Source organism: Nicotiana sylvestris, chromosome 5 (assembly GCF_000393655.2).
Source record: "Nicotiana sylvestris chromosome 5, ASM39365v2, whole genome shotgun sequence".
NCBI lineage: Eukaryota > Viridiplantae > Streptophyta > Magnoliopsida > Solanales > Solanaceae > Nicotiana > Nicotiana sylvestris.
The window spans coordinates 109,238,262-109,310,350 of NC_091061.1; the positions used below are offsets into that span (position 1 = coordinate 109,238,262).

The 72,089-nt window shown below is 41.0% G+C and overlaps 1 protein-coding gene across 6 annotated transcripts; it reads right to left on the bottom strand.

Annotated features, from left to right (window-relative positions):
* Positions 1 to 21,694: 21,694 nt before the first annotated feature.
* On the bottom strand, positions 21,695 to 26,878 carry LOC104247674 (uncharacterized). Of its 6 annotated transcripts, XM_070174584.1 has the most exons (9): positions 26,573 to 26,878; positions 26,422 to 26,478; positions 25,256 to 25,634; positions 24,932 to 25,170; positions 24,649 to 24,851; positions 24,316 to 24,532; positions 24,041 to 24,232; positions 22,945 to 23,343; positions 21,695 to 21,947 (listed from the first exon to the last, which is right to left on the bottom strand). In XM_070174584.1, the coding sequence occupies exons 3-5, from the start codon at positions 25,479 to 25,481 to the stop codon at positions 24,768 to 24,770; spliced, it is 549 nt and encodes a 182-aa protein (XP_070030685.1). In that variant the 5' UTR covers positions 25,482 to 25,634; positions 26,422 to 26,478; positions 26,573 to 26,878; the 3' UTR covers positions 21,695 to 21,947; positions 22,945 to 23,343; positions 24,041 to 24,232; positions 24,316 to 24,532; positions 24,649 to 24,767. The 6 variants fall into 6 exon arrangements, with proteins under 6 accessions (XP_070030685.1, XP_070030686.1, XP_070030683.1 ...); XM_070174585.1 differs by lacking the exon at positions 24,316 to 24,532 and having other exon boundaries at positions 22,945 to 23,336; positions 24,041 to 24,127; XM_070174582.1 differs by lacking the exon at positions 24,316 to 24,532 and having other exon boundaries at positions 24,041 to 24,127.
* Positions 26,879 to 72,089: the final 45,211 nt, after the last annotated feature.

A 72,089-nucleotide genomic window follows, 5' to 3' on the forward strand; every position in this document is an offset into this window, starting at 1 on the left:
ATGAATAGCATATTCCGTCCATATTTAGATATGTTCATAATAGTATTTAAGATGATATTCTAGTTTATTCATGTTCAGAGGATGAGCATGCGAACCACCTACGAGCATGCTCCAAACCCTTCGTGAGAGTAAATTATTTGCTAAGTTTTCTTAATGTGAGTTCTGGTTGAGGTCTGATAGCATTCTTGGGACACATTGTATCCGATAGAGGTATAAAGGTATACTCTCAGTAGAATGAGGCTGTGAAATCTCGGCCTAGACCTACCCTTTCGACAAAGATTCGTAACTTTCTAGGCTTAGAAAGATACTATCGAAGGTTTGTAAAGGGTTTTTCTTCTCTTTTAGCACCATTAAGGAAGCTGACGCAGAAAGCGACTATGTTTCAGTGGACATAGGGTTGTGAGCAGAGTTTCCAAGAGCTTAAGAATAGGTTGACATCAGCGCCAGTTCTAGCACTTTTGGAGGGTCCAGATGGTTATGCCATGTATTGTGATGCCTTAGGTGTCAGGTTAGGATGTGTCCTGATGCAATACGAGAAAGTAATTGCTTATGCTTCAAGGCAGTTAAAGAAGCATGAGCAGAATTATCCGACCACGGCCTCGAATTAGCCGTGGTTGTCCATGCACTTAAGATATGGCAGCATTATTTATATGGTTTTCATGTTGATGTATGCACAGATCATAAAAGCCTACAATATATCTTCAAGCAAAAAGAGTTGAACTTGCGACAGAGGCGATGGCTTGAGTTATTAAAAGATTACGATGTTAACATTCTCCACCATCTAGGGAAAGCTAATGTTGTAGCAGATGCCTTAAGTCACCGATCTATGGGTAGCTTAGCACATGTAGAGGCCGAATAAAGACAATTAACCAGAGACATTCATCAATTAACTTGTTTGGGGGTTCAGTTAGCAGAATCTGGCAATGGAGGAGTTGTACTCCAAAATACTACAAAATCATCTCTCATAGCTGAAGTAAAGGAGAGGCAGTATGAGGACCCAGAGTTGGTCGAGTTAAGAGAACAAGTTCTGCAGTAGAAGAAGCCATTGTTATAACTCAAGGGAGATGGGATTCTCAGATACAAATGTCGTTTGTGTGTTCCAGATGTAGCAGGGCTATGAGATAGGATTATGTCAGAGGCACATTATTCGTGGTACTCCATTCACCCTGGGTCGACAAAGATGTATGACATTAAGGATGTGTATTGGTTGAACGATATGAAGAAGAACATTGCTAAGTTTGTCGCTTAGTGTCCTAGTTGCCAGCAGGTGAAGATAGAGCACCAGAAGCCTCGAGGGTTAATGCAGACTATAGAAATCCCAACATGGAAATGGGAGGCGATAAACATGGACTTTATCATGGGTTTACCTCGTTCTCATCATAAATTCGATTCTATATGGGTGATAGTCGATAGGCTCACAAAATCAGCTTATTTCCTACTAGGTAGATCTATATAAAGAGTAGAAGATTATGCAAAATTATATATTAAAGAGATAGTGCGACTACACGGAGTGCCAATATCTATTATATCTGATCGTGGGGCCTAGTTTATAGCACATTTTTGGAGGTCATTTCAGAAAGGTCTAGGAACTCAGGTGAATCTCAACACAAATTTTCATCCACAAACTGATGGACAAGTCGAGCGCACAATTCAGACACTCGAGGATATGTTACGAGCATGTGTGCTGGATTTTAAAAGAAGTGGGGATGAACATCTACCTCTTATCGGGTTTGCATATAATAACAGTTACCGCTCCAGTATCTAGATGGCTCCATACGAGGCTTTGTATGGGCATATGTGCAGATCTCTTATAGCGTGGTGTGATGTTGGAGAACCTGGGTTACATGGGCCAGACCTGGTTCAGCAGGCCATAGAAAAAGTAAAGCTTATCCGGGAGCAACTGTCGATAGCTCAGAGCCGTCAAAAGTCATATTCTGACGTGCAGTGATGAGATTTAGAGTTCGGGGTTAATGAATGGGTATTCTTAAAGGTGTCACCTATGAAAGGTGCGATGAGGTTTGGCAAGAAAGGCAAAGTTAACCCACGGTATATTGGGCCATATAGGATCATTCGGAGAGTGGGCCAAGTAGCTTATGAGTTAGAATTGCCCTCAGAATTGGAGTCTTTCCATCAGGTTTTCCATGTCTCTATGTTACCAAAGTGCATTGGAGATCCTACCCGAGTGGTGCCTTCGGATGATGTACAGATTATAGAGGACTTGTCATACGAGGAAATTTCGGTTGCCATCCTAGACCGACAAATCTGCAAGTTACGGAATAAGGAGGTAGCCTCGGTGAAGGTTTTATGGAAAAGCAAGAATGTGGAAGAGATGGCGTGGGAAGCGGGGGAAGAAATAAAGACTAAATACCCCCACCTATTTCAAACAGGAGATATGGCTCGAGGTGGGATACCTCACCACAGCCCTATTCAGGCAGGTAGGTTCTTCAGTAAGCTTTTATTTTTAACTTTCCGAATTCATAATAAGCAACTATGTGACACCAAGTGTGGCATATATAGCATGTATTTTTGCTGCGCGCAGGGTGGTTGTAGTCTAGTGTATGGAGGAGACTCTAGCCAAAAACAAATTCCCAGGTATCTCATAGTAAACATCCGAGGACGAATATTTCTAGGGGAGGCGAGGATGTTACATCTGACATTTTCGTACGTTAAAGTGCCTTCTTCAGTAAATTGACATAAACTTGGGGATGAAATTATCTTGGTGTTAGCATATTTATGCTATTTATACCAAGCAATAAGTAAGTGCCATGAATGAAAGGGTACACAAATTAAAGAAAATGAGTTTCGTTGAAGGTTGTCGAATTTGGATAAATTATGGTCCGAGCTATAATACCCAATACTTATGGACTAGTACCATGGAAGGTACCATATGACCACGGTAGTATGATGTATCAAGTATATTAAAAATAAGTATAATTTTAAGTAATTTGAGATAATTTTTAATTATGCATGTAATTGGTTAATTATCGGGTAATAGGACATTACCTAATTATCTAATAAGTGGATAAAGATTAAAATTAACCCTCCCATCCCATGTGGCAGCAAGCCATTCCATAAAGAGATGACTATTAGTCATTCTTGATGGGTGGCAAAGTGATGTGTTATCAAAACACCTCATTTCCAAAGATTTTTCAAAACAAAACCACTCTATAATCAGATCTTAAACCTCACTTCCTAATATTTTCAATGGCAATACCTTAAAACCAGAAGTAAACATTAGTAATTCTCTTGCTACCAATTTTAGCGAGAATTTTTTTTAGTCTTAGCAACAGAGAAATTTTGCGGCTCTAAAGTACGGTGCAACCTTTTCCAAGAATATTATACGAATTTTTCCCTACTCTAGGTATGTTAAGGCTAAGCTCTTACTTTATTTTGCATGATCTCTTAATTACACAAATTTGACAACGTGACACAAAGAAAAAAACTCATATCCTGGAATTTACGTATATTTTGCTAGTCTCGCAAGTTACATATGTTTTTCTAGTTTTGTAAGTTAATGCCATGTATTTTTGGAGATCACCCTCTACAAGCATGAACCTCTATTGGAACAAAAGCATGAAGGCATCTTTCTGATTGATGTCATTTTGTTGTTCTTAAACACTAGAATAACACTTACCTTATTGTCCCTAATTTTGTTACGCCTACTGATTTTTTTTATCATTGTTATGGTACTAGTCATCCTTATTTTAACCAAACAACTGGTATTTTATAAATTGAGTATTTCCTTCTTCTAGTAAAGAGATCAGAGAGTTTATATATACAGTATTAAAGTATTTTTATTAACATCGAGCAATAATCGATGGGCAGGCCCCTATTGAGCATCCTATGTTAAAATGGTAAGTTATATGCCAATCCTACTGTGGCCGAGTGCCTATGAGTGAGCCTAGTTGGTCGGGATACAGAGCCTAATATGGCCGAGTGCCTATGAGCGAGCCTACTACTGCAGAGCAGTTATATATATTTATCGAGCCTTATAAGGCCGGACATCTATTTTACTTATTATATTGAGAGAATACAGTCAGTATCAGCCGGTGAGCATATCTTCAGATTATCTTTGACCATCAACTGTTTTCAGTTATTATATTATCAGTTTAGTTTCAGCTTTCAGTATATTGCCTTACATACTCGGTACATTATTTCGTACTGACGTCCTTTTTTAGGGGCGCTGCATTTCACGCGTGCAGGTTTAGATAGACAGACGAACAGATAGACCTTCTTAGTAGGTGTTTGCCCGAGTTCAGCTTTATCAGTAAGCTCCCCATCATTCAGAGTTGTCGTGTCTAGAAGTTTTGTGTACATCTTGTGTATATATGTAGATAGGATATGGGTAGGTCGGGGCCCTATTCCGTTAACAGTACGTCCATCAGTAGAGGCTTGTAGAAATATCTTGTCGGTTGATGCAGTATGTTGGGCTTGTAGGCCCTGTACATATATTTTTTTGGCTTGTCAGTTGTAGTATTATGACGGCCTTGTCGGCCCAGCTTTCTGTTAACATGTAGTCGGTGTTAGTCTGTATTCAGATTTATATTTTGCATCACACAACCCATGGCTAAAGTATGACATTACATGCATAGAGTCTGTTAGTCGCAAGTGGTACGCAAGGATAAGTGAGGCACTGGGTGTCGGTCTCGCCCCCAGGATCGGGGCATGACGCATCACGACATTTAATGCATTTTGGGTCGTGATAACATGGTATGAGAGAACTAGGTTCACGTAGGTCTCACGAGTCATGAGCAAGTCTAGTAGAGTCTTGTGGATCCGTATAGAGACATCTGTACTTATCTTCGAGAGGCTACAGGGCTATTAGGAGCACTTCCCTTCTTCATTCCTCATCGTGCGATTTGATTCCTTTGAGGCATGTGCCTTTATTTAATTCTTATTCAATCTTATGCGATGTGAAGCGCTTGTTATCAATTGGGAATTGAGGAATTTTAGTGTTACTGCAGATGTGGTGTAGGATGTTTCTCCCTACATAATTTCTTGGGCTATTATCATCGCCTTGCGGAAGGTTGTTCTATCATTTCAGCTCATATCAATAATTCCTATGGTTTTAAAGTTGAGCACTGGTTGTTATGATGATTCATGAGTCATTATCGCACAATATTGATGTAATGGTAAGATGCTTGTCTATGTGTCGGGGCTGAATGACTTGAAAAGGAGGATTTTCTTAGTACATGATTCAGAGGTTCAATATTTTATTTCCAACGGAGGAAAGGCAATCAGACTATGAATGTTTAGGGTTGGGTTGACAAAGTAACGAGACTTGGTATTTTCGAGCACGGTGAAATTTTGATCTATGATGCGGCATCCTTTTCCTTGTTGAATGTGTTAAGTTCGTCGGTGTTATTGGTTTTTTCAATTTTCCTTTGGAGCAGAGTATTCTGAAATAGTGTCGGAGAAGCAACTATTAGAGATTGTGGTGTGCAGTAGTTTAGGGTCGAATCGGTGTTCATAGTGTTGATGGCTCAAGAAGGATGATGTTCGGAGGGGTTTAAAGTTGGTAGCGATCTATTGGTTCAAGTGCTATAGAGAAGGATTTTGATTTAAGGCAACAACTGGATAGCGAAGGATGAGAAAGGACATGCAGGAGGTATCTTGCGATGGTTAAATTTCAAGTAGGCCAAGTGTGAGAAATAGAAGTCGAGCAATTTCTTAAAGAAGAGGGCCTAACCAAATTGGGAGAGTGGTATAGTAACATATGGGTGTTGTTGTAGGATAGCTACACGCCTTGAGAAAAGTTTGGAGTTATTTGGAATTCATGGTGGACAGTGACTAGGTTTACGGGTTTAATTTGGAAATATTGTCTAGTATACTGGGGAAGATTGTATACGACAGAAAAGAGTTTGCTTGATATGAAGAGGAATGCAACATGACTTCGGGTTGGAATGTATTGTCGCACTTTTAGTGATGTCAATGGGTAGTGAACAAACTTGTAAAACTGGTGAATGAGCACGGGCTCAGGATGGTTTACTGTTTTATTAGTAATGGTACCTAGTGCAGTGTCGTCGGATAATATCGGCATGGAATTTCCACAGGTGGGTTATCTCCTGTGAGCAGGTTAGTTGTTGCGTGGTGTTGCCGAAGCTTCTACGAAGAATTCTATTGGCTATCCAGTAAGGGATCGAATATGTGAATGTGGCTAGTTATTCAGAGTGTTTATAAAATTTTTGACAGAAAGACTCCGAGAAATTTGGAGGGTTCATTGTGCAAGATCATGTCAATGAAAAAGAAGGAATCTTGGTGGGTTCCAATGTTATATAATTGTGGCTCCAAGCTAAGTGGGAGATCCCCACCGTCTATGATTGAATTACATGGTTGTCTACTTGTGAGGTTTCTAGTTATCGCCATATTGGTGGGTTATTACAACTAAGGAAAGAAAACATTAGTGGTAATTTGAGCAAAAGAATTGGGAAATGTGTGCTATATTTGGCATATCGATTAATGTTCAGTCTTGGGGAAGACTCAAAGTTTATGCTTCTTGTAAATGTGATGTACAAGGAAAGTAATTTAGTCGGGTGCTCCCTTGATAGGTTGTTTATGTGCTAGAAGAGCCTTGGAGTTAATTATATTCGGGACTAAGTCACAGCAGGTGACTCTTAACAATGGTCCTAGTGGATTCTAAATTTTTGTACGGTGCCTAAGGATTTTGAGTCTGTGGTGTGGTTAAGTATCGAGCTGTTGTAGTGGATTATTAAAGAGACTTGGAATCTTCTATGTTATCAGTAGGTATGCGGTGCAGTATTGGAGCAAGGGGGAAGTATCTTCGGATTCGCAGAAGGTCTTACAGAACGGGTGTACCAGTTGGCGATGCTATGGTACGCTTAAAGAGAACTTGAGATGGTTCATGCGTATTGAGACGACGTGGTCTCACGAAATAAGGTCACCTAGGATGAGTGCGGATTGGGTCCGTTATATGTTGAATGGAGCTATTATTATTCCTAAGTCAAGTCTAGAGTAAATTAGAAGAAGTTGGATCGATTAGCAATGGCTGGATTGGCATGATGGTGGCAATGATCAGTTCCTTCAGCGTGTTAAGTTATACATGTGATTTGTTGAGGTACCTGCGAGGCTTGATGGCCGCCATAATGGATTTTATTTGGGCACATTCGAGTATTATGGCCCATTATGTGTAGATGGATCCCGAAAGAGTTATGGTGGTTTAGACCACTACTTGAGGATTGTATTTTTCTGTGGTTATGGAAATTCAATCATGTGTTGCAATGGTTCTCTTAAAATGAGTTAAGTGAAAGGTTTCTATATGATGAAGTATGTATCCTATTAATGGTTTAGGAGTTATGATGAAATTCTTATACTCTCACGTATTGGTATGTTATGTGAAGTGATCGGCATGGGAATTTGAAGTTGAGGATCAAGGTTATAGTTTGGTGTCGACAAGAGCGTCACGAGCTCGGATGAGCAGGGAAGAATTCAGATGTTTAGAGTAAGATGGTATTGTTTTAGCATCACATGAGATTGGCGTCCTGTGTAACAGGCTTGGTGTACAGATTTGTAGATTCCCAATTCGCTTTACAACATTAGTATGACTAGTGGTATGGATGTGTAGGCTTGTTACCTAGTGCGGAAGGTTTTGGGAGCGTATCCTATGGGAGAATTGTATAAGTGTGACATGTAGTCACTTGATTGATTAAAGATTTAAACCAATTATGGAGATTCGGGTACTATCGTTAATGTACTTCAGAAGATCGCCTCGGAGGCTCGAGACCATGGACCAGGTACCTCCCTCAAGATCTATCGACACCCGGCCTGGGGATAATGTTGGCCGAGTCCCCCACGGGCATGGAAGGCATCCTTGGCATTTTGTAAACCCTGTTGCTCCAACCATTCTACACAAGATCAATAACAACTCTCTCTCTTTTCTCCCTAACTTGCTCGCTCGAGCCCAGGCATCGACCTCGAGGCCTATTATCGGTTAGTCCCTTCCCGGTTACCCCCGATAGCTCGAGCCCTAGCCCAGGCATCGACCTTGAGGCCTCTTATTGGTTATTCCGAGGCCCGGAAAGCAAGCCCTATGGTTTGATTATAGCTCTATTCTAGCTCTATTCTAGCTCGTGTTTTATCTTTTATCTTCACATATCTAGCATCAATTGCTTAAACAACTAGCATAAAAACAAATCACGTATTTTTAAAGTCCCATCAACAAATTTAATTATTATTACCATTTTCACGGTAAATAGTTTGGCGCCCACCGTGGGGCTAAAAATAATAGTGATTATTTTCTTGCTGATTTCATTGCACAACGCAAGTTTCTTTTCACACTTTTTCTTGTCCAAGATCTTTGATTTCAGGTTAAAATGTCTGGCTCAGTAAACAAAGTTGAGAACGACAACCTTGAAAACCACGGAGAAAATTGTGTGGCCATTCCAGTTATTGGCGCGCCATGACATAACCCCGATAACACACCTGGACCGATTCCAGTGGACGCGGATTCGCAAGATGAACAGCAGGTTGACAAAACCTCACACACCGATAGGAGCGTACAACATGGAGACAAACAGGAATCGCAAAAGACCCCTGCCCGGGAAGAACAGGAAGTTAGTCTTCATGTTATTTTCGAAATGTTGCAGGCAAAATAGCTGGCTATCGCTCAGCTACAAAGCCACCCGAAGACTCCCAGCACAGTAGCACCAGAAACTATTCCCCCGACTGAATAGGTACCGAAGAGATCGAGCAACAACGGATCAATACCCGCCCCTGCCATCGTGAAAATGCTCGAGGACCTCACCAAAAGGATCAAATCGGGTGAGAAAATGATAGCAGCCAACGATAAGAAGGTCGAGACCTAAAACTCCAGGGTCGACCATATTTTGAGCGCGCACTCGGTCTTGAAAGGTGTGGATTCGAAGAAGTTCATACAAAGGTCGTTCCCTGAAGAAGTAGCCCCGAAACCCATTCCTAAGAAATTCAGAATGCCGGAGCTCCCAAAGTACAATGGGACATGTTTACCGTGAAAATGGTAACAACAATTAAATTTGTAAATGGGATTCTAAAAATACGTGATCTATTCCCGAGCTAGTTGTTAGAGCAGTTGATGCTAAGAACGTGAAGCTTAACAATGAAATGTGAGCTAAAACAAGAAACTAACCAAACCGAAGGGGCCTGTTGCCCGGATGCAAAGCCAGTCGATATGGACCTCGGGGTCGGGACTCAAATCGAGCTCGAGCTATCGTGGGCAACCGGGAATAGGATAACAATTAAGGATACGATCAAGTAAGGCTCTTTACGGCCAAAGTTGCGCAATATAGCATGAAATAAGTAAGGAGACAATAGATGTTAAAGCGGCCTTGAGCCATGAGAACGAACAAAATAGGAGAAAGAGAGAGAGAGATATATATTATTGCTTTAATGGAGAAAATAGAGCAACATCAGCCCTTTACAAAGTGGTATAGGTTCCCCTTATATAGGCGAGGGAACACGGTATGGTACAAATATGTGGAGATTAAACACAAAGTATGGAGATGGGATGGTTTGACGTGATGCCTCAACATAGGCTCTGGATAGGCCGGGCCTGTCAGACGTAGCCATGTGCCTTGCGGGCTTCCCCCTCTGTCGTGGCTTCGATCTTTGTTTCCTCCGAGTCGGGCTCCGACGAACCCCGAGGTCAGGAACTTGGTCGCAGCCTCCCGCCCTTGGGGTCCCGAGGCATGCTTTCAAAATGTCCCGACAGCGAGAAATCAAGTTTTTTAATTTCGCCGCATACAGATAGTCTTCGCGTTTCCCATAACGAAGAGATGGGAAATGATTCTAACACATGACTCCTCGAGCTCCTTTTGGCGATACTATATCGAGGATGCAACTCCTGGCGTGAGCTTTGCTGTGATTGGACATCCATGGGCTCGTTATTTTCAACTTTATTCATTGCACTTATGATTCTCATCTTTCAAGGTGAAGGTACCGCTGTCAGTTTGATTTTCCATGGATGCATTAACTGCATCCATCAGTCAGCCTTCCAAAGTCGAGATGACTGTGTCGTAATCTCCTATAAATGGGGGTTCCTTGGCTTTGCTTTTCATATCCTAGTGCTTCTGTTGGCTCGCTTGCCTTTCCCTTCTTATCATCTTCTTTCACCCCTGAATATCATGTTAGGGGCTCTTGACCTTAAGGCCATTTGGAGGAGTTTCCTTAGACAGTGTTGTGGCCTTCTGCCGGGGCTTCCCTTCGTCAAACATAAACGTGACATTATGTTGTTGTTGCGGTCATCGGTATGTTAGATCTTGCTGCTGCTGGGCCGAGGTGATAACGGATGGGGAGTCGGTTTCTCCCTTATGTAGATAGCTTTTTGGATTAAGCACCACTGCTCACTCTCCTACCCGGGCTTGGTGTGGCACTTCATCCCTAGAGCTTTTTCTTTCCCAAGGGATAAACTGGCACTACCGGCCACTAAGGCTGGGGCCCGCCGAATCTTGCTTCGGCGGGCCATGTCTCTTTTCTCTGCCTCCTTTGTGTGCCCTCCTTTTCCTGTTCTTCATCTTCTCTGGTGGGGATACCTTGGGGTATTGAGCTGGGAACTTATGGGAGGAGAAGATCGAAGGAGTCACCCTCGAGGATATGTGCTCGAGGGTGCGGCGCCTGAGGATGCTGATACCGGAGATGGACTCTCGAGGGCGGACCGGGCGCCGGGTTTCATCGCATGTACATCCTTTTGTTCCTCCTCTTTGGGCGTAGACTCCTATAGGCTTTTGCAAGTTGTATGTAGCGACCCCTCGAGGGCTGTTTGTATACAAACTTTTATGAATAAGAATATACCTCGTTGATTTTTGCTTTCGAACTTTACTTTGTTTCTGTATGCTCTCATTCCCTTTAGGGCCCTTTGAACGCTTTATTTTGTTTGCTGGCTGCTGATATCATGCTTGGGTGCGGGCGTCTATCCCAGTCTTCTACTGATTGGCATAGCTCTCATCCGAACCTATCGTTGTACTTCGGACAAAACTTGGATTGATCTGATAGGTCCAGGCTATCGAGGCCCTCCGAGTTGTATGGAGATCATGCGTCGAATTCTGGGGCCTTCGGGAATGTTACCCTGGATGAAGGTAATCTTTGGGTACCCGGGGGCCCCTATTGATCTTGATGTAGATAGCCCCTTTAGAATGTATAGGATAGACTTCTGCTGAGGAGTTTTCCTGTATTCGGGCGCTTCCCCAGACCTTCGTGGAGCTTTCCCGATCGGAGCTTCCTGTGTTTATTCCTCTTTTCAGAAAGAGGGGATCACGAGACCAGGTACTTGCCTTGCGTCAAGTGTTGGCGTTTAAAGCTTCCCGAAGTCCGACTTCTTTGGGCTGGGGGTTCTTGACGTAGAATGCTATTTTGAGCTCGGAGATAATACGAACGACCCCTCGAGTCTTGACTTCACGTTGAAGGATGCTTTCTGGATTGGGTATTGACCCATCGACCTGTATCGAGGATGTTGGCTTCCCAGGGCTTGCCTCGGGTAGGCGAGTCGTCGCTGCTTGTCACACATATGTGGGGCGGGTTCAGTTTTTTTGCAAGACTTCACTATTTTTAGACAGCCGCCTTTCTGCTTTGGCACGTGGTACTTCATCTCTTTAGGCACAAAAAGTGTTGGTGCACGCCCTTGCTTAGACCTGTTAGTTTCACCATAGTCATGGAAACCACTTCGGGGACGATCCGACAAGGGGACGGGGGGAGGGGGTGCTTCTCCTGGTGCTCAGGAGCCGAGGGAGTATGCTCTGGAAATGGCATCCTTGATAAGAGAGGAACACCTGGAGATGGTGAGGAGATACTGCGGGTGGAGCGAGGGGATAACACTGCAGGTGCTTTCCCCAGATGAGGGCATTAAGCACTCCACCGATGGATTCTTGAACGTATACATATACCCTTTCGCATTTGGGCCCCCTGATAGGGTTGTGCTTTATCTTTGCTTGAAGTATCGGGTTACCCTAGCACAGATTCATCCGTCATTTTGGCGAACAATTTTGATGATGAAGTTCTTCGCGGAGAAGGTCGGGCTTGAATTCACGCTTGATCACCTTGTCAGGCTATATCGGCCTTCCATCATCGAGGCCTGCTAACTCTGAGATGTCGTTCGTCCATGCCCTTTGTTATTAATGACAAGGAAAGTGGGGATCGAGAGTGTTCCAGTTGATTTATCCGGGTCCAGATGACCAACATTATCTCTATGGAGTTTTTGCCATTTCCCGAAGGGTGGAATTATGCACGTGAGTGAGGCATTTTGCGCTTTTTCAGGTTTTGCCTATAGCGAAAATCAGCTGAGTAATAATGTTGTCTCCCTTGTTGCAGCAACTTCGTGGATGCCGGGTGAAGTCCATGATCTGCTTGGCTGGGTCTGGAAGCTGGTGACCCATTTGTCCTGCGACTAGCGCAGGTGGCGAGCTGTACTTCGTACCGGATGGGGATCGCAGTACCAAGGTATATGTGTATGCTGCCTTTGCTTTGCCTTCGCATACCCGAGGTAATATTTTCCCCTTCCATTTGTGTTGGATTCGCCGTTTGCAGATATCGGGCAGTTCATTGGGATGAGGCACCTGCGGTGTGACAGAGCCTTTAGTGGTGCTAGTTGGGCTCACATTTTCGAGGAAGGGGTGTCGCCCGGGTCCGCTGATCTCGGAATGCCTGATACCCGGCCGACGGTTCCTTTGAGCGAATACGGCATGCTCGAAGTCAATTCTTCTAGGGTCATAAGGGCAAGATCAACATGAGTGTGTTCCGACATCGAGGAAGTCTGTCGGCTTCAATTTGTGGTCAGTTTATGTACAGTTTCCCTGTGCCCCGTGTCCTTCTCCCTCTATTGAATCTTCCTTGTGCAGGCCTATGATAGGCTTAGGTCTGAGTTGCTCCGTCAAGGGTCCAAGCTTCAGAAAGTTCTGGATGAGGGCGAATCCCTTAGGTTCCTTAGCGAGGAGAAGGAAGATGAGCTTGGCAATATGAGGTGTACCGAAACTCAAACTATGAGAGCTATTTGATGGAGCAGGTAACTTCCTGTAGTACGTACTTTGCTCCTTTCTAACCTTAAGGCTAACACCTTTTGCCGTATCAGTTGCATAGGAAGGAGGAGGCCTTGGAGTACCTCAAAGGTGATGTCAACCGTGTCATGGTTACTTGCGGGGAGCTAAAAGCTCAAGTGCAGGCTCGAACTTTGGAGAAGATGAGTGCCTTGGCTAAGGTTCCTGCCTTCAAGGTCCAACTCCGCTTGACTCATGATAACGCCAAAGTTTAAGCGGATATATGATCTCTCAAAGGTCAGAGCTGAGATAATTGATGCCCGGGTAGAAGCAGCACTAAGCCAAACCAAGGCTGATCATGAGATGGTGATTTGTACGAAGGATGCTACTGATGCCCAAGCTGAGCTGAAGCGAGCCCTCGACTGGGGGAAGAGGATCGATGTATATGTTCGTTGTAGATCTCGAAGAGAGGTAATCGAGGAGGTCGGTGCAAGGGGTTTCATCCACTCGGAGGAATTGGCTCGAGCAAGGGCGGATGAGCATGACGCTCGGTCATTTCTTGTTGACGTTGTGGAGGGCGAACTCGACAAGCTATAGCCCTTTAGAGCAGAGTGTAGACTTTGCCATTTTGTCGCTCCATACTTTGCCATTTTGTCGCTTTGGACTTTGCCATTTTGTCTCTTTGTCTCTGATATACGTAGGGCATGCCTATAGATGGAGAATGCGCTTTTTCGCGCATGTAATATATAAAAAGAAACTTGAAGCCTTATTTCTTCTGTACCTTTTTTCTGTTGTTGCTTTCGATTGGGCCAGCTGGTTTTGGTGTTTGGTGAGGTCCTCATAGGCCCAGAATGGATCGGACAGACCCGGGGGATCTTAAGTGCGATCCTTGGCACGAGCAGGTGTTGGGGCCTCTGCGCTTGGCCCGGCTGTTTAGGCTTAGTATCCGAGTCAGGCTCCGGCTCGAGCCTTCCTGTCCTCGAATTTTTTGTGCCCGTGCAGGAAGGTAGCAATCGTTTTTATCTCTTTCCCTTGGGCATTTGCCATTCCAACTGTTTTGGGTCCATTCTTCGAGTTGCATTGTAACTCGAGCATCAATTGACCCACAAGCTCTTTCCTGTCTACATGGGCGGATGATGATGGCCCTTTGTTTTTGGGTTGAAGTGACCCTACGGGCGCGCGGCCCGGAGGTTTACTCGGCCGGCGATAGTGGTACTTATGTCGTGCCCTTAGGCACATTACAGTTTTTGGGTCCAGTCTCCGAGTCGCGTTGCGATTCGAGCTATAATTGACCCTTAAAATTTCTTTGACTTTCTGGCCAGCAATGGTGGCACTTATGCCGCTTGGTCATTGAGACCTTTCAGTATGTGGCCCCGAGGCTTGCATAGTTAACTATTTTGGATTCGGTCTCCGAATTGAGTTACGATTGGAGCTCATTTTAATCCTAAAGTTGTCAAAAAAAAATTTAGCTGGCAACAATGGCTGTTACATTGTTTGGTCGTAGAGACCTTTTTGTGGGCTTTTTTGTAGTCTTTGTTTCTGCTCGTTAAGGTCTTTTAGAGTATTTTTGTCTGAACCGTCGTTGGTTCCAGAGGAACCTCGATTTTAAGTCGTTGTCGGCGATGTTTCGATCACCTCGTAAGGTTCATAGCTCGTAGGTCGAGTAGATCGACACTCTTGTGATTTGGAGCCGACATGGTCGGAGGTTGTTTTTGCCTGTTGAGGGAAGCCTGTTTTAACTTGACCGTAGTCATGTGCGTTTGGCCGTAGCCATTTTTGATCCCAAGCGATAGTTTTGGCGTCTACACCGAGGGTATGCCCTTTAGGGATTTTTACAAATGCGATGTATAGCCTAAATGTGAGGCCCCATGAAAATTTCCACTCTAAACCTGAAAGGTCGTAGTGGCAATTAGGAATATGTGTTAGAGATGCGTATTCGGACCCTTTAGAACTAGTCTACGCATTAAAAAGTCAAAGAATAATGTTTTCCAGAAAAGTGCCCTTTTTGCGGTCCACTATACGGTCGCATAATAGGAATGCTGACTGCATAGTCGCCGCAGAATGAAGTAATGTGTTGGCCAAATCGATGTCAACTATACGGCCAATTATGCGATCGCATAATCGATATATGGGCCGCAAAGTTGTCGCATAATTCCCTTAGAATTTTGTAAGGGGTAGTTCTACGGAGCATTATGCGACCGCAACACGGGTATGCGGACCGCATTTCATCCGCATACCTAGGCAGTGTGTTCAGGTCTTGGGGAACATTTTTGCGGTTCATTATGCGGGCCGCATATCCACTTTTCGATCGCAAAGGCGATTCCAGATCCTAGTCGGGGTTTTTTCTAAATTTTAAACCCGACCCCCTGTCGTTATATCCTGTGCAATAGCTCATTTTGAGCCCATTTCCTGACACTTTTAGAGAGAGAGGGGGGGGTCTAAGAGAGGGGAAGTGATTCCCATCAAAATTACTCCATGAATCCTTGGTAAATCATTGAAGATAATCAAGTGAGGGACCTAAACCCTCATCCCAAGAGGTAAGGCTTTATCACCTCAGCTCTCATTTTTACACATGGCTACAAAGGGCATTGGTGAGGTAATTCATGGGGATAAGGGGGTTTGCATTGCATGCATGTGTTATTGAAGAGTATGAGTAATTATCAAAGAGGAGGCATGGGTAATGGGCTAGTGTAATCTTGCATAAAAGAACCATAAGGCCTTAATGAACACTAAATGCTCGGTAAAATGCTCAAGAGAGCTTAGATTATGATCTTTTCTTAATTATGAGTTAAATTGTGCTATATTGCTTAAATAGATTGAAGTGTGAACATTTTGGAATGTTATAGGATTAAGGAAAGCTCGGTTGAGGTATGTATGGCTAAAACCCTTTCTTTTAGAAATTGATCTTCATCGTCGTTTGTGTGAATATGTTAAGATTAAAGCTGAATTGTTGCATTGCTTGTCATTTTACATCAATTGATGTTGTAACCATATATGTGTGAAAAATGTGTCTCAACATGATCAACGTGTTGTCTTGATAACTTGAGAGGGAAAGGATATGAATTATGTATCGAAATGCTTGGACTTTAAATTGAAATTGAAGCTGCACATGTTGCGTCATCCATGTGAAGTCTCCTCTATGCCTACAATTTTAATTGCTCTTGTGTACGCTTATTATCCTAAATTACAAATATAACATTGAATGTGGGAACGATGTAAATGTGCGGCCTAGTGCCAAGGATAATGTGATATGTTGTGGCCCCACGTTCCTATGAAATGATATATGTGAAACGAAGTGATTAATGCGAAGGGAACAATGCCTTGGAAACGCGGCCTAGCCGATCGGGCCGAGATCGGACTCCACTCAAGATAGCGGTGGCATTGTGAATGAATTCCGGAAAGGAAAATGAGATTGTGATTGAAATATATGCCTCAAATGAGGCGACCTAGCCGATCGGGTCGAGATCGGACTACACTCAAGATAGCGGTGGTATAGTGAACAATGATGAATAGTGTGAAATGCCCCAAACTAAAAGCTATTTAAAAATAATGTGGAAGTTGTATGATTCTTTTATTTGATAAGGTGGTGATCGTTTAGAGCTCGAGCTATACTTGTGATTTCTTATTCTTGTATGAAAGTTATTTCTAACTAGTTGGTGTTTAGTTATACATACTAGTGCTATTCGATGGCACTAACGTCCCTTTTGCCGGGGGCGCTACGTCTTTAAATGGATGTAGGTGTTTCTCTAGTAGGCAGTGTTGGTCGCAGTTAGTGCCGCATCATCCTTTCAGCTGACTGGTGAGCCCCACTTCGTTTTGGCATCCTGTTTCATCTGTTCATCATGTACTTTGTATTTGAGGTATAGCCGGAGCCTTGTTACTGGCATTTCCATATTACATTACTCTTCAGTTGTGTTTAGAGGCTCCGTAGACAGGTTGTGGGTAGTGTCGGGTATTGGAATGAAAGTAGAAATATTGATGTTTGGCAAAGATTTATAAAACTTGTAATATTTTGATAATTATGTTTTAAGCTGCTAATGGAAATGAAATGGAAGTTGTGAATGAAATACTTACTAAGTATGATTAATGGAATCCATCTCCTATTTATCCATGAATTAGTTTGGGTAGGATGAAACCTAACAGGCTTGCTCAGTCGGGTTCACTCGGTTGAGTGCCGGTCGTGCTCCTCGGTTTTTGGGGCGTGACAAACTTGGTATCAGAGCCTAAGGTTTTAAAGTGTCCCAGGATGTCTCGGAGCCGTGTCTAATAGAGTCCTTCTTATCGGTGTGTAGTCGACCATGTCTATAAGTTGGAGGCTATTCGGACATTTAGGAATTTCACCCTTCTTTGACACTCCAATCGTGCGATAGAGCTCAAGTTAAGGAGTTAGTTTTCTCTCCAAGCCTTACTCTCAAAATGAGTAATAATGATACCATAATCCGCGAATTTGAAGCCATGAGGGGGGAGTGATCCCACCATTGAGTCTGAGGGGATTGCCCAAGGACTTGTTAGGAGAATGTATTGAGCTGTGGAGGGATTAGTAGAACCTATCGCTAAGAGGGGAGTGTCCTTGTCCCTATTGATGTCACTTCACCAACAAATCCCATAGTATATCGGCATGGTACTAATGTACATTAGGGATGTAGAGTCGAGGGGCATCGATTCAGCTCTTGCCCTATCAACCTAAGGTCACCAAGTAAGTCACTACTTAGCACAACCAACGTACTCTTGTTGTGTATGTACATCCATATTGAAGAGTCCTCATAAACATGGTCTTTATAAGATGTTAGTCACAAAGACTTGTGTGTACCTACTCCTTGAAGGAGCCGTATTGTTCGTGAATCCACTCTATCATAAATTCTCTTATTTACATCCTCTTGTGGAATTAAGTTCTATAAATACGTCCTTGAATAGAGTTATAACTCTAGGATTAATACTTCCCACTTTCTTTCCTAAATTCTAAACAAGGGACTATATCCGATGAATTTCTTACAGAATATTTTATTTAAATGGGCAACATGCAAGTTGTGCCTATGCATGCACTATCGTAAAGTTTACCTATATGGTGTCAAGTTCCATGTAAGGCATCCCAGTATTGCGATCCTTCTCAAGTCACTCTTTTACTCACTTGTGTATATGGCTTATATGGTTTGAACAATCACTCTACTCTCTTGTGAGTATCATCATGAAAGCTTCTCAATGTGTAGTAACATAAGAGCATAACATAACACCTATCACATGAGTGCATGTGAATCGAAATGGTCACCGTGTGCATAAAGTCTCTTTGAAAATTTAGATCCTCACATCCCCATCATAGGAAGATCTTGTGTCACCATCTTAGTATAACTTTCATGTCCACTTGGGACATCCCACAGTAAGTAGCTCACTTTGTTCCTAGTATTGTGGTTGCCCGTGACGTGGTCATGTATTGCAGTTGGGAGTTAATATAGTAGAAGCATGTCCAGCTCATAACAAATGTTTATTTTCTCTTTACACCTCCACAACATGTGTTAATTATGTTCCTTAGTTAGTGAATTCATTGTGCTAGTTTCCCAACACTTGCTCGATAACCATGAGAGAACATATCATTCTATATGTCATTATAACACTTCCTTTCTCATAAGGACCCTTACTAGGCTCTCTGTCAAGACCAAGCGCACCTTTGGAGGTTATCGTAGCACAACGCATGTTTCTCCTATTTTCTGTCTTTCATTAGCATCTGGGTACTTCTCAAGTCAAAATCCATGAAGAACTCGTTATGAACATCTGCAAACCTTCCATGATTATTTTATATTATCTCATTGGGTTCCCACCTCATTTCAAGTTCATCAAAGGTTGATAGCATGCCGCAATTGCTGAGATTGAATGATCTTCTTTTGATAATGGATTATCTACACATGTGCTAGTCCAACGATCTGCTTATCAGTCTAACTCTTGCCTTTTGGTTTTTGGTTGACCAAGGAGCAATACACCTAGTAACACATTCGTATGCCAAATCTTCTCTCTCATTCAAGTCTTATAGTGTCTCCCAATTTGGCTGGTAATAGTTAGTTGTGTAGAAGTGTGCTATAGTACTTCCTTGTGAAGTAGAGTTGCTAAACATAATTGGATTTTTGAATTTTGGAGCTATACATCACGTAACTACATACAGTGATCTTCTTTCAAAAATGTAGCTTCTCGTAATCGCTTTATATTACCACCATTCCTAGTGGTTACAATGTAAAGGTTACTTCCATAAGGCTCTCTCACTTTCTTTTCATTTGTCTTGCATCATTTGTTGTTTACCCCTAATCTTCAATGTGATATTATCTCAATGTCTCGACTAGTTATCCAACTATATGATCTAATGTAATTTACCTCACTTTTATCTACTCAACAAGCGCCCTGAGAGTGGACAAATTTCCTCCTTTCTACAGACTTCTAATGTCTTCAACTCTGTTTAAGCTTGTCAATCCCAAGCGGTGCTCTTAGTTGTGTTGCCTTACTATCTATTTTCATCTGGTAACTCTCCTTGTGAATCTAATTGTATGCCTTATGGCGTCAAGGGTCGGGGTATGTTCCTTTTGTTAGGATAAAAAGATATTGCTCGCACTCCTTATGAGATGTTCTCCTAAACAATCATCTACCTGCTCTACTTGGCCATGTGACTAGATAACCTAGGTTACTTTTCCCCGATAAATGCATTAAGACGTCTCATTCTTTCAAACTTATCCATGTGGGCACTTTGAGGCCTTGTTTTATACCAACTCATAATGGTTTTAAGTACTTTCTTGCCATTGTTGACGATTCTAGGACTACGAGGTCTTGTCTCATGGGTTTCAAAAGTAATGATTTTCCTTAATGTTCAAGCTTAAATTGCCATGATTTCAAACTAAAGTGTGTCCCATTTTCAAAAGTATTAAATAGGTTGGATTGGATGGGTTACGTGGCCTTTTACTCACTTGGCTTCTAGGATTATTGATAACGTCATTGTCATGTGCAGGAAATTTTGCAACCTCTGGCATTCCACTTCCTTAAGAAGGGTTAGATTGTTCGAATTATGATAATCTCATAAGTAGATGACTTTTTTTCCATCCTCATGCACTTGTGGCATAGATTCCTTGTGTCGCTTATTGTTAGGAGTGAAATCAAAATTCCACGTATTTCATTTGCGGCCTCAATCACACCCATGTTGCAAGAGTCTTACCATTTGAGCTCAACTACTTACCTTACGCTCAGGTGGCGATATGTATCCCGGGGCAGATGGGAAGCTAGATACCATGGTACGTGCATATGCTGCTTTTACCTTGTCCTTCGTACATTCGGGAAGACATTTTCCCCCTTTACATGTAATAATCTTGCCGTCGTAGTTATTGGTGGGTCTCCAAGGGCGAGGCTGTGCTCCTTCAGAGAGGGAGTGGAGTTGCCAGCTTCTGAGCTGAAGGACGATAATAATAATTGGAATATGCATTTGCAGTGCGATGGAGGTCACAACAAGACAAAATGGGGCCGAGTCTTTGAGGAGAAAACATAGCCCGAGCCTGTTGTACCCGAAGTCTCCGGCTCTGGAGAGGTGGTTCTTCCGAGTGATCCTGCTTCAACCGAGGTTGGTTCTTTCAAGGCCGAGGGGGCTGGATCAATAGAAGTGTGCTCGGCCTTTGAGGAAGTCCGCCGGCTTCACTTTGCGGTGAGTTTTGGCATAGGCCTTCCGCCTCTTGCGTCTTCCCTTCCTTATCTAGTTTTTCTTCTGCAGGCCTTTGATAGGCTTAGGTTTGAGCTGCTCCGTTATGGGGCTAGGCTCCGGAAAGATCTGGATTAGGGTAGGTCCATTAGGATCCTTTGCGAGCAGAAGGAAGTTGAGTTGACACACTGGCGATATGAGGCGTACCGGAGCTCGAATTACGAGAGTTATTTGATGGAGCAGGTAATTTCTTGTGGTATGCATTTCGATTCTTAACCTTTTGGGTTAACGTTTTGCCTATCCCAGTTGCAGAGAAAGACGGAGGCTCTGGAGCACCTTAGGGGTGAATCCGACCAAATTAGGAATGACTGTGGTGAGCTAAGAGCTCAGGTGCAGGCTCAAGCTTCAGAGGAGAAGGGTGCCTTGGCTAAAGTTCCTGCCTTCGAGGCCCAACTCCGCTTGGCTCGTGACAACGCTTCAATTCAAGTGGATATGATCACGAAGCTCGAGTCCGAGCTTTCGAAGGTCAGGGCTGAGATCGTTAATGCTAGGGCTGAAGCAGCATTGAGCCGGACTAAGGCCGATCAGGAGATGGCGATTCGTTTGAAGGATGCTACCGATGCCCAAACCGAGTTAAAGAAGGTCCTCGATCGTGAAGAGAGGATCGAGCAATATGTTTGTTGCAGATCTCGAAGAAGGGTTCTTGAGGAGATCGGCACTAGGGGTTTTGTTCTCCCGGAAGAGCTGGCGCGAGCGAGGGCCACTACTGGAAAATTAGCCTATGGCAACGCATGCAAAACCGTTGCAATAGACATATAAACCGTTACCATTGGTGTATCGCAACGGTTGAGCGACCGTTGCGACGGTTTGTAATCGTTGCCATTAGGTTTAATGAAACACTTTTATAAGCTATTGCAACGGCTATTTTGAGATATTACAACAATTTTCTAATGCTATTGTTACGGTTTTTCATATTGCAACGGTTACTTACAATAGATTTGATTTAATACACCAAAATTATAAACTATATAATTATAATTTATCTCGCTGTACAATTATAAATTTTAATACACCAAAATTTATATAAGTCACATAATAAATTACTCACAAACTTTTACAATCCAAAATAATTTTCAAACAAACTTGTAATTAATATCCATCAAAGCAAAATGTTCAAAACCCATCCAAGTGCATGCATAAGCTTTTACAATTCAAGAGTTAGCATAAAATATTCTTAAAATATCTAAAATTTCAGTAATAATCCAAAAATCCTCTTAAGTAAGGTCTAGATCACCAATATCTCCGCCTTCCCTTTCATCATTTTCTCCCACCTACAAAAAAGATAAATCAAGTCATTACCTTCAAGCGCTAGTTGATAATTCAAGCAAGCATGAACGAAAAAAGCAAGCAATTCAATTAAACTTCGTGTTAAATATGGGAAAATCATAATGGCCTTTCAAGTTCCATCATAATTGGAAAGAGTAAAAACAAAATTCATAGCAGAGAATTTTCTCAAGTGACAGTAAATTGAGAGGGGGAAGCAGAGAACTAATTACTAGAGCAAGATAACAACAGAACAAGGTTCAGTCACAATAGCAAAAGTATCTTGCTTTCAAGATCAGTTAAATTGTGACAACAACAACATTTAATTAAGATAGCAAAGGTATTCTTCTAAAGGTTACTCCTCATGTGGAAGAGCATATTATATTCCCAGGTTCAAGATTCTCCAGTTGAAGGAAGTGAATTGTTATAATCTCTAGTGAAGAAGTTAATGCCGGTAGCAAGTTTATGAGGTGATTCTTGGGCTAAAAGAAGCAGACCTTACTCATCACGGGTTTCACTTCGACAACGTAAGAAAGACAGCCCAACATTCAAGCTCACAAAATTGAAGTCCTAAGTCTCTGATGATTATTAAATAATCTAAAGGGAGACTGGGAATAAGTCATGCCACAATGCTGACAAGAACTCTAAGCTTAGAAAGCTAATGCCCCACTTTCTTTTTCTTCTTACACATCTAACATTAGTTCGATTTCTTCATTCAAAGATAGAAATTATTTACACAGATATGGAGAATCCAACTAAATGCGAGTTAACAATAATAGCCCCCTCATAGATAGCCAGGTGAAACAACCTTTCTCGGAACCCTAGGAATCCATACCAAAAGAGAGAGATCACTCAGTTGCACGAGAGAGAGAGAGAGAGAGAGAGAGAGAGAACAAGAAAAAAAATTATGAACAGAGAAAGAGGGATGTGGTGGAATAAGTAACAGAAGGAGAAGATGAAGAAAGAAAGAAAATAAGGGGTGTAACATTTGGAGTAAGTACTAACCTCCATTGTTACTACCAGTTGAGAGGCGATTGATTAGTTGAATAGCATTATGTTGGCAGATGAAGCTTCTCTAGGTGAACGAGCACTAAAATTCAGCATGTTAGGATCAATTTGTAATCCTGGATTCATACGTCGAAGTTGTGAAGCGACATTATGTGTAATTTCTTGTTCCCAAGCATCCTTGTGTGGATTGAATTTTTCCAACATCCTTTGTTACATCCTATCTTCCATTTCCTCCATTTTCTGTTGCATCCTGTCATCTGTAGCCTTTAAAGAGGGTCCAAAATCTTCCATTTTCCTTTTTAAGACGGTCTTGGTAACCCCACGTCCATACAATCTTACACGACCTGGATGCTTGGGTCCCATTACTGATGCAAATGCGTCTACACAACCTAGTAACTAGGAATAATTGCTATTATGAACACCTTGCATAAGATTATGAAATTAATAAACTTAAAAAAATAGAAAAGAAGAAACACCAAAAGATTTAATACTAAAAATGAAGAGAAAACAAGAACAGATTAACTGTCATTTGTTTCACTTATGGATGAAGAAAGCAAACTGAAATCTCTCTTCTTTGTTTGCAAATTGTGGCTTTAGCTTTTGGCTCTCTAATAATAAAACAGATAACTATTGTGCTAGTGTTTATAAATATATATATGTGGACAATTTAGCAACAGTTATTAGGAGACAATTTTCCAAAACCTTTGGACAATATAGCACTATTTAGGAAGGACCTGGAGGGAGCATATTTTAAAATTATTTCATCATTTTATGCTTTAAAGTAGTTTCTGCTATCTTGATTCAGAGATCTCCTACAAAGCCAAGAGTTGATAAAATAATGTTGTTGAAAGTATGACCTGTGCAGCTGGGAGTACAAACTGTGTTTACATTAGCAGATACTTTAATTTCTGAAAGTGTTGTAACTATTTATTACCAGATTTGGAGTTAGTTACAATTAGTTAGATTTAGTTAGTTAGTTAAAGAGGCAAAACTTATACTGCAGAAGAATTTCAAGATTAAAGACTTGAGATACTTCTTGGGAATAGAGTTGGGGTATTAGTATAGATAATGTAAAAACAATAAAACATCAAACCTCGCGGATTTGAGCAAAACTTGTCCTGTCAGCAGTGTGTGGATGCTTCAACTTTTTTCGATTCTCAATGTTGGTTTTGGATTGTTTCTGCAAATAAAACGAGTCAATAGATTTGGCAGCATCAATGAAAATATAACTCAAGATTTGGCAGCATGGTTTGTTGCTCCAAAACTCATTTCCCCCAAACAAGTGCTGCAGAAAAAAAGAGAAATCAAGTGCTGCAAACAAGTGCTGCAGAAAAGTAGATTCACCTTAACTAGATATGTATAAACTACCTATAGCACCCAAAACTGGAATAAACAACCAGATTATGAGATTCCCAATCACAGTTGTGACAGAAATCAGAACTGTCTGTGCAACACAATATGGAAGCTGGAGAAGAATCACAGAGTAGCCAACGTGTATGCTTAGTGAAAAGCTGATTATTGGAATGAACTTCACGGCCACAACTAAAACAGAGCTTAGCAGAATATGCTCTGCAGTACAAAAGTGCTGTGTTTTCACCACAAAAATCACAGCGCGGCATTGATTCAGTTTCAATATAACTAGTGATTATTTGATTGAATTAACAAGATTAAAGTAAATATTAATCCTTTTCTCAAGTTTACCTTGCGGGAATCGGAGTATCACTAGTTAAGAAGATCCTTAAAGTGAGATTGCGAAATATCTATCGGCATGTTCTCCATCTGAAGCTCATCATTGGCATAGGCTTCAAAATAATCGTTCTTCAATTCATTCTTATACTTTCTCCAAGCAACCTGAATTGAATGAAAAACCCATGGTTTCGCCTCCCCGGGATGTCATATTTTGCCTACAAATTTGGTGCAATTAGATTAGTGTAAAAAATTATAAAATATCATCCACGCTTATTGAAAATTGAGAACTTCAAACCTTGATATATTTCCACATATCATCTGTTGTGTCTAGTTTCCTCCAATTAAATACATTAAGCGGACAAAAGGTCCTCTTCCTTGCCAATGTGCCGAGAAAGCTACCCAACTCTTTTACAACTTCATCAGTTGGACCAATGGGCTGATTCAAGTCATTTAGCACGATCAACTTGCATTCTCTCCTTCCATGTACACTTTGCATTTGAGTTCTACCCCTTTTTCTTTTTCTCTCGGGAGGGCCTGCAATAATGTAAAGGAAGGATAATCACCAAGTAACTAATGTTAGTTAATTTTATAAATGAAATATATATATATATATTCTTGCCTTGTTCCTCAGATTGTTCATTTGATTTATGATGGTCAGAATCCTCAAATTGTTCATGTACTGTTTGTGATGCAGGAGTGGTGGAATCTGGTAGCACTTGCTGCACTTGTTCATGTATTGCTTGTGATGCAGAAGAGCTAGAAGTCAGTGGCACTCGCTGCACTTGTTCCTGCAATTGAGATGCTAGTTCTAATTGTCTTTTTCCAATTATATTAAGCGGATGCATTTCACTTGGCCTTCTAGCTTGAGAAGTTTCTTTTTGTTGTCAATGACGACATCCTTAGGTTTCGCAAAGATGCAAGTGATCCAGCTGCAATGCAGTTTTTAGCTTTTTTGTTTTGTCTTGAGCACCCTTCTTGATTCATGACTATTCAATTCTCTGTCAAAATTAAAAAAATCAAATACAAAATAGATTAGTGAAAGCATTAATAGAAATCACTTTAGGTAAATTCTTAATCACATATAAAATAAATTAGCAAAAAGCATTAACAATACCCAAGCTCCCTGTCAATTCAAACAATCCATTGTTCTACTACATTTCCGAGACTTAGGGACATTGTTCTTAAACTATGAGCTTCATTCTAGTTTACTCTACTTTTTAATACATTTGTTTGACAGTTAATAACACTTACTTAATACATAAATCATTTACTCAGGTTGAATTGACACCTAAAAGATTATCAGTTCGAATTATTCATGTCGACACGTATATGAGATCAGCTGCATTTTGGATTTTTTTTTCTTTTGAAAATCCATCGTCATATCATACAGCCATAATTGTCTATACCATGTATCCAAACCAAGTTAAGAAAAGCAGTCCACCAAAAACTTGAATTGCGAAGTCTTTGTTGACCATTTATGATAAATCACTTTGCTCATACATACTGCATATACACATAAGGATTTAAATCACTCTGTTTTCCCTTATCTCCATTTTATTTACCTATGTTCTTACTTGAATTTGGTGACACTTATCTCATCATTTACTTGATTTCTATATCTGAGTGAAATTATCATCACAATATTCGAAATTATCATCACAATATTCCCCCATAAAAAAGATCACAGCACAACAAAAATTGTGTATTTCCAATCAATAACACTACATCGCTCAAATACCCCAAAAATAAAATTAAAATCAATTAATCTAGTGTAAAGGAACTTACGATGATATTTATTCCACAGCTACCAGCGACAATTTCTTCTTCAGTGAGGAATGGAATCTGCGAATTAGGGCTCAACTATTGAGAAATTGCAAAACCAGTAAAAGAAGAGCATGCTAAATAAATCAAAAATTTACGAGAATCGAGCAAAAACCTAGAATTAGGGATCTGTGAGAACTTGACGTGTTAGCGGAGCTTAATCGAGAAAAAACCTAAACTTATTGGATGATTCGAATTGTTTGAAGGAGGTGGTTGTTTATGGTGCGAATTAGGGCTCAACTGTTGAGAATTTTTTGCTGAGATTTGGTGGGTTTAACAGAGGTTGGCAGAGGGACTGCCGCCTGCGGTGTGTCACCGGCGTGGGACTGTCTCCATCGTGGGTGAAGTTTGGCAGAGAGATTAGGCGTGGTTTGTCTTTGGCAGAGAGATTGAGCATGAAGTTTGAGAGAGATGCTTAATATTTGGCCTTCTCCTTTTAATTAATTAGTAGTACTATTACATAAAAAAGTACAGGTAAAAAAAATAGAATGTAAATAATTTGGGATTTTAGCGGGTTTCACGAAAATTTTGGGGGGAAATACTTAAGAGGGATTAATAACCGTCCCCATTGATTTTTTTTCCTAGATCCGTTGCGATAGATTCGTCTATAGGAACGGTCAAAAGAAACGTTGCAAAAGAATATAGCTACTGGAACGGTTTCTATGCAAGCGCAATGGTTTTATGATTAAAGTGTGCTCAATGTAACTATGCCTTATTGGAACGGTTACAACCGTTGCCATAAGCCCTATATAGCAACGGTTTCGAAACCGTTGCAAAAACTCTGTTGCCATAGACTAATTTTCCTGTAGTGGGGGGACGAGCGTGACGCTCGGTCACTCCTATCCCGGTGTCGAGGAGAGCGAAGACAAGGCTGATAGGCCGTAGCCCTCAGGGGCGGGGCGTAGATTCTGTCGTCTTGTATGTGATATTTCCAAAGCGTGTTTGTAGATGGAGGACGCACTTTTTTACGTATGTAAAATAGAAGAGAGCTTGAAGCTTTATTCCTTATGTACCCCTTCTGCTTCGCTTCTGACCAGGTGGATTGGTTTCTGAGTTGGTGAGAGTCCTTAGATTCGTAATATGGCTCCGGGGCTCATCAGGCATGCCCGGGGGCTCTTACGCGTTCGGTAGATGTGGCCTTTAGTGTAAGATGGCGTTGGAGCTCTTATGCTTTGCTAAACTGTTTTGGGTTTGGTCTACGAGTCGGGCTTCAACTCGAGCCCATTCGACCCTCAAGTTTTTGTGTCTGCATGGGCGGGCGACAATAGCTCTTACGCCTTGCCCTTGGACATTTGTATTTTAACTATTTTGAGTTCAGTCTCCGAGTCGGATTGCGACTCGAGCTCACTTGACCCTCAAGTTTTGTATTTTCGTGGGCTGGCGACAATGGCTCTTACGCATTGGGTCGAAGAGACCTTTTATGTATGTAGCCCTGAGGTTTGTGAAGCTGGCGACGATGGCTCTTACTCTTTGCCCTTGGGCATGTATAGTTAGCTATTTTCGGTCCGGTCTATGAATCGGGTTGCGACTCGAGCTCACTTTGACCCTCAAGCTTTCAAATTTTTATGTTGGCGACAGTAGCTCTTACGCTTTTGGTCGTTGCGACCGCTTAGTGTGTATGGACCTGAGGCTCATTACGCTGGCGACAATGTCTACTATGCTTTGCCCTTAGGCATTTGTAGGCTTTGTTTATCTCTCGTTAAGGACTTTTTGAAATGATATTGCCTGACCCGTCATCGATTCGTGAAGAACCTCGATTTCAAGTCGTTTGCGGCGATGTTCAAGCACCTCAAAAGGTTTAGCTCGTAAGTTGAGTAGCTCGAAGCCCTATGATTTGGAGCTGACATGGTCGAAGCTTGTTTGCCTATCGAGGGTAGCATGTTTGACCGGTTCTTTTCGAAGTAGATTCGAAGTAATGGCCTGTGATTTTATAGTGACAGTCGGGCATCCTCGAGTCGCGTTAATTTGGATGGTGCAGTCGTATTGACTGTATGCATTTGTGTTTGGCCGAAGCCATTTTTGATCCCTTGTGTGGTAGTTTAGGCGTCTATACCGAGGGTATGCCCTTTCGGGAGTCTTACAAATATGACATATAACCTAAACTTCGGGATTGAGCTTTATGCCTGTGGTAAGGTCTTACAAAATTTTCACACTTGTTGAGGTCTTACAGTTTTGTCATGCATGTTGAGGTCTTAAAGCTTTGTCATGCCTGTTGAGGTCTTACAGTATGGTCATGCATGTTGAGGTCTTATAGTGTGTTCATGCCTGTTAAGGTCTTACAGTATGTTTATGCCTGTTGAGTCTTACAGTATGTTCATGCCTGTTGAGGTCTTACAGTTTTTTCATGCATGTTGAGGTCTTACAGTTTTTTTCATTGCCCCATCAAACAGTCCTTTCTAGACCGAGTCTGCCCGCTTGGGGTCTTATGGCCTCAGGTTTTTAAGTGAATGGCGATTGGTGACAGTCTCTTAGTCATCGAGTTTGTTTAGGCTTAGAGGCCGTTATTCGCGAGCTCGGAATTTCCTCATTGATGGCTTACATTTTTTAGGAGATTTTGACCCTGGGGTCATGTGTTTTCTAAGTTTGTGATGCTAGTCTCCGAGTGTTCGGGGCATCTTCTCTTTTGGAGACATTCCGTGATTTCCGTACCGAATTATTGGTGCTATTCTCCAAGTATCTCGGGGTGTTCTCGGTGAAGGGATCCTTGTTGTGAGGATGTTGGATTTTCTTTGGAGTACGAGATGCTTTGGCGAAAGATATTCTTTGATTGTTTGGCATAAGTACATGCTGTTTTGTTGCCGCGAGCCCAGCTTATGCGGACACGGTTCATTTGACCGTTTGTCCCGGTACATAGTTTTCTATTGGAACTTTTTTCGTCATTTCCCGGTTCTTCCGAGTAGATGGCCTCTGAAAGTGGTGCCCCCTAGTGTTCGGGGTTGATTTCAAAAGAAGCCCCGCAAGCTTGTCGGATCCTCCTTAGGTGGAGCGTGTACGTTGCCTCATTAAAAACTTTGCTGGTGAAACCTTTTTTGGGACAAAATCTCGGCCCAAGGAAAAGAACGCAATGGATGCCGCTAAGGCCTTGAGATCTTCAGGTTGGGTCAACGTTTCTGACCGCCCCGACCGGGTGTCTACATAGGGGTTAGTGCAAAATAATGAAAGAAGGAGGTGGTTTTACCTTATCGTGGGGTGCGCCAGCGATGTTTCGAGGCATGATGTGTCCCTGTTGTTTGGAGCAAGGACTCGATACGGTCCTCCATTGTGTTTAATCGGGCTTAGCCGAAGACGTAGTTTGATTATCCTTTGACCCTTCCGAGAGTAGAGATATTGGTATTAGCGCTACGTTACGTAACACGAACACTTCCCTTGATGTGTGTTGTTCCCCATAGATGGTTTTAATTCCGTCCTTTGTTGGGGATTCCACCTTTTGGTGAAGGGAAGATTGTACCGCTCTCATGCGGTCTGTCCGCGGCCGTCCGAATAATTATGCATTTATGCTGGCATCTCCTTTGATGTTATGGAATTTGGCGTTCCGGTCTGCGTCGGTAGTGCCAGCTGAGAGAATGGTCTCTCCTTTCATTATTTCTATTACTGTGTTGAATCCATCAAGGATTCGAGAGGCGAGCATGATTTGGTCTAGCATTCTAAGCTGCTCTATCACTCTCGACCCGATAATATTGGTCGAGCTACCTGGATTCACAAGCGCACGTTTTATTCAAAATGGATGAATGAGGAAAGAGGTTACCAGTGCATTGTTATGAAGTTGGGGCGAGGTTTCGGAGCCATTCCTGCTGAATGTAAGGGCACCTTCAGGTACGTATCCCCGGGTTTGTCTTTCTCCGGTGATGGATATTTTTGTCCTCCTCTTCACAAGTTCCTGGGAAGTGTCGACGCCCTCCCAATACCATGATAACGTGTCGTGGCCCATTTGATTCGTTCTTCTTGGCTGCCTTTCTTTCTCGGAGCTGGTGGCAATCTTGGGTCTTATGTTTATGCGTATTATGAAGCTCACATACCATGTTATGACTCCTCTAGGAAGGATCCGACTGAATAGGCCTAGGCCATTTGATGTCCCTGGTTTTGTTGATGGTGGACGTGATGTCTGATGTAGCGACGTTGAAGTTGCATCTTGATAAGCGAGGTGCCCTCGCTGGCCTCGTGTCTCTGTCGAATCTGGCTCTGTTGATGAGCCCTCGAGGATATTGTCGTTGATCCATTCTCCGACCATTGCGAGGTAGGTTGCGCCTCGGGGCATTCCTCTTATCTTCAATGTATTGCTGGTATCTTTCTTTGTTAGGGTTCGGCTCCTTTGCCAAGAGTCTACTTGGATATACTGAGCCCGAGGGGGTTCCCAACTGGTTATCCTCGACCCTGATTTTTGATTGGTACCGGTTGTGGACGTCCGACCAGGTCGTAGCTGGATACTCGATCAAGTTCTATTTCAACTGTCCTGAAGCCATCGAGCTTCGTTCATTTAGGCCTTGAGTGCAGGTTTGCACCGCTCAGTCATCGGAGACCGGGGGTAGTTCTATTCATTCCGTCGGGAAATGAGATACGAATTCTTGCAGTATTTCATTCTCCTTTTGCTTAATCTTGAATACGTCGGACTTTCTTGTTTCTACTTTGATGGCACCGGCATGTGCCTTTATAAAGGAATCTGCCAGCATGGCAAATGAATCTATGGAGTCGGGAGTTAGGTTGTGATGCCACATCATGGCCCCCTTCGAGAGCATTTCTCCAAACTTCTTCAGTAAGACGGACTCTATCTCGTCGTCTCCTATGTCATTGCCCTTTACCGCGCACGTGTAGGCAGTGACATGTTCGTCGGGATCTGAGGCCCCATTGTATTTTGGGAGTTCCGGCATTCTAAACTACTTTGGAATGGGTTCGGAGCCGCTTCCTCTGGGAATGGCCGTTGCACGAATTTCTTCAAATCTATACCCTCCAGGACCGGCGGTGCGCCCGGGATTCGGTCGACCCTGGAATTGTAGGTCTCGGCCTTTTTATCGTTGACTGCTATCATCTTCTCACCTGATTCGATCCTTTTGGTGAGGTCCTCGACCAATTTCACGATGGCAGGGTCGGCTATCGATCCGTTGTTGCTCGATCTCTCCGGTACCTGTTCGGTTGGGGGAGTAGTTTTCGGTGCTACTGTGACGACCCGACCGGTCGTCTTAAAAATTAACACCCCAATCCCCCATTAACTGTTTTCCTCAATTTTACTTCTGCTATTTTGATTTGCCGGGATGTTCGGTTTTAAGTTTCGGAGAATTTTGGGACACTTAGTCCCTAAATAAGAGCTTAAGTGTTAGAAAGTTGACTGTAGTCGGAACTGTCACGACCCAAACTAGAGGGCCATGACTAGCACCCGACCACACTTGCCGAGCACCAACATACATTTCATCTAACCTTCATTATTATCTTTTAGGGATGGCGAGATCATTATAAATGGTAGACCTGGATCATGGACAACCAACAATAAAATATGACGACATGAACATACATAGCAGGGGATGACCAGACAATCAAGAAACTACATATAAGGTATGAGCTACCACGCTACTATGAAAGACTATACAACAAAAACTAGCCGACAAGGCATACCAAACTATACATGAGTCGACACCTGTCTATGAGCCTCTAAAGGAACATAAGTGCTGCAACATAGCCGGAACAGGGCCCCGACATACCCATAATGTCTATAACAAAAATGCATACCAAGAACAAGGCAAGTCCGGAGAAGGGATCTCGCCAATCACCGCTGAACTGGACAGCCTATTGTGGTGGGAGAGTTGCACCTGCCTGTCTATCAGGACCTGCAGCACGACATGCAGCGTCCACAAATAAAAGGACGTCAGTACGAATAAAGTACTGAGTATGTAAGGCAGGGAACCATAAATACGATCAGTAATGTAAGCAAGGATAGAGAATATACAACCTGTAACATCTTAGTACCTCTGAGGGCTACTTACATGAAATGCATGATACATATGTATAAATACATAAACCCTTAAAACATTCGCCTCTGTGGGCATCATCATCATCATATCGTACCCGGCCATAATAGGCTCGGTAAAAAAACGTACCCGGCCATCATAAGGCTCGGTAGAATCGTACCCGGCCACGTGGAGCTCGGTAAAACCCAACTGATCAGTGGTTGCACAATAGGTGCCGTACCCGGCCAACTATAGCGTGGCTCGGTAGAGTAAAATAGATACATATATATAATGCATGCTCGACTCATGGAATCACATTCTAAACCTTTCGGAGTGACGTAAGGTCGGTATCCTCTGTACACGTTATTAGGACTAACTCTTCACTATGAACCTTATAAGAATCAGGAAGTACCAACAACATTGATAACATAAGAATAAGAGAAGCAACATTAACATCAATCGTTCCATAAGAGGGAAAACAATGTAAGTACTGCTAGCTTCTAAGAGTAGAGTATCTTGGAAGCTCGTTCATTACATTATGTACAATCGGAGTCGTGCAAAAGAAGGAAAGGGATAGCCTCACATACCTTGTATATACTTCCCCAATCTCAAGCTATGCAATTGTCAAAACTCCTTAGTCTACAATAAGAGAAACGATACTATCGTTATCATTTAAGCGTCATAACTATTATGTATCGACCACAACCTATTTTACGATAAAACGGACAACACCTCCCCTATATATATGACCTCACACCATTCTAAACAGTCACCAAACAGCCCAAACAACATCAATAATAAACATATTGAGCCTCCCAAAATAGTCCACACACAGCCTAATCACTCCATACATACGACGACCACCGTAGTCGTGTCAAACAACCTGGAAATATTACGAATAACTATCAGCCCATAACCCTACATATATATGGTGTTTCTCCACACCCTTCCTCCTCCAAAACTCCACAAGATAGTAGTAAAATACGCAGCCCAACAACAACGCAAAACAGTCCACAAAATAATAACATTACTACCAAGCCTTTCGATATATATTTCACAAGTTCTAGCTTCAATGGCTTAGCCGCAACTTGGATAATCTTAAATACATATAGAGTAAGAGGTTCCTTACCTTTATACAGAAATAAAAACTCCAATTTGACCTTAAATTTCCATGAAATATCCCTCCAATGCTGCCACAACAACAAAAAAGCGAAACTAGCGATCAATTAGTGTTTTTCGGCACTAGAATCACTTTAGAAGGCTTGAAATCACCTAGGATTGATATTAAGAACATGAGGGAGTATTTACAGAACATAAACCCTTTAAAACAACCTCCCACACGAGCTGGAACGACACAAAAATGAGCAACAACAAGAAGAACAAGAGACTTACTAGCACCACGGAATTCCCGACACTTGATTTGTGTTGTTTGCCCCTTTTTTGGGTCTTGAATCTTGAGAGAACCTTGAGAGGATGTTCCTAGGGTTCTAAGGTCTGAAAATAGTGAGAAGAAATGACTTAAAACGGGTTGGAGGCATCTTATATAGGTCCAAATATCTTAAACCGCCTTAGTGGGCCCCATAGAGAGGTGCTTGGCGCAGTCTCGCGAAAATGCGAATATCTCTCTACGCCGAGATCGTATCGATGAACGGTTTAATGCATTGGAAACTAGACTCATAGATATTTAATTTGGTTGGTAGATAACCCCGTAATTCCTTGTAAATTAGGAGAAAAGATTAGAAACATTTGACCTAATGTTTAAGTAAAATTATGAACCTAAGTTGCGACAACTTTTGTCGACTTTTGTTTCATAACTCGTTTGACTTCAAGACTTATGATACAGATATCATATGATTAAAATACCTTAATAAATGAACTCTTGAGTGTATTAAGCACCGCTAGATTACTTGAAAATACGAGTTACAACATCCTTGATTCATTTAACTTCTAATACTTGTTAATCACCCTTATACACTCTTGTATCACTTAAGACCAATAGGATTGACTTCTTATCATCTCAAAGATAATTCCTTTTTGGATTTATGTTAACTAATATATGGCATGAACTAACACATGTGGATATGGGTTGTAACACCCTCCCCCTTAGGAACATTCGTCCTCGAATGTAAGGGTTTATGGGGAGTTTAAATCATCATGGATTCCAATGGAAATTTCCGATCAATTTTCCCCTATAAAATGGTCACTAGCAAAACTTGCAAGTAATTAAGCCCAACATATGGCTTCACAAGGCTACACAAAGCATTATGCGTATTTACATTATCTACATATCACCATTTTGTATTAAGGAGGAGTATTCTCAAATTATTGCTTACCTCATAGAGCCGTTTCTTCTTCCAATGTATCCTGTCTTCCACCAGCATCCTTGTTATCTTCATTCTGGAATAAGTAAGGGTATTTAGACTTCATCTCCTCTTCTGCTTCCCATGTCATTTCTTCCATATTTTTGTTCCTCCACAATACTTTGACGGAAGCTACATCTTTTGTTCTCAGCTTGCGGACTTGCCGATCTAATATCGCCACTGGCACTTCTTCATATGATAGGTCCTCTGTAACTTGTACATCTTTGATAGGGATGACTCGAGAAGGGTCTCCAATACATTTTCTCAACATAGATACATGGAATACCGGGTGGACAAATTCCAATTCGGATGGCAATTCTAACTCATAAGCAACCTGTCCAATCCGTCGAAGAATTTTATACGGCCCGATATACCTTGGACTCAGCTTACCTTTCTTCCCAAAACGCATAATACCCTTCATTGGTGAGATCCTCAGGAAAACCCAATCACCAACCTCAAACTCTAGATCACGACGTCGGACATCAGAATAAGATTTTTGCCTGCTTTGTGCCGTCCTCAATCGCTCCTGTATCACTTTCACCTTCTCAATAGCTTGGTGAATCAAATCTGGCCCATATAATTCTGTTTCACCGACTTCGAACCATCCAACTGGTGATCTACATCTCCTCCCGTATAGTGCCTCATATGGGGCCATTTTAATACTGGAATGGTAGCTATTGTTATAGGCGAATTCTATGAGTGGAAGATGATCATCCCAATTCCCCTTAAAATCTAGAACACATGCTCGTAGCATATCTTCCAGTGTCTGAATGGTACGTTCAGCCTGTCCGTCAGTCTGCGGATGAAATGCAGTGCTGAGATTTACCTGTGTGCCTAAACCCTTCTGGAAAGACCTCCAAAAGTTAGCCGTAAATTGAGCTCCTCGGTCTGATATAATAGATATGGGCACACCATGAAGCCTAACAATCTCCTTGATATACAACTTTGCATAATCTTCAGCCGTGTAAGTTGTCTTCACTGGCAGAAAATGGGCACATTTTGTAAGTCGATCAATTATCACCCAGATGGAGTCAAACTTATGATAAGAGCGAGGTAATCCAATAATGAAGTCCATATTAATCACCTCCCACTTCCAGGTCGGAATCTCTATATTTTGAAGCAATCCACCGGGTTTCTGATGTTCTATCTTTACTTGTTGACAATTGGGACACTGGGCTACAAATTCTGCAATAGACTTCTTCATATTATCCCACCAATACTGCTCCTTGACATCATGATACATCTTTGTCGAGCCGGGATGGATGGAATATCGGGATTGATGAATCTCATTCATAATCTTCTCTCGCAACCCTGCCACATTAGGCACACACAATCGGCTCTGGTATCTCAGTGCCCCATCTTTTCCGATCCCAAAAGCCATACTTTTACACTGTTGAATGCTTTCTCTTAATCGTACTAAGATAGGATCTTCATATTGTCGTGCTTTTACCTCGGCTACCAAAGATGATTCTGATGTATTCTGTACAGTAACACCTCCGTCATCAGAGTCTAACAATCTGATTCTCATATTGGCTAGCTGATGAAGCTCTTTAATCAACCCCCATCTACCTGCCTCAATATGTACTAAGCTTCCCATTGATTTACGGCTGAGAGCGTCTGCCACAACATTGGCTTTACCGGGATGATACAATATCTCGACGTCGTAGTCTTTCAATAATTCAAGCCACCTACGCTGCCTCAAATTCAACTCTTTCTGCTTGAAGATGTATTGTAAACTCTTGTGATCTGTGTAGATGTCAACATGGACGTCGTATAAGTAGTGCCGCCATATCTTCAAAGCATATATTACTGCAGCCAATTCCAAATCATGGGTTGGATAATTCTTTTCATGCTTCTTCAATTGTCTTGATGCATAAGCAATCACATTCCCACGCTGCATCAATACGCACCCCAAACCTATACCTGAGGCATCACAATATACCACATAACCTTCTGTTCCTTCAGGAAGAGTGAGCACTGGTGCAGATGTCAATCGATTCTTCAACTCCTGAAAACTACGTTCACAAGTGTCAGACCACTGGAATTTGGTAGCTTTTTGTGTTAACTTAGTCAATGGTGATGATATAGAGGAAAATCCTTCTACAAACCGCCTATAATATCCTGCTAGCCCTAGGAAGCTGCGGACTTCTGATGGTGTTGTAGGTCTCGGCCAATTCTTTACTGCATCGATCTTCTGAGTGTCGACACTAATACCCTCATCAGATATCACATGGCCAAGGAATGCTACTGAGTTCAGCCAGAATTCACATTTGGAGAGCTTAGCATATAACTTACGATCCTGAAGCGTCTGTAATACTATCCGCAAGTGGCCCGCATGTTCCGCCTCCGAACGAGAATACACTAGAATGTCATCAATGAATACAATCACGAACACATCAAGATAGGGCCTGAATATAGTATTCATGAGATCCATAAAAGCTGCTGGGGCATTTGTTAGCCCGAACGACATCACCAAGAACTCAAAGTGCCCATATCTTGTCCGGAAGGCCGTCTTTGGAATATCCTTCTCCCTAACCCTCACCTGATGATACCCTGAACGTAAATCAATCTTGGAGAAATACTTGGCACCCTGGAGTTGGTCAAACAGGTCATCAATTCTTGGAAGTGGATACTTGTTCTTTATAGTAGACTTATTCAACTGTCGATAGTCGATACACATCCGTAACGACCCATCTTTCTTCCGCACGAATAGGACTGGTGCACCCCAAGGTGAAGTGCTAGGCCTAATAAAGCCCTTATCCAGCAAGTCCTTCAACTGCACCTTCAACTCTCGCAACTCTGCCGGGGCCATTCTGTATGGAGGAATAGAGATCGGTTGAGTGTCAGGCAACACATCAATGCTAAACTCAATCTCCCTTTCAGGAGGAAGGCCTGGGAGTTCATCTGGGAAAACATCTGGGAATTCGTTGACCACAGGGATTGATTGTAAAGTAGGCGGTTTCGCCTCCGCATCCCTAACGCGAACGAGATGATAAATGTAACCTTTTGAGATCATTTTCCTTGCCTTAAGATAGGAAATAAACCTACCTTTCGGTGTAGCAATGTTCCCTTTCCATTCAATGACGGGTTCACCCGGAAATTGGAACCTAACCATCTTCGTACGACAGTCAACATTTGCATAGCATGAGGCCAACCAGTCCATTCCCATTATCACATCAAAATCAACCATTTCTAACTCAAATAAATTTGCCGAGGTTTGACGACTACAAATCATCACAGTGCAACCTCTATATACCCTTCTAGCAATCACAGAATCTCCTATCGGAGTAGATACCGCGAGGGGTTTACTTATCAATTCAGGTTCAATGCCAAACTTATTAGCCACAAAGGGTGTAACATAGGATAATGTAGATCCCGGATCAATCAACGCATATACATCATAAGAAAACACAGATATAATACCTGTAACAACATCTGGAGACGACTCGAGATCCTGTCGACCTACTAGAGCATAGGTTCGATTTTGAGCACCACTCGAACTCGGCACTGCACCTCTACCCCTACCACGACCTGTCGACTGCTGAAAACCCCGTGCTGGAGGTCGAACTGATGAGGAAGAACCAGACACAGATCCAGTCGGCTGAGCCATACCATCACCTCCTCTATTAGGACAATCCCGCATCATATGGCCAGGCTGCCCGCACGAATAGCATGCATCAGAACCTCGACGACACAGTCCAAAGTGGGCCTTGCCGCACTGATCACAATGTGGTGTTGGGGGTCTCATCTGACTAGTATCCCTGTGATGTTGCGAGCCAGATGCCCGCGAACTCTGACCTGGACCAGAATAGGATCGATCATATCGAGGCCTCTGAAACTGTGGAGGAGCACTAGCTACAGGTGGCGCCGAACTCCTCGAAAACTGTGGCCTGATGCGGCCTCTGAAGTCATCAGAATACCCTGCAAATCTCGCCCTCTTATGCTGGCCCCTATCCTGCTCCCTAACTGCCCTCTGCTGGCGCTTACGATCCTCTAGGGTCTGGGCATAAGCTTGAATACGGGAAATATCCATGCCCTCCACCAAGGAGGCTGTCGTACACTCATTTATCAGATGTGGTCCCAACCCATTCACGAACATATGCACCCTATCACTCATCTCGGCCACCATATGGGGAGCATACCTTGCCAAAGAATCAAACTGCATACTGTACTCTCGCACACTCATATTACCTTGTCTAAGGTTCAAGAACTTATCAGCTCTAGCTCGTCGTATCTCAACTGGCAAGTAGTGACGAAGAAAGGCCTCAGAAAATTCCTTCCACATAGCTGGAGGAGGGTTCGGACCCCTGGATCTCTCCCAACTATCATACCAGAGAATCGCTAAATCCCGTAACCGATAAGAAGCCAACTCTACTGCCTCTGTATCACTAACATGCATAACCCGAAGTGTACGATGAACCTGGTCAATAAAAGTCTGTGGGTCCTCCTTGGGGTCTGATCCGGTAAACACTGGAGGGTCTAAATTAATAAAATCACAAACTCTTGTACTAACTGGTTTCTCAGCAGCACCTGTATTCTGCCTCTGAGCCTGAGCAACTACCAAGCTAGTCAATAACTGCAAAGCACTCCGCATATCCTGGTCTGGAGTGCCAGACGGAGGAACTGGAGGCACTGGGTGCCTTCTAATATCCTCTGGAGGAGATGGAGTAGATGAGGTATGAGAGGGCATCTCACTCTGAGCCTCACTTTGTCCTGCTCTGACTTGGGGCACCTGACTGGTACCCTCTCCCGCTGCTGTATCAAGCCGTCTACTAATCGTTTGCTTCCTAGTCGAAGGCATCACTGAAAAAAACAAGGTGAATATTAGAGACGAACACTTACGACTCAACTCTACGCACGATCTAGATTCAGGAAGAAGGTAACAACCCTAGATGTCATGTAGCCTCCTGATTATAAATGTGGCGCGCTACACATCCATAATCAAGAATCTACTAGACACGGCTCATAGACAACCCCTAGGACAGACTTGCTCTGATACCAAGTTTGTCACGACCCAAACTGGAGGGCCATGACTAGCACCCGACCACACTTGCCGAGCACCAACGTACATTTCATCTAACCTTCATTATTATCTTTTAGGGCTGACGAGATCAATATAAATGGTAGACCTGGATCATGGACAACCAACAATAAAATATGACGGCATGAACATACATAGCAGGGGATGACCAGACAATCAAGAAACTACATATAAGGTATGAGCTACCACGCTACTATGAAAGACTATACAACAAAAACTAGCCGACAAGGCATACCAAACTATACATGAGTCGACACCTGTCTATGAGCCTCTAAAGGAACATAAGTGCTGCAACATAGCCGGAACAGGGCCCCGACATACCCATAATGTCTATAACAAAAATGCATACCAAGACCAAGGCAAGTCCGGAGAAGGGATCTCGCCAATCACCGCTGAACTGGACAGCCTACTGTGGTGGGGGAGCTGCACCTGCCTGTCTATCAGGACCTGCAGCACGACATGCAGCGTCCACAAATAAAAGGACGTCAGTACGAATAAAGTACTGAGTATGTAAGGCAGGGAACCATAAATACGATCAGTAATGTAAGCAAGGATAGAGAATATACAACCTGTAACATCTTAGTACCTCTGAGGGCTACTTACATGAAATGCATGATACATATGTATAAATACATAAACCCTTAAAACATTCGCCTCTGTGGGCATCATCATCATCATCATATCGTACCCGGCCATAATAGGCTCGGTAAAAAAACGTACCCGGCCATCATAAGGCTCGGTAGAATCGTACCCGGCCACGTGGAGCTCGGTAAAACCCAACTGATCAGTGGTTGCACAATAGGTGCCGTACCCGGCCAACTATAGCGTGGCTCGGTAGAGTAAAATAGATACATATATATAATGCATGCTCGACTCATGGAATCACATTCTAAACCTTTCGGAGTGACGTAAGGTCGGTATCCTCTGTACACGTTATTAGGACTAACTCTTCACTATGAACCTTATAAGAATCAGGAAGTACCAACAACATTGATAACATAAGAATAAGAGAAGCAACATTAACATCAATCGTTCCATAAGAGGGAAAACAATGTAAGTACTGCTAGCTTCTAAGAGTAGAGTATCTTGGAAGCTCGTTCATTACATTATGTACAATCAGAGTCGTGCAAAAGAAGGAAAGGGATAGTCTCACATACCTTGTATATACTTCCCCAATCTCAAGCTATTCACTTGTCAAAACTCCTTAGTCTACAATAAGAGAAACGATACTATCGTTATTATTTAAGCGTCATAACTATTATGTATCGACCACAACCTATTTTACGATGAAACGGACAGCACCTCCCCTATATATATGACCTCACACCATTCTAAACAGTCACCAAACAGCCCAAACAACATCAATAATAAACATATTGAGCCTCCCAAAATAGTCCACACACAGCCTAATCACTCCATACATACGACGACCACCGTAGTCGTGTCAAACAACCTGGAAATATTACGAATAACTATCAGCCCATAACCCTACATATATATGGTGTTTCTCCACACCCTTCCTCCTCCAAAACTCCACAAGATAGTAGTAAAATACGCAGCCCAACAGCAACGCAAAACAGTCCACAAAATAATAACATTACTACCAAGCCTTTCGATATATATTTCACAAGTTCTAGCTTCAATGGCTTAGCCGCAACTTGGATAATCTTAAATACATATAGAGTAAGAGGTTCCTTACCTTTATACAGAAATAAAAACTCCAATTTGACCTTAAATTTCCATGAAATATCCCTCCAATGCTGCCACAACAACAAAAAAGCGAAACTAGCGATCAATTAGTGTTTTTCGGCACTAGAATCACTTTAGAAGGCTTGAAATTACCTAGGATTGATATTAAGAACATGAGGGAGTATTTACAGAACATAAACCCTTTAAAACAACCTCCCACACGAGCTGGAACGACACAAAAATGAGCAACAACAAGAAGAACAAGAGACTTACTAGCACCACGGAATTCCCGACACTTGATTTGTGTTGTTTGCCCCTTTTTTGGGTCTTGAATCTTGAGAGAACCTTGAGAGGATATTCCTAGGGTTCTAAGGTCTGAAAATAGTGAGAAGAAATGACTTAAAATGGGTTGGAGGCATCTTATATAGGTCCAAATATCTTAAACCGCCTTAGTGGGCCCCATAGAGAGGTGCTTGGCGCAGTCTCGCGAAAATGCGAATATCTCTCTACGCCGAGATCGTATCGATGAACGGTTTAATGCGTTGGAAACTAGACTCATAGATATTTAATTTGGTTAGTAGATAACCCCGTAATTCCTTGTAAATTAGGAGAAAAGATTAGAAACATTTGACCTAATGTTTAAGTAAAATTATGAACCTAAGTTGCGACAACTTTTGTCGACTTTTGTTTCATAACTCGTTTGACTTCAAGACTTATGATACAGATATCATATGATTAAAATACCTTAATAAATGAACTCTTGAGTGTATTAAGCACCGCTAGATTACTTGAAAATACGAGTTACAACATCCTTGATTCATTTAACTTCTAATACTTGTTAATCACCCTTATACACTCTTGTATCACTTAAGACCAATATGATTGACTTCTTATCATCTCAAAGATAATTCCTTTTTGGATTTATGTTAACTAATATATGGCATGAACTAACACATGTGGATATGGGTTGTAACAGGAACAGCGTGAAGACGACCTCGGAATGGAAATTTGATGGTTCCGTTAGCTTCATTAGGTGATTTTGGGCTTAGGGGCGTGTTCGGATTGTGTTTTGGAGGTCTTTAGCTAATTTAGGCTTGAAATGCCGAAAGTTGAATTTTTGAAGTTTCCGGTTCGATAGTAAGATTTTGATACAAGGGTCGGAATGGAATTCTGAGAGTAACAGTAGTTTCGTTATGTCATTTGGGATGTGTGTGCAAAATTTGAGGTCATTCGGAGGTGGTTTGGTTGGGTTTTTGATCAAAAGCGTGATTTAGAAGATTTTGGAAGACTTAGGCTTGAATACGATGTGTTTTGGTTGAATTGATGTTGTTTTAGGTGTTTTAAAGATTCATACAAGTTTAAATAAGGTTTTAGGATATGTTGGTTCCTTTGGTTGAGGTCCCGAGGGGCCTTGGTTCTGTTTCGGATGCTCAACGGATCATTATAAGTTGTTAAAAAGTTGCAGATTTTGTTCAGCTGTTGTAGAGGAATTTTACCCTTCGCGTTCGCGAGTGGAACATCGCGTTCGTAAAGAGTCATTTGAGGAAGGCAAATATTAAGCCTTCGCATTCGCGATGGGAGATCTGCGTTCGTGAAGTGCTGGATGATTGTGAACCGCGTTCGCGACTGGGCTTCGCGTTCGCGAAGGAGGAAATTTGGCCCAGTAGAATTTACTCATCACGTTCGCGATGAGAGGAACGCGTTCGTGAAAGTTAGACGGGTAAAGCATTGCATTGGCGAGGGCTTTGTCACGTTCGCGTAAGAGAACTTTTGGTCAATGTCATTTTTGTGCTTCGCAAACGCGAGGCTTTGGCCGCGTTCGCGAAGAAGGAATTAAATGCTTGGGCAGAATGTTTTAAAAGGTTTATTTTGCTAATTTTAGCCTAGGTTCCTCCATTGTTAGGCGATTTTGACGCTTTTTGAAGAGGGTTGAAGAGGAATTCAAGGGGAATCACTTGGAGGTAACATTTTATGACTTCATAACTCGTTTTTATGTGATTAAAGACCTAATTAGAGGTGTGAAATTTGGGAAAAATGGGTAATTAGGACTTGAGTTTAAGAGGCCTTTAAATGAGGATTTGAGGGGTCATTTGTACTCCGATTTTAGTGTTCTTGTTATTTATAGACTCGTGATAGTACGAGGTTTTTGAAAATGTAAATTTCACTTGATTCCGAGACATGGGCCCGAGGGGCATTTTGGTCATTTTATACAATTTCGCGTATTAGCTTAGAATTTAATTGTAGAATTAGTTACTTGAAGTGTTATTTACATTATACAAATGAATTGAATAGATTTGGGCCATTTGGATTCGAGTACTCGTGGCAAAGACGTGGTGTCGGGTTGATTTTGAGCCGGTTCGAGGTAAGTAGCTTGTCTAACATTGTGTGGGGGATCTTCCCTTAGGATTGATATATTTGGTAATTGAAATGCCTTGTACGTGAGGTGACAAGTGCGTACTTATGCAAATTGTTGGAAATCCGGTTTTCTTTAAGTACTTATCAGTCTGTTCCTTCTCCTACTTTTATTACTTGTACTATTAAGCCCGTTATTAGCTTAGAAAAGCATGTCTAAGTGATTTAATTGCTTTAATTGTTCAATCTGTTTACCCGAACTCTGTGCAACATGCTAGGCTAGAATTATTTATTGCCTTAATATGAAATTTCCCTTCTTTGAATATTTTCTTGCTACTGCTTTGTATTTACATTGGGACTACGGATGTGGGATTCCGGTAGCTCCCCCTTGTTTGTTTACTTTGGGACTGCGGGTTAGATTCCCGATAAATACCCCTGCACAGTTATATGGAACTACTGGAATGGACCTGGTAGATTCCCCCAATACTAGGTATTCACATTTGGGACTACGGATCGGGATTCCGGTAGATTCGCGCGCATTGATAGTTGGACTACGGGACGGGATCCCGGGAGATCCTTCGGACATAAATATGATGGGCTACGGGACGGTATCCCGAGAGATCCACTGGACAGTTGTAATTGGGACTACAGGACGGTATCCTAGAAGGTGCCCTGGTTGTTATCTTTGTGTTGAGCTGTATTTCTTTCCGTGGCTTGTTTTGTCTCTGTTCTAGTTGTTATTCTGTCAATTCTATGTTATTTCTTGCTGTTGCACTTATTTATACTGTTTTATTCCACACTATGAACCCTTATATTGTATTTAACCTCAGTAGGGCCCTGACCTTCCTCGTCACTACCCGATTGAGGTTAGGCTTGGCACTTACTGAGTACCGTTGTGGTGTACTCATGCCCCTTCTACGCATGTTTTTCATGTGCAGATCCAGGTACTTCTACTCAAGCCTACCATCCTTGAGGGAGGCGACTACTTAGAGACTTTGAGGTACATCTGCCTCGTCCGCAGACCGAGGAGTCCCTTTCTATTCCTGCCTTTTAGTATTTAGCCCTTCTGTACTTTCTGTAATTTATTAGACAAATTTTGGAGTTAGAGCTATGTAGTATTTCTTTTTCTTAGCTTGTGAGTCGTGGGTTTCCGGGTCTTGGATTTGGATATTGGTTTTGAGATTTATATATGGTGCATGCCGAGCAACACATTTGAACACTGTTGATGCCTTATTTCTGCTTTTAAATTGTTTTACTTTCGCAAGTTTTGGTTATCTTCTGCAATTTAGGCTTACCTAGTCGTAGAGACTAGGTGCCATCACGATGGTTCACGGAGGGCGAACGGGGTTGTGAAAAGTTGGTATCAAAGCTCTAGGTTCATAGGAGTCATGAATCACAAGCCGGTTTATTAGAGTCTCGCTGATCGGTACAGAGACATCTCTACTTATCTATGAGAGGCTATTTAACTGTTAGGAAAATTACACTTAACTTGATTTCCCTGTCGTGTGAGATTTTGACGTCACAATCCTAAACCTTTGTCTTCCATTCTCTCACAGATGGTGAGAACACGTGCTACCAGATATGATCAGACACCCGCGCCCCTTGAGAGAGCCGTCAGAGGTCGGGTCCGGGGTAGAAGCCGAGAACGCGCACGCGGTGCAGCTAGAGTACCCACGCGAGCTGCCACCAAGGAGCCACCAGCAGTTCCATCCAGAGCCCAGGCACCGGATACGCCTACTACTACTACCACTCCAGCACTTCAGGAGACATTAGCACAGTTCCTGAGCATGTTTGGTACATTAGTTCAGGCGGGGTTGATTCAGGTTGTACCAACTACTTCACATATCGAGGAAGGTATCCAGACTTCCACCACCCCCACTCCAGAGCAGCGAGTTCCCATTGTTCAAGTTCCCGGTGTCTGTTAATCCTCATAGGGCATATCTGGAATGGGTGCAACCAATTGTATATACCTCTGTTACTGTTGAATATAATTCGAAAATTTTATGTTCCACTGCCTCATTATAAACGTTGTTAATCTTCATTAACTGGGCGCCTCGTACCCTTCTTTATCTTGCTTCTTTTACTTGTTGAAATTTGTATTTATCTTCTTAATCGCTCGTTGTCTTTCACCATAAAGATGGATAGGCATTCTTTCCTTATGGCTTCTTATCAGTAGGCTTACACCTTTCAGTATACCCATGATCTTCTAAAGACCTCACATTTACTTATCGTAGGCATTATACAAAAATCCAATTCCTCTGACTCAGCTCTTCCACACCTATCTCTCTTTTCAGCCTTCTTTCTGGATGTAGGTATCGTCTTATTACGAATAAAATAGAATTTCAGAATTTGAATTCTTATAGGTGAGCTCTACCACACAATCTATAGTAAGAAGAAAGAGTTACAGTCCTAAATGGCCTGTAGCCTCCTGTTTATAAGTGTGGTGCACGACACACCCATAAACAAGACTCTACTAGACACGGCTTGTAGACTCCATAAGATAGAACTGCTCTGATACCACTTTTATCATGACCCAAACCGATGGGCCGCGATTGGCACCTGGTACCTTACTCAACCGAGTACGAACGTAACGTATCTTTCTTATTACATCATTATATACACATGACATACGGGCCTAATAGGCCAACATAATTTTTTATAAACTCAAACCATAGGCCGACCATGCCGTACAATCTTTTATATACACGACATATGTCTACAAGCCTCTAAGAGTACATAAATATCATAAAAGTCAGGACAGAGTCCCGCCATACCAAACAATACACGTCTAAATCATACTAACCAAACAAGCAACTCCGAAGCAAATGGAGTGCACCAACATCTTCCGATGAGCTGATAACCTACTTGGAGGGCTCTCGACCTGTCTATCGGGACTTGCGAGCATGAAACGCAGTGTCCCCAGGCAAAAGGGACATCAGTACGAATAATGTACCGAGTATGTAAGGCACATAAATAAGTACATAAGAGACATGGAAGAAATATAGAGTACATGACTCAATCTTTAAGTTTGGATAACTTTGTAAATCATAAATTACTTTTAGCATCATGCATATGCGTATGAATGTCATGTCATGCATAGGTACATGTTTCATAACATCATCACCCTCTGAGGGCATCCCATCATATCATATCGGCCACTATGGGCAAAATCATCATCGTATACCAGCAGATCAGGTGGTGGTGCATATATAACGCCATAACCTTTCGTATATCCCATATACATATCTATACATACAATAATACGCGTATATAACGCCATTTGAATCATATTTCAACCACTGTGGGCAACATCATCAACATATACCTGCTGATCAGATGGTGGTGCGTACATAACGCCGTACCCTTTTTCCCATATCTCATATACATATATTTACATATATACGCATATATAACGCCATCTGGTCATAGGTCAATGCACATGTATAAATGAGTGAAATGCATAAAAACTATATAATAATCTCGATATTCCTTCCGGATAAACTTTTCCAACCGCGTATTATTCCGAGACCCATGAACAGAAGATAATAATAATTCTCATGGGGAATCACGAATATAAACACCCCTACTATTTCTATGAATAAAGTAATTTATAGAAATTGTGTATTTGCTCGTTTCTTCAGTATAATTTGGACTATGGCAAAAGAAAGATGGGAGGGCCTTAACATATCTGGAGTAGGGAAAAATCTTTATAATATTCTTGGCGAGGATTGCACCATACTCTTTCAGAATCACAAAATTTGGACGGTACTAAGCTTCTGCTCTTGGTGTTACAGTGTATGAACCAAGCAAGAAAATGTTCTTGCTATTGTTTGTTTTCACGTTTTTGGTTCAATACATAATACGAATGTCAATTGCTGTTGCTTTTGAAATTCCAATTGAGATTTTTGTTTTTGGCTAAGAGTGTTGAGAAGAATGACTTCTGCCCAACATTTTTGGTCTTGAAAACCAAATCAATCAAATGAAGCTCAAGATCCTAAATGCAACTAAAGGCAAAATTGAAAATTGTTGTTTGAAATAGAAAGCTTCTGCTTTCAACGTCCTTGGCTTTAAATGCCAAGGGCAGATTATGGAATGTGAAGCCTTTTCAAGGAACTTCTTCAAAATATCATGGATAAGTCTTATTCAAAACTTAAGTCATGATCTTGTATATTACATTAGCCATCTGGAAAATGTGATTACATTAGTCATTCAAATTTTGTTGTTTCTTGCCACATGGGGTGAGGTGGAATACTAATTTTTATCCACTTATTAGTTAACCGGGTAATGTTTTGTTACCCGGTAATTAATCTATTACCCGCATAATTTGCTACTCTCTTTTTAATTAAATACTACTCTCTTTTAACATACCTTGTATATCTTACTATCATGGTCATGTTTTACCTTATATGGCACTAGTTCATAAATGCCGGGTATTTTAGCTCGGGCCGTATTTTATCCCAAAATTCCAAAATTTGACAAAATTCATTTTCTTAAGCTTTATCCCCCTTTCACCTTCATGAATTTACTAATCACTTGTGAAATAGCATAATCCTTATAATCCCCAAATAATTTTTTCCTTGGACTGATGTCAATTACCTTACGACAAATTTAACGTAAAATACTACAGGGTGCAACACTGTCATAACTTATTACTACAAAGCGTAATATCATAGTAATCTAATACTGCGGGACATAATATTGTGGGGCATAACAATTTTGGGCTGACCAATGTCGTAGCAGCATTCATGCATTTGATGAATAGTGTGTTTTGGCCTTATCTCGACTCATTTGTTATTGTTTTCATTAATGATACTCTGGTGTACTCGCATAGTTAGGAGGAGCACACTGAGCATTTGAGAGTTGTATTGCAGCGGTTGGGGGAGGAGAAACTTTATGTAAAGTGTTCCAAGTGTTAGTTTTGGCTCAGTTCAGTGGCGTTCTTGGGGCACATGGTGTCCAATGAGGGTATTCAAGTTGATCCGAAAAAGATAGAGGCAGTTCAGAGTTGGCCCAAACTGTCCTCAGCCACAGAGATTCATAACTTTCTTAGTTTGGCGGGTTATTACAGTTAGTTCTTTCGGGGATTTTCCTCTATTGCATCACCCTTGACCAAATTAACCCAAAAGAGTGCTCCTTTCAGGTGGTCAGATGAATGTAGGCGAGCTTTCAGAAGCTCAAGACTTCCTTGACCACAACTCAAGTATCAGTTTTGCCATCAGCTTCAGGTTCTTACATGGTGTATTGTGATGCTTCTCGGGTTGGCATCAGGTGTGTGTTGATGTAGGAGGGTAGAGTGATTGCTTATAGCTTCTCGTTAGTTGAAGCCCCATGAGAATAACTACCATGTTCATGATTTGGAGTTGGCTGTCATTGTTCACGTGTTGAAGATTTGGAGGCATTATCTCTATGGTGTGTCTTGTGAGGTGTTCACTGATCATCGTAGCCTCTAGCACTTGTTCAAATAGAAGGATCTCAATTTGAGGTAGCGGAGATGGTTCGAGCTGCTAAAGGACTATGATATCACTATTTTGTACCATTTGGGAAAGGCTAATGTCGTGGCCGATGCCTTGAGTAGGAAGGAGGTGAGTATGGGCAGTCTTGCATTTATTCATGTTGGGGAAAGACCTGTTGCAGTTGATGCTCACGCCTTAGCCAACCGGATTGTGAGGTTGGATATTTCGGAGCCCAATCAGATCTTAGCTTGTGTGGTTTCTCGGTCTTCCTTGTTTAATCATATCAGAGAGTGCCAGTATGATGATCCTCATTTGCTTGTCCTCAAGGATAGAGTTCAGCACAGCGATGCTAGAGATGTGACTATTGGTGATGACGGGGTGTTGAGGATGCAGGGTCGGGTATGTATTCCCAATATAGATGGACTTCAGGAGTTGATTTTAAAGGAGGCCATAGTTTGCGGTATTCCATCCATCCGGGTGTCGTGAAGATGTACCAGGATTTGAGACAGCACTATTGGTGGAGGAGAATGAAAAAGGATATAGTGGAGTTTGTAGCTCGATGTCTTAATTTCCTGTAGGTGAAATATGAGCATCAGAGACTAGGTGGCTTGCTTCAGCAGATAGATATTCCAGAGTGGAAGTGGGAGTGGATCACCATGGATTTTGTAGTCGTACTCCCACGAACTTTAAAGAAGTTCGATGCTATTTGGGTGATTGTGCATCGGCTGACCAAGTCCGCGCACTTCATTTTGGTTTGTACTACCTATTCTTCAGAGCTGTTAGCTGAGATTTATATCCGAGAGATTGTTCGCCTGCATGGTATCCCAGTTTCGATCATTTCAGATAGAGGTACTCAGTTTACATTGCAGTTTTGGAGGGCCCTGCAGCGAAAGTTGGATACTCAGGTTGAGTTGAGCACAACTTTTCACCCTCAGATGGATGGGCATTCCAAGCGCACTATTCAGATATTGGAGGACATGTTACGCGCTTATGTCATTGATTTGGGGGGGTTCATGGGACCAGTTTCTACCATTTGCAGAGTTTCCTTACAACAACAGTTATTAGTCGAGTATTCAGATGGGTCCATATATGAACTTCAAGTTCTGAAAAACCAAATGCGGCCTTCGTGCCATGAAAAAGATGAAACTTGTGAAAGGCCTAAAGGGCCAAAGAAATACTGTTATCGAGAGAGATTCAGAACCTTAATAAAAACTATAAAATGTGAAAGGTATTAAGGTAAGCATGATTGTGTTTATGCTATATTTGTATACTTATATTTATACTACAATTGTGTGCAATATCAAATCAAATCAAAAATATTTTTGGGAGTATCATTAGCAAAAACAAGGAAGGGTGGGTCATAAGGCTCACATCTGAAACTACACGTGCCGGTGTAGGGATGGATCGTGGTTATTCCCCTTAATTGGGATGAACTTGGTAACATTTGTAAATTGGTAACGCCAACCCACACGGTATATGTGGGAAGGAAGCCTAGCCGATCGGTCAGTGATCGGACTCCATGCTGCACACATGGTGGTATTATGCTGGGAATCAAAAACTGAAAATTCAAAAACTAGAAATTGTGATTGTGGTACATGTCTTCAAAGGGACGACCTAGCCGATCGGGTCGTGATCGGACTCTGTGCTAACAAAGACGGTGGTATAACTTATATCGGTGCTAATGATCTCCCAACCAAAAATTATATATATATTATTTTCGTAAACTAGAAGACTTACATGTTTCAAAGTGGATGCTAGTATATTGTTAATGTTGACTTACTATTTTGTGGTTTCTTTGCTTGTATGGTTATTCTATTCGGAAAGAGGACTTTTAACCTTACATGCTAGTGCTATTCGACGGCGCTAACGTCCCTTTTGCCGGGGCCGCTGTATCGTTTAATGATACAGGTGGTTCCGCAGCGGGTGGCATTGGCCAGTGATAGCGGTACTCTCTTCCCAGCAGTCTTGGTGAGCCCCATTCCATCCCGGGGTCATGTCATGTATCTTTTGTTCATTTTCTCATCACGATTTGAGGTATAGCCGGAGCCTTGTTGCCGGCATTTACCTATTACTCTTCTATTGTATTTAGAGGCTCCGTAGACTATTTGTGGGTGGTAGTTGATATTGGGAGCCCAAACTAGAAGAGCTAGTAGTTGATAAGCATGTTTTTCATTTAACTTGTAAACTTGTAATATTTTGTAAACTATGAATGAAGTCATTAACGGAAATGAAATGAGTGTTGTTAATGGAAGATTGCTTAGTGTTTTGATTAAATGGGATAACATTCCCTATTTATTCATGAACTAGTTTGGGTAGAATGAAACCAAACAGGCTTGCTCAGTCGGGTTTACTCGGCTGAGCGCCGGTCGCATTCCTCGGTTTTTGGGGCGTGACAATAAATTAGTAAAAGCAAGTACAGAAAGTCTTATTTAGGGGAACGAGGTTCTAGAAAGCAAAACGGCCAGTCAGGTCGTTACATAGACATAATTCTGTTAATTAATATCAAAGTTATGTAACTAATGTCATGGATGTATCTTTTATAATTTTAAAAGATGTGCTATTTTTACCACATTAATATTGGCAAAATTTATAATTAACTTTAATGTCCAAAATATGAAGTTCAATATAGCGTCGATTAGTGGTTCTCCACTACCCTTATGGAGTATATAACTTAACTTTCGAGAATTTGGAGAACCAGGAAGACTTGAAATGTAGTAATAGGTCTCTTAGATTTAATATAATCAGACCATCAATTGGGACGTCTTAGAACATACTTCTCCCGTAATTACATTTTCGATTAGGATAAAATTCATGCAATTCTCCCGCAACTCGAATTTTCACTTCGTAGTTGTATTCTATTTAATTTGTGATTACTTACCTTAATTCTTCAACTATATCTTAGACGTGGTCCAGCACAAATTTTGTCCAACATGGAAGCATATAGGTCAAGTTGTAGTTGATTTCAAACACTTGTTAGAAAAGATGCAAATTTATCCAATCGGAAGCCATATAATATTCGAATTAATTAGTTTTCAAAGGGCATAAAAGACAGTTAAATTTTCAAGATATTTTCGGCGTTTAACATTTAGCGTTTAATATTCGTACTTTTATAATAACATAGATATAGATATAGAAATAGATAGACAGGGGTGAATCCGTCTTGCAACCTATGGGTTAACATGAACCCAGTAGCTTTTGTCCCAACATCGTAAATGTATTCGAAAAATTCACTAAATATCTATATATGTTTGAATGTGAACCTAGTTACTATTGAAAATTTACTCGAAACCATTGCAAAAACACATAAATATTAAATCTTGGATCATAGATTATATCAAACCGTTATTAGTGACATAGTTTTTGATGTAATATGTTTATTAAATTGTTTGACAACATCTCTGTCACACCCATTTTTCTATTATATATATATATATATATATATATATATGTGTGTGTGTGTGGGTGGGGGGATTGTGGGTTAAAGAGTTTTTCCAATTAAAGTGACAAATTTGAGTAGGGATTATTTTATGTATAGAGTCGCCACTTGGAATTGATTTTTGAGTGTTTCAAGTCACTTTTTATTTGAATCCCTAGTCAAAAGAAGGTTTGATTTTATTTTTTACTGGTCCGCAAAAATAGGAGATCATATAAGGAATTCTGTTGACCGGGAAAAAAGTGTGAAACATTCCCCGAATCCCATGGTTCTAGCATGGTCGCTTTACTGACTTAAACTTGGCTAGACTGTAATTTATTTGATTTTTCATGTTTTGCTCATGTTCGCTTTTATTGTCGATGACTTGATTTATTTTGAACTAGGACGAGTATCCCCGACCCTAGCTTACACTAACCAAGACGGGTATCCCCAACCTTGGTTCGTGCGTCACACCTAATAGTGGAGTCTACTCGAAGTTAACTAAATAAAACTTTTAATTATTTGAAAGAATTGGGGACAAGACGTGTCCTCACGAACTTACAATTTTATTTATGTCTTGTTCCGAAACGAGTCTTTCCGACATTGGTTAAGACAAAATTATTTATCGTAGTTAAGAAAAATAACTATAGGGAAAAATAATTGATCATCTTTATCGTAAAAAGAATGCCTATTTGTAGCTTAATGGTGGTAAGACAATGTATAAAACTTATTTAATTTTGAACCTACTTATAACCTTATTTTTATTATTGTTGTTATTAATTAAAATGACGAAACTAATATAGAGCTACATTTGATCCTAAAATTCGCCTAGCGCTTTTATTAATAAAGATAAAAGTATTCTTATTTATAAAAAGAAACATTCTGACTGTTGTTGGAGTTACTTGATGGAATTTGCCGAGCTCTAAGTAAAATTAATTCGCAAAGAAACATTAAAAACTTGCAATCAAAAGATTATTTCCTCATTAACACAGACAAAGGTGAAAACTAACATATAAACAAATATTTCATCAAGCCTAGGTCAACAAAAATAAACCAAGCTAAGAGCTAAAAATATTTATGATAAGAAAGGAGAAGGAAAAAAAAACGTTGCCAAGCAAGTCAGGAAAACACGTGAATTCGAAAAGTTCTCACTTCCAACTACCAATGAATCCCATAACATATTTACACAAGCATATAAAAAGGCAGTAAAGGTTTGAACCTTTTAAGATACAATTTTCTTTACTAAGCTCTAACACTTAATCACTTATTTTCACAAGAAAGTAAACTCAAAATATCAAATAAGATTAAATGGTTAAAGCTACTCATAGCAGTGCCATAAAGATGCTTAAAGAGTGAAGATAAAATTTCAATACTTAAACTTTATAGAGGAATTAAAAACTAACAGCATTTTCCCTTTTTTAGTTTACATGATCAGCATTTATACACGAACAAACACTACTTTTAGTAGCACAAGGATCTAACCAGAATGTTGCAAGAATATTCAGAAATCAAGTAAGGACTTAATGCTTCTATTTCTTTTAAGATGAATTACTTTACAAGCTAGAAAAGTTACCTAGATTGCAGATTCAAAAGCAAGACAGCAATAACGGATTCGACTTTGTATATCACTATCAAAACACATCAACCAATCCAACAACAGCAGCAACATACCAACAACAATCTTTTGAACCCAATAAGAACCAGAAGCTCAAACCAAAAGCTTAATGACTTAGGAAAGGAAGAAAGAATTCACAAACTTTCAGTTTTCATCTTACTTTTGGATGTTCAGCTGATGATTTTTCATAAGTTGTGTGTTTCCTTTTTTCCGAACGTAAAAGATTGATTTTTTCAGTGATAGAGTGGTGTCCTTGAGTAAGAAAGGAGCAGCCCTTAAGTAAGCAAAGAAAGTCACTTTTGGGCAGCTTTTGGTTTACTAAGAGTCTCTCCAAAAGGACTAACTTTTGTTCACCAAATAACTGCTCAAGAGACTGACTTTTGTAAGCTAAAAGTCTGTCCACGGGCTGTCCAAAAGGGAAAGGACAGTCCAAACCAACTAAAGTGGCAAAAACATACAGGAAAATATACTTTCAGCCACTCTAGTACTAAAAAGTAAGCTACTTTGTACCATAAATCATGATCAACTTAGAAACAAGTAACTAGAACTTAATTAAACTACCATCAAACATGTAACTAAAACCTGACACTAACCTATAAATTAAACAAGAGAACTTGAAACCTAATGACTAAAATAAAACCAAGCAAGAAACATGTTAACAGTTAAACAACTTAGAGAAAAAGTTTCAGTTAAATGAAGATGAAATTGAAAACTGGATAGAACACGAACTAAAATTGACAACTAAAGAATTTACATTTATTCCAACTACAATAGAACAATGGTGAAACACAACAACAAGAACAACAATAACAAAAATTAGAAACATGGAGGAAAGTAATTGAGTTCACATATATACCAAATTCAAAGGCATTTGAGGCTAAATCGAACAACGAGATGATGCCGATGATGCCAAGTGGTTGCTGTCCGACCCTGAGGGGCATGTTTCTTTTTGGCAGACGCCAAACTAATAGATTCTGGTGTCTTTCCAAAAAGAAACAAGTGCCTTTGGGTCGTAAAAACTAAGACGAAGAAGTTGTGGTGGTGGCAGAGCCGGTGAGCAGTGGTGGTCGCGACAGTGAAAGTGGCTGGCTGGCGGCGGTGTAGTTTTTTGGGGTGAGATTGTAGGGAAAGTGTAGATCTCTTTGAGATCTACGCGTTTGTATAGGTTTTGTAGGGGTGTAGTGGCCGATTTGCCGAAAAATCGAAAAGTGAAGTAAGATGCAGCTATTTAGGCTTTCGATTTCATAGAATTTAGAGGGGTTTTTTGAGGATTTGGGGCTCGAATTAGGAGAGAAGGTAAAGAGAGGAAGAGATTGGTGTAGGTTTTATGGGCTTTGAATGACGTCGGCCGGCGGGGGCAATTTTTGGCCGGCGGAGATGGGGGGTGAATGGGTGGTCTCTAAGAAGAGAGGAGAGAGTGAGAAGAGAGAGGAAGAAGAAAGAGATTAGGGGAAAAATGGGAGCAATTTTCGGCCACCTTAGGGTTTAAATACCAAGAATAGAGATTAAATGGTGACTGTTGGATCAAGCCAAGATGAGTGGCTGAGATTGAATCTCAGCCACTTAACCAAAAGACGTTGTTTTGACACGTCGAATTGGGTCCTGAAAGCTGGGCGGGTCTGGAGCTTTGGGCCGCTGATTTTTGTCCATTTTTGTGCTAATTTTGGCCTTAAAATGACAAGATCAATCTCCCTTAAACCCCTCAACAGACTAGACTAATTAAATCCAAATAACATCAAATAAAAATAAGAAAATATGACAAAAATAGGCATTTACAGCTGCCCTCTTTGCTCGAGAACATGAAGAGTATTCGTGCAAAAAAAGTGAATGACATGGCGAACTTGATCATATATCAAATATCATGAAAGCATTTTTGAAAAAATGATGACCGAAACTTGCTTCTGAGGTTGCCTATATATCATTGGCTATAAAGGAATCAGGTCAATGTAGTTCTGAAAAATTTTGGTAGCTCGGACTACCGGATACTAGAGTTAAGACTGATGTTGCTGTTGTTGTTGTTGTTGTTACTGTTACTTGCTTCTTACATCAAAAGAAAAAGAGACTATATTTGTCTTCAGATGAAGAATACAAAATTTCTATCTAAGTGTCTTCCGGAGTCAAAATATTGATTCTTAACTTGGTCACCTGTGTGGACCTTAGATTGGATCTTGATGCCCTTTGAAGAAAAGGTCATGGCTCATTCTCGATTGCTTGATTTCATGCTCAGAATTTGGCAAAGTAAAACTTGAGAAGCTGGATTACTAACACATTATCAAAGCTAACTCCAACTATCTTGTGATTGAAAGACTTCTTTCTTCTGATGAGAAACTGAAACTGCAAGCTTTAATCGTCACTTGTGCTAAATAGGCAGAGCCTGCAAAGACATCAAACACGAACAAAATGAACAAAAATTTTCTGCCCCAGTCTGGCACTAGGAAAATTTTGTGAGTTATTAGAAAAAGCTCTAAACAATCTAATTTATTGAAATAAAGACAAAGACACTAGTATAAACTAGTTATGTGAGGATACGCAACCACAGGGTAGTACCTTGTGTTGCCAAAGGAAATGGAATTAGAGCATAGTATCCTATATTACTGAAAGGAAACATAACCAGGGGTTGGCACCCTGTATTCCGAAAAGGAGTATAATTATGGGTTGGTATCCTATATCACTAGGAATGGATGTAACCAAGGGTTGGTACCTTGTATTACTGAAAGGAAATGTAACCAGGGGTTGGGGCCTTGTATTACTAAGAAGAAATGTAACCAGGGGTTGACGCCCTACATCACTAGGAAATAATATAATCATAGGTTGATGCCCTGTATCACTGAGCAAGAATGTAACCATGGGTTGGTGCGCTGTATCACTAAGCAAGAATGTAACAAGGGATTGGACTCCTGTATCACAAAGAAAGAATGTAACCAGGTATTGGCACCCTGTATCACTAAGGGGGAATATAATCAAGGGTTGGAGCCTGTACAAGTGAGGTGGAATGGCTTGGACTAGGAAATGTGTCTCCTGGGATTGATGGTTTAGATTAGGAACTACGTCTCCTTTTGAAATTGCCCAAACTAGGAAATGCGTCTCCAAGGGTTAATGTTTTACAGTAGAAAGTGTGTTTCATATTGGAATGACTCAAACTAGGAAGTGCGTCTCCTACGAGTGAGGTTGAAAGACTTAGAGGGAATGTAACCAGGGGTTGGTGCCCTATATCACTAAGCCAGAATATAACTAGGGGTTGGTGCCCTATATCACTGAGCAAAAATGTAACCAGGGGTTGGCGCCATGTATTACTAAGAAAGAATGTAATCGGGGGTTAGCGCCCTGTATCACTAAGGGGGAATATAATTAAGGGTTGTCACCCTATATTATAGTAAGGAAATGTAACCAGGGGTTGGTACCTTGTATTACTGGAAGAGAATGTAACTAGGGGTTAGTACCTTGTATTACTGGAAGGGAACGTAATCAGGGGTTGGTACCTTATATTACTGGAAGGGACCGTAACTAGGGGTTGGTACCCTATATTACTGGAAAAGAATGTAACCAGGTTTTGGTACCCTATATTACTGGAAGGGAATGTAACCAGGGGTTGGTACCCTGTATTACTATAAAGAAATATAACCAGGGTTGGCACCCTGTATCACTAGGAAGAAATGTAACCAGGAGTTGGCACCCTGTATTACTGAGGAAAATTGTAACCAGGGGTTGGTACCCTGTATTACTGGAAAGAAACGTAACCAGGGGTTGGTACCCTATATTAGTGGAAGGAATGTAACCAGGGTTTGAGACTCTGTATTACTGGAAGGGAATGTAACCAAAGGTTGGTATTCTATATTACGGAAAGGAAATAAAACTAGGGGTTGGCGCCCTGTATAGATAAAGTGTCGAATCCCTCTAGGCAAAAAGGTTCTACTTGAGTTAAACTACGTAAAACAACCTGAGCGAAGAGTACTTCTATCCGAAACTATGAGCTAGATCCCCCTAGGATAAACGATTCTACCTGAGTTAAGCTACGTAAAACAACCCAAGCGGAGAGTACTTCTACCCGTAACTATGAGCTGGATCCCCCTAGGCGAAAGGGTTCCACCTGACTTAAGGTATGTAAAACAACCTAAGCGAAGAGAACTTCTACCCAAAAAATATGAGCTGGATCCCCTTGGACGAAAGGATTCTACCTAAGTTAAGCTACATAATGGGAGGTGGGAACAGCAGTGATGCATACTAAAAATAAAAGAACATGGAGATTTTAAAAAATTTACCTTTGGTGAATTCAGAATTGCCATTTTTCACTGCTTTGTTCATGCTTCAAACAAATAAAAATATGTTAGTTTTGAAAGTGGTGGTCAGATTTGGACTTGATGGACTGAGGAGTTTGAATTCACGGTCACTCCGTTGTCAAAGAACTAATTCTATCATAATGGTATCGTGTTGCTCGGATGTTTTGTATCGCTTTCTGGAGGCCTTGGCTTTCCATCGTCGCCCCAGATTGTTTCATACCCAGATGTCCATGGTATTGCTAACCCTTGTCCCCAAGACAAGGAAATTTTTCTTTAAAATCAAACTCATTTGTCTTAAACCCAGTATCAGTTTGTGCCCCTAGTGCTTATCGACTTTTCTCATAACGCAGGTCTTACTTAGGCGACCTTTTCAATTTCTTTGAAACACTTTGTTTTCCTTATAAAATGAGATCTCAGATGGATTCGTGCCTTCGTCAATGCTATATATGCCCCAAATTGTGCTCGATATTACGGGGAAACTGTAGCTAGTTTTGCAGCCATTTCGTTGCTTCGCTTTTGATGCAGGATTAGACCGAAAGAAACTCAAAGAAAAATTATGGGAAAAACAGAGTAATAATTGAAAGTGAAAAAGAACTGTGCTTAAACAAAAGGTGTCCCTTTTGGAGAAAGGGATAAGGAGACTTATCTGGAGGTATGTGCTGACATCAATGAATCATGACATGCATTTTGGACTGGATGCCTGATCCGTCTAAGCTATCTTATCAAAATCCGTCGCAAATGTTCATCATGAAATTGTCTTGGGGTGTGCTCATATAGGAGTATTGAAGAACCTCATTCATCTAGTAGCGTCCTTTGCGGGTTTTCGCTAACTGACCTCTCTCATTTCTCTTCTCACCGTCTCCTTATGGTGCCCATATGGGTTTTCACCATTAAGACTCTCATTTCTCTGCTCATTGTCGCCTTACAATGCCCATACGGGTTTTCACCAATAAGACTCTCTCATTTCTTTTTTTTTTTGACTAAGATACTACATGCAGAAAGTTGCCCAATGCCCTTGGCATGGGGAGTTCAAACATTTTCAAAGATCGATCAGAAGTTCCTAACAGGGAAAAGGCGAAAAGAACCTTGGACTGAATTACAACTTTTGGCACCATTTTTACAGAAAAAATCATAAAATAAAACAAACTTCTACCCTAGTTTTGGAGTATTAGGGGTATGGATTTTTTATTGTGATGGGACCAAACCCAGGGTAAGGCTGCCTACGTATCCTTTCGGAATCAGGTCGTATGTAGTTCACTAACTCAGAAGATCTGTTGTTTGGCTTCTTTTTTTCTTTTTTTTTTCTTTTCTTATTTTTTTACAAGCACACAAGTTCTAGAAGGTGAAAAAAAAAGAATACAAATACGGCTCAAAAGGGTTGACAAAAGAGTGACACCTATTTGGAATAGTAAGCAAATGATAGCCTTCATCATCTCGATCTGAGAAAATGAATGCGTGAAAGTTCTATTGTGGGTATATATCAGACATAATATCTTTTGACTACATCTGCATTAATTGTCATGTCTGGTACCCATCTTTATTCATCTACCAAGTGCAAGGCCCCTTTTGGTAACACTTTCTTGATGATGTAGGGTCCTTGCCAGTTCGGTGCGAACTTTCCTTTATCTTCTACCTGGTACGGAAAGATGTGTTTCAAAACGAGTTGTCCTACCTTGAAGTGCCTTGGACGCACTTTCTTGTTGTTAGCGCGTGCCATTCTTTGCTAGTATAAATGGCCAAAACACACTGGTGCTAGCCGTTTTTCATCAATCAACATTAGCTGTTCTAATCGGGTCTTGACCCACTCAGTGTCTTCAATCTATGATTCCACAATGATTCGAAGAGAGGGAATTTCGACTTCATCTAGTATTACCACTTCAGTTCCATATACAAGCAGATAAGGAGTTGCACCTACAGATGTGCGAGCAACCGTGCGATATCCCAAAAGAGCAAAAGGCAACTTTTCATGCCATTGTCTAGAACCTTGGATCATCTTCCTAAGAATCTTCTTTATGTTATTGTTTGCCGCTTCAGCCACTCCATTGGCTTTTGGCCGGTAAGGGGTAGAATGGTGATGCACAATTTTAAATTGCTTGCATACCTCCTTCATCAAATGACTATTTAGATTGGTCGCATTGTCAGTGATAATGGTCTTTGGGATACCAAAGCGACATATGATGTTGGAATGAACAAAGTCTACCACTGCTTTCTTGGTGACAGCTTTGAAAGTGACGTCCTCCACCTACTTGGTGAAGTAGTCAATTGCAACCAAAATGAATCTATGATCATTTGAAGCCTTTGGCTTGATTGGCCCAATAACATCCATTCCCCAAGCAACGAAAGGCCAAGGAGAGGACATGGGATGTAATTCTGAAGAAAGCAAGTGAATTAGGCCACCATGAATCTCGCATTGGTGACACTTCCGAACAAAATTGAAGCAATATCGCTCCATAGTAAGCCAATAATACCATGCCCGCAAAATCTTCTTTGCCAAAAACATATCCATTCATGTGAGGTCTGCATATCCCCGGATGCACTTCACTCATGATCTGTCAGCTTCTGTGGCATCTATGCATCTCAATAAGTTTAAATCTGAGGTCCTCTTGTACAAAATTTTCCCATTCAGGAAGAAACCACCGGCGAGCCTCCTTATAGTTCTTTTTTGATGTCCTTTGGCATGCTCTGGGTATTCTCTTATTTTTAGAAATCATTTTATATCATGATACCATGGTTTACAATCTGGTTCTGTCTGACTTGTATTGAAGTAGTCGTGTTGATTTCGAACTTGGATTTCTAGTGGATCAATATGAGTGTTGCCTGGATAAGGGAGCATCGAGGCTAAAGTAGCCAAGGCATCGGCTAGCTCGTTGTGAAACTTGGGAATGTACCTGAACTTGATGTATTTGAATCTTTTGCTCAAGTCTTGCACTCATTATCTGTATGGAATAAGTTTTATGTCTCGAGTCTCCCATTCTCCTTGGGCTTGCAGGATAAGCAAGTCGAAATCTCCCATAACCAATAGTTCATGCACATCCAGATCGAGGGCCATTTCTAGACCCATAATACAAGCTTTGTATTCTGCCATATTATTTGTACAGAAGAATCGAAGTCAGGCCATTGCAAGGTAATGTTGTCCAATAGGTGAGATGAGGATTGCACTGATCCCAACTCCTTTGATATTGACAGCCCCATCAAAATATATTTTCCATACATGGATGCCGTCCGGAACTACTTCCTCTATTGAGTTGACCTCTTCGTCTGGGAAGTATGTGCTAAGTGGCTTGTACTCATCATCAACTAGATTCTTTGCCAAGTGATCTTTCAAAGCCTGTGCTTTGAAATTGTACAGGCTTTGAAATTAGAAAAGCCTGTGCTTTGAACATCAACTAGATTCTTTGCGAACGTGTACATAATTACAATTGTATTTTAAACGCGCCTAAAGGCTTTTCTAATAATGTTCATTATTTGTTCAACTCTTAAGTTTGAGATATCATAAATGGATTAAAGCACGATGACAAAGCAGACCTTTACAATCACATGCCTTGATTACGACTAGGTAAAAGTTGCTATTGTCATGTTAAAGGGGAAACCAACTCAACTGAACTTAACAATGGACATGAAATGCATTTATATACCTAGTTCATTAAATTCGGTGAATAACAACCTAACCTATAGTGTCAAGATCATTAACTAATTACACATTCCATAGTAGTAGAAGCACAAACAAGATTTCTTCAAAATGAAAATAACTGAAGCATTGGTATTAAGCCTAGTTTTCAAAGAAGTCAATCACTCCAATCTTTTAACTTAGAACCAAACAAACATGAACCAAAATTTATATAAATGACTCATATCTACTGGAAATAAATCGGGAAAATTCATTTCTAGACATTCAAAATACAGTGCAAATGAAACAAAGGATTCAACGTAAGGAAAACATCAAAGATTCTAAATAGCAAGATCAAACGAAGCATTCAATTTAAACAAACCAACTAGAATAAATATAACATTGCATTTGGGATATGTAGATGAAGAACAAACCTTTATTGCTGAATATTTAAGTTATGAGATTTGTTCGAATCAAAGGTTCTCAGATCAGACAACTGGACGTTGATTGGAACCTCATCGGCGACCTCGACGAACTCGGAACTCGACGGAAAACTCGAATTAAAGAAAAACAAAGAAACCAAACGATTATACGATGATGACTAACTGGAGACTATTGGCAAACTCGAACGGAACCTCCTTGCCTCCTACTGAGAATAACGAAAAAAAACCCAGCTATGACATGATGTTAAGCGCAACGGAGTTGCTGATTTTGAGTGTGCGACAAAGATACTCGGTGGTGAGGAAATCAGTGTGTGTGTGTGTCCACTGATTTTGATGGAGTATATGGTTGTTGCTGCTGGTTTTCAGGCATGAGGGTGGCATTATGTTGGTTGTTGAAAATCAATGTTCATGGCATGTAGGTCTAGACAGGAGGTCCAGCGGCTGGAGACGTCTGAAGCACGAGAGTGGTCGTTGGACGACGTGAGGACGAAGAAGAAGACTAGCGGGGATGGGTCTATGTATGTTCAATGGGTGCTTTCTCCTTTTAGCTTAGGTCTGCATTTTTGTTTTGAAAAAGAAACCGACGCTTCTTTTTTGTCTAGGTCTCTTTTTTTCCAATCTCCATGGAAACGATGGATCTTTTGATAGAGTGTCTAGGTCTAGTCTTTTTTTTTTGGTATTTTCGCTGATTTTCATTTAGGGTCCCTAAGTTATCTTTTATATGTTTTTTTAGGTTAGGGGCATGGGCCTAGAAATTATGGGTTTGGGAATTATATGCTAGGTCCAAAAATTAGGCTTAAAAATGGGTCATTTGAGCCCAAATTTTATTCTTTCTCCGTGAATGACACTAAAATACGACCTCATTTACTAATTAACCCTACTTAAGTAAAATACTCCCTCCGTTTCAATTTATGTGAACCTATTTCCTTTTTGGTCCGTGCCAAAAAAGAATGACCCATTTCCTTATTTGGAAACAATTTACCTTTATGCAATGATTTATAGCCACACAAAATATATGTGCCTCATTTTACACCACAAGTTCAAAAGTCTTCTCTCTTTTCTTAAACTCCGTACCCCGTCAAATGAGTTCACATAAATTGAAACGGAGGGAGTAACTATTAAAATAAGGCTAACCGTCAAGACAAACTTATTATTTTTTTGGTATTTTCAAATATCATATTAAAATAAAATAAGGTACTATTTATTTTGTATTTTTTAGTTTGAAAAGTAATAAACTACAAGCAACTAAAAAGAAGAAATATCTTTTGTAATTTTCATTTCTTTTTGATAAAACAAAGTAAAAGAGTCAAAACTAATTGAAATATCGATATTAGGCCTAAACTAAATATTTTACGCTAAAATGGGTGAAATCTCGGGGAGGGTCAAAAATCACATGTCTATAGTTGCCCCTCTTTGACTGGAAATACGAAGTATTTTCAGACAAAGAAGGACTAGACAGGTTTTTTGACCCGATCCTTATTTTGGGAGACCAAAAACTAAGAGAAATGAGAATTTGACCGAGTCCTGGTATCTGAGCTGCCTACATATCGTTGGCTATAAAGGAATTAGGTCACGTGTAGTTCAGAAGTAGGAACAGTGATGGAGTATACTAAGGTGGAGAGCCAGTCGAGGTGCCATTCCGTCGAGGTTCCAGTCCGCGGTCCTGTTATTACATCAAAATCAAAAAAATGAAAAAGACTAACTAAGCCTGTCAACTATGAGTTACAAGATTCCTATCTATAAGTCTTCTAAAGCTTAATCTTGAGTCTTGAATGGTTCTTCATGCAGACTTTGGATTTGAACCTTGACGCTTGCTAGTTGTGGGTGCTAGTTCATTCTTCTTCAGCTTTACGGATCAAAATCAGACATGTGGTGCTTGTGACTTCAACCACGTCTTGAGCAGTTCACATCCTTATCTGCTTCTGTATTTTGGATTCACTTCTCTTTTTTTCTTTTTCCCCTCTTTTTTTATTCTGGATAGACACTTCTTGTGTTGGTCATCTTGGACTGTTGACCCGTATTCTTCTCGTGAGCTTCTTTTGTTGTTAACTTGAATTGCATTCTGAAGTGAATTCCCTTATTCTCCAGGTGGGCGCCCGATTTCCGATACTTTCAACTGTATTCCCTTATTCTCCAGGCCTGATTACCAAAACTTGAATTGTATTCCCTTTGTTACCTTAAACTGTTTTCCCTTGAAATCTGTGTTGTCTTCCTTTGAAACTTGAAATGCTTTCCTTGTTCTCCAGGTGGGCGCTTGATTGCCAAAACTTTAATTGTATTCCCTTGCTCTCCGGGTGGGTGCCTGATTGCCGAACCTTTAATTGTATTCCCTTGCTCTCCAGGTGGGCGCCTGATTACCGAAACTTTAACTGTATTCCCTTACTCTCTAGGTGGGCGCCTAATTGCTAAAACTTTAATTGTATTCCCTTGCTCTCCAAGTGGGCGCCTGATTGCAAAAACTTTAATTGTATTCCCTTGCTCTCCAAGTGGGCGCCTGATTGCCGAAACTTTAACTGTATTCCCTTGCTCTCCAGGTGGGCGCCTGATTTCCAAAACATTAACCGTATTCCCTTGCTCTCCAGGTGGGCACCTGATTGCCGAAACTTTAAATGTATTCCTTTGCTCTCCAGGTGGGCACCTGATTGTCAAAAATTTAACTATATTCCCTTTCTCTCCAAGTGGGCACCTGATTTCCGAAACTTTAGCTGTATTCCCTTGCTCTCCAGGTGGGCGCCTGATTGCCAAACCTTGAACTACTTTTCCTCAAAACTTGACATGCTTCTCCTTGTTCTCCAGGTGGGTGCTTGATTTCCAACACTTGCGCATGTTCTTCCTTGAGACTTGAATTGCTTCTCCTTTTTCTCCAGGTGGGTGCCTGATTGCCAACACTTTAACTATTTTTCCTTGAGGCTTGAACTACTTCTCCTTGTTCTCTATATGGGCTCCTGATTTCCAATGCTTGCACTACTTTTCCCTCGACACTTGACTTGTTTTCCCTTGTTCTCCAGGTGGGCTCCTGATTGCTGAACTTGAACCGTCTTCCTTTGAACATTGCTGCTTCCCTTTGTTCTCTAGGTAGGTGTCTGATTACCAACATTCGCATTGCTTTTCCTTGAGACTTGAACTACTTCTCCTTGTTCTCCAGGTGGGTGCCTGATTTCCAACATTTGCACATGTTTTTCCTTGAGACTTGAACTGTTTCTCCTTGTTCTCCAGGTGGGCACCTGATTTCCAACAATTGCACTGCTTTTCCCTCGAAACTTGACCTATTTTCCCTCGAAAATTGAACTGTTTTTCCTTGTTTTCCAGGTGGTTGCCTAAGTTCCAACACTTGCGCATGTTCTACCTTGAGACTTGAACTACTTCTTCTTGTTCTCCAGGTGGGTGCCTGATTACCAACACTTTAACTGTTTTTCCTTGAGACTTGAACTGCTTCTCCTTGTTCTCCAGGTGGGTGCCTGATTTCCAGCACTTGCACTGCTTTTCCCCCGAAACTTGCCTTGTTTTTCCTTGTTCTCCAGGTGGGCTCCTGATTGCTGAACTTGAACCGTCTTCCTTTCCTCTGAAACTTGAATTGTTTTCCCTTGACGCTTGAACCACTTTCCATTTTTCTCCAGGTGGGTGCCTGATTGCTGAGCTTCACCCTCTTTCCCTTGAACTTGTGCCGTCTTCCCTTGTTCTCCAGGAGAGCGCCTGATTGCAACACAACAGACAAAACAAAAGAAATTTTTTCTGCCCCAGTTTGATGTTGGGAACATCTGTGAGTGTTAACCAATTCTTGTTATCAAAATAAGTTCTAAGCTAAATTCCCTTATCCTGAAAAATTTCAAACCATGTCTCATCTCAAAAGTGAAAAACTTAAATACTAAATTATACTTCCCAAAAGTAAAACTCTCGTCAGACCTTGTCACTTGCGAGGGTCTCAAAACTTACTAAATCCCATTATCCATGAGGGTACTAGAAACTTACTGCCGAGCCTGTCTGGCACCTGCTTTCCTCATAGAGGGTTTCTCTGGAACAAACAAAATTTCCTGCCCCTATTTCAATCAAGAAAAATTGTGAGTTTAAACATGTTGGTTGGTTTGTGGCCTTGACTTTGAGGGCAATTTCTCCTTCACTTCCCATGATAACTTCGATTTCAACTCGAAAGACCTTACTGGTTTATTGACTGGCCACTTTCTCTATCACCATTATCACGGAAAATACCTCTGATCCATTCAAACCCAATACCATTCATCTGTATACCGAACCTTTGTGTTTCACATGAATCATGCAGCACGTTAATTGCCAACCATTCAGTGCCCATACTGTTCTTTTCTGACATAAAACACTGGCCTTGGCCGTGAGGTCTATTACTCCTTAACTTGCCATGATAACTTTGATTTCCACTTGGAAGACCTTAATTGTTATTGGTTAATGACTTTCTTTTCAACCTTATCACAGAAAATACCTTTGATATGTTCAAACCCAACGTCCTTTAACTATTGCATTGTTCATGAATTGACATATACCGAATCTTTGTATTTCACATGAATCCGAAAGTGCGTTGTTTGTTACCATCTCAGTACGCATGCTGTTCTTTCCTGACTTATGCCACTTTGATGTGTTAGCCAGATCCTGTTTCGTGCAATTGGAAAGTTGGTGGCAAATTTTGAAGTCATTTCTCACTTGTTCTGACTAAACAGACTCAGGAAGAGGAAGTACACAAGACAAAAGGAACAGAGTAAAGGACAATAGAAAGAGATGATTCCTAACAAGAAAATTACAAAGTAGAAACTTATCAAATGTAGATACCAACTCTAATGACCATGACATGCACAATTGGATTAAGTGGCCTAATTTGTCAAGCAAGTCTAATGTCCAACTCTTGTTGTATCTCTGAGTCGTGAAATGGGGCTTCAATGATCCGATTATCCTATCTGATTCATGATCCTTATTCGACTTATGGTGCCCGAAGGGTTTTCACCATCAAGCCTCTCTCATTTTTTTCTTTCTCTCAACTCACCATTGCCTTATGGTTCCTGTGAAGGTTTTCACCGATAAGACTCTCTCATTTTTTTTCTTTTCTTCTTCTTTCCTCCGATTCGGTAGATGACAAGGCATTGACCATAATTAAAACATCATACACTCCTGGGATAACTCAGCACTCTCAAAGGTTATCTGGGAGGTCTTTTTGGATTGTAATATGGCTTTTAGACAGGGATAGAAAGGAAGGATATCACAAAGGCTCAAAACAACTAAGATAACAGGGTTAATTTATTTACCACATTTGGAATCCATTTTAAAAACTTTTCCCCAATTCTGAAACAAGGGAATTTGACCCTTTTTTTTTCTTTTTTGAGATGAAATTTCTAAGAAAGACTGCCCCACTCTCGACTTCGTGGGATTATGAAATATTTTATTTGGTATGACCGAACTGTAAGACTGCCTACGTATCTTGTGGTGACAAGAATCAGGTCAAACGTAGTTCACAAGACTACTTTTTGTTACTATTTTCCTTTTCTTTTTTTCTTTTATTTTCTTTTCCTTTTTTCCTTTTTTCCTTTTTCTCTTTTTTCTTTTTCCTTTTTTTTTCTTTATCTATTTTTTGCTCTTTTTTTGAATTTTCCTTTTGAAATGAACCCTTTCTAATAAACCTATGGGGACATAAGCTTTTTTTTCTTTTTCATATGACTCTAACTTGATTCCAAAAGAGGGGAGGTCAAAGAAATTAGTACAGGCTCAAAAGAGTATCAAATGGTATAAGTGTTTGGCTAGCTGAAAGAGGGCCTCCCAATCCCTGAAAATGCCAAGTACAACACGTGCAACTTGAAATGAGAATTGAAGATCATGCACAATATTTCTTCTGCGGCTTCGGCATTGATATTACTAATATGCCTTCCACTTTTCTTTAGCGCCTTGTCAAGTACAGAACCCTCGTTGGGTGATTCCCTTTTCACAATGGATATCCTCCGTCAATTCGGAGAAAACTTCCTTGACTTTATCTTGTAACTTGAGATGCACTTGAACTCAAAGTTTCTTGCTTCAAATTGTCCGGGATGCACTCTCCTTTAACGAATTTGTATCACCGTATTATCTTCCCAAATTATCTGGACCAGTTTCACACAATTTGGGCTTCAAATGATATCAAAAATGTCCAAATCTGTACTTATTTTCCTCAAGTGCCCCTATCATCTTCAAAATTGTTTCATTGCTTCATAATTTGACTAACTTTTAAGACCAGGCCTAGAGTTATGCGTTCATGTCATGTCACTAGAGCCAACATAAAAAGAACTATGAAAAGAAAAGGGAACTAAACAAAAACTGACTAGAATAACAGAAAACAGAAAATTGCATTAGACAGACGGTGAAAAGGTTGGAACAATAGGACAAGCAAAATAAACTGGGGTACAACCCTGGAATAAACCTAGATAACACAAAATGAGTTACTACGACTAAAGGAACTATGCGAAATAAAAGGATAGAAGGGTTTGAGTCACAAGACAATATCCAGATTACAACCTTGAAAATAACCTGGATAACAGAAATGACAACAAAATAAACCACCAAGACTCCTCCCTGGCTAGCCAAGGGATGGAGCGTCTTTATAATTACCAAGATCGACATCTTAGCCACTTAGTTCCACATCAATATCACTGGGACCTTCACCAACTTCAATCAAATTGTATTCACCAAGTGGCTCATTGACTTTTTTGACCAACCCTTCGTCATTCCAGACCATCCCAACAATTTGTGCGTTGTCATGTACCTGTAGAGGGTTATGTGTGACACTTGGGGTATTACTACCTTGGACCACAATTATTCTTTCTTGAATCATTTTTTCTATTTCTCTTTTCAAAGCACAACAATCTTCAACATTGTGCCCCTGGGCATTTGAATTATATTCACACCTTTTAGCAGGGTCAAAGCTTCTCGCACATAGGTCTATATAATTTAGAGAAATAGGTGAGATCATGCCGTAATGCTTTAATTTCTCAAACAATATTGCATATGACTCTCCTATTGGTGTAAAATTATCTTTCAGCCTTTGTTCCCTTCTACACGCTGGGCTTGAATGTGGCTAATAGGGCACTTGAAAATTTTGAGGCTGGTGGGGATTCTGCGCCACTCGCCTGTTGGAGTGACCTAGTGGTTGGACAGATGGCCGTACATTGTTCAGAGGATAATACTAGGGTGGATTATGTGGAGCTAGGGGATATTCATGGTGTCGGTATTGAGGCTGCAAGAGTTAATCAGGAATACCCACTGGATCTTGTCGTTGGCGGGGCTCAGCAACATCTTTTCTATCAATGGGAGGACGGTCCCGAGCAATTTGTTTATTCCATCTGAATCAAAATTCCCTAAAACTTTCCTTGGATTTCTTTTCTATCTGAGATAGGGAGGAGCTGTCTGGGACAATGTCTATATTGTACTGAAAGTGTCGCACAAAATCTTGCGCCATGTCATCCCATGTATGACACTTACCGACATCTTGACGAGTATGCCATTCCAAAGCTGCCCCAGTCAGGCTGTCACTGAAATACACCATCAGCAACTCATCTTTCCCGCCAACATTTCACATTTCATTGCAATAAACCCTCAGATGGGCTACTGGATCTCCACGCCCATCATACAAATTAAACTTTGGCATCTTAAAACCTTTCAGCTTTCTGGATATCTCATCTTGATCCACTGTCTTAGTAGGCTTTGCAGTCTCACCGGGAGGCTTAAAATGAGGAGCGTAAGAGTATGGACCTGAGACCTTGAAAATTGGTTCAGTAGCATAGTGTTGGGCATCGGGGATTTTAAACACAGTCTTGCTAGAGGATCGAGAAAAGGTAGCAGGTGGATGAGGTAAAAAATATGAGTGGTCAAAGGAGTGGTATATGAGGTGGTTCTTATGGGTGAAGTGTTACAAGGTTGTGGGGAGATATCCTGGACTTGTGACAGTGGCAGAATGGTGACAAGGCTTTCAGTGTAGTTAGTGCAAACTGCTGGTCGAGGACTCCCACTAATCCAGGCTTGTTATATTTTAGCCATCTGTTCTTTCAACGTTAGGACCTCTTCTTTCAGCTCAGGTTCTGATTCAACAATCCTCTTAGACGGATCAGTAACACCTGTGTCCAACTCTTTGCCAGCCATGACTACCTTGCTCTTTGACCTTGTGTTGTATGGATGAGTTACCTTAAGAACCACAAACCAACCACCCTTCTATTCAATGGAGAGAACAAAAGGGAACAAAATGAGGTCATCATGTTAGCGTTAGGGCATTTAACAACTAAAAATATCACATTGCGTGCAATGCACCTAGCAACAATTAACGGTTCTAGAATGACTTAGGGTCACAAGGTCACTTGGCATCATCCCAATTTGTCCATTTGAATGTTCTCTTTTCTTTTCTTTTCTAGCACTTTTTTTTTGGCAATCCGCTAGGCAAGCGCCTAGGTCTAGTTTTATATATAACATAATTAAAAATCAAAATACAAAGTCATGATATCCTACAAAATGAAAGGAATAAAATTTGAACATAACAAATATCCTATTATCTAAATTGTGCATTTGAATTCTTGTTTTTGCCCAACTTTCTTGATGATGTACGCTTGTGTAATCCCTCCTGATCCACCATATGTTGTTCCTATTGAGTTCACCTTTAGCTTTACCTTCCAAAGTCTGATGCTAAATAAACTGTCCATCCCCCTGATATATGCTCCTATTCGATCAATTTCTTCGAGTAAACTTGCCCCAGAGTGTTGTTAGTGCATCCTATTCTTCTTGTCGAAACATAGAGCCGGAATCCTACGATTTAATTACAGTTGTTGTCGAACACAGACCTGGCTTATCGAAATAATGCTTACAATTTCATACATGACATGTCTTAACATGCGATATCCCATAAACGATGCAGTCGTGCATCTAGTATGATCAATTTTCTTTCAAGTTACGCTCACCCCATGCGTATGCCATGCTTTCATCTCCATCACTGCGATAAAACATGCACGACCAAAATAGTAAATTCCAATTCCTTGTCTAGCATGCGTTTCATTTCCAGCTTGCAATTCCTTGTGAAATCAGGTTTGTATCCCTGTTGTAATATAAAATGTCCTACCAAAAGCCACGCCCCATTTGCTTTTGTTTTGAATTTTTCCATAAGCATTCCCAATAAAACATGTCCCAACTTTTTATTGTCAAGACCCAATCGCTCACCTCTTTCGAAGCCATGCGTTTCATTCCAACATCGAGATGAAAATGCAGTGTGCTTTGCTTTGAAAGCAATGTCAAGATGCTTTCTTGCTGGACAGCTTTCCACCCATGCGCATGCCATGCGTGCATCTCCAGCTTCGATAGAATCAAGTCCAGGTTTCAAAATTTCATGGACACGCTCTACCATTTCTCGAATCAAGTATCAAAAGCATCCATGTCCAGCATGCTCATCGTTTTCCAGGAATTAAGTCTCACGATGCGTATATT

What these genes read in the sequence shown, in the direction of transcription:
- LOC104247674 (XM_070174587.1), bottom strand. Translation starts at nt 25,481, where the DNA reads ATGCATCCGCTTAATATAATTGGAAAAAGACAATTAGAACTAGCATCT. An exon ending in TGAACAATCTGAGGAACAAG is followed by an intron (nt 25,171 to 25,255) that starts GCAAGAATATAT and finishes ACATTATTGCAG; the next exon opens with GCCCTCCCGAGAGAAAAAGA. An exon ending in ATATGTGGAAATATATCAAG is followed by an intron (nt 24,852 to 24,931) that starts GTTTGAAGTTCT and finishes CCAAATTTGTAG; the next exon opens with GCAAAATATGACATCCCGGG.